This window comes from Lotus japonicus, chromosome 1 (assembly GCF_012489685.1).
Source record: "Lotus japonicus ecotype B-129 chromosome 1, LjGifu_v1.2".
Classification (NCBI taxonomy): Eukaryota; Viridiplantae; Streptophyta; class Magnoliopsida; order Fabales; family Fabaceae; genus Lotus; species Lotus japonicus.
This window is the reverse complement of record NC_080041.1, coordinates 114,134,502-114,206,590: the sequence shown is the minus strand read 5'-3', so window position 1 is coordinate 114,206,590 and position 72,089 is coordinate 114,134,502. Positions and strand designations below refer to the sequence as shown.

The 72,089-nt window shown below is 39.0% G+C and overlaps 3 protein-coding genes, 2 non-coding genes and 1 pseudogene across 5 annotated transcripts; all 6 read left to right on the top strand.

The window, feature by feature from the left end:
• Nucleotides 1-15,804: 15,804 nt before the first annotated feature.
• On the top strand, nt 15,805-15,911 carry LOC130734854 (small nucleolar RNA R71). Its single transcript, XR_009018193.1, has one exon. It is a non-coding gene; the product is annotated as a small nucleolar RNA R71 (small nucleolar RNA).
• Nucleotides 15,912-25,845: 9,934 nt separating this feature from the next.
• On the top strand, nt 25,846-25,948 carry LOC130734711 (U6 spliceosomal RNA). The gene has a single exon (XR_009018070.1). It is a non-coding gene; the product is annotated as a U6 spliceosomal RNA (small nuclear RNA).
• Nucleotides 25,949-27,057: 1,109 nt separating this feature from the next.
• On the top strand, nt 27,058-27,966 carry LOC130720071 (sucrose synthase-like). Its single transcript, XM_057570662.1, has 3 exons — nt 27,058-27,140; nt 27,229-27,421; nt 27,814-27,966. Exons 1-3 carry the CDS (start codon nt 27,058-27,060, stop codon nt 27,964-27,966), a joined length of 429 nt encoding a protein of 142 aa, XP_057426645.1.
• An 11,082-nt stretch (nt 27,967-39,048) lies between these two features.
• LOC130720063 (sucrose synthase-like) lies at nt 39,049-39,499 on the top strand. The gene is made up of 2 exons (XM_057570649.1): nt 39,049-39,342; nt 39,434-39,499. Exons 1-2 carry the CDS (start codon nt 39,049-39,051, stop codon nt 39,497-39,499), a joined length of 360 nt encoding a protein of 119 aa, XP_057426632.1.
• A 679-nt stretch (nt 39,500-40,178) lies between these two features.
• On the top strand, nt 40,179-40,289 carry LOC130734724 (U6 spliceosomal RNA; annotated as a pseudogene).
• A 12,862-nt stretch (nt 40,290-53,151) lies between these two features.
• Nucleotides 53,152-61,051, top strand: LOC130720051 (pentatricopeptide repeat-containing protein At1g02060, chloroplastic-like). Its single transcript, XM_057570638.1, has 4 exons — nt 53,152-53,489; nt 53,571-55,696; nt 59,463-59,654; nt 59,897-61,051. Exons 1-4 carry the CDS (start codon nt 53,422-53,424, stop codon nt 60,862-60,864), a joined length of 3,354 nt encoding a protein of 1,117 aa, XP_057426621.1. The 5' UTR covers nt 53,152-53,421; the 3' UTR covers nt 60,865-61,051.
• Nucleotides 61,052-72,089: the final 11,038 nt, after the last annotated feature.

Below are 72,089 nucleotides of genomic sequence, written 5' to 3'. Positions count from 1 at the left end.
TAAGATAGTGATGAATCAATGAACCACTAGTTTAACCGGTCCATGTTAGATCTCACCAGTCTTTTCTTTTTATATCTTTATTCCCTTTATAGTCATAATAATTATAAGTGTGAATAAAATTTAATTTATATAATAAATCAATAAGAAATACAAATTAGATGTCAAATGAAAGGATGCCAGAGAGACAATAGTGTATATGCCTATCATATCATATTCGAAATCGAAGGGAACGTTGAAAGTGATGGTATGAAAAACGGTAGAAAGGGGGGGTTTGAATAACGTTTTCAATATAAAACTTCCACCTTAAAGATTTTAACAAATCTTTTCGAGAACTAAGTGCTAAAGATGAGAGATAGAAAAGCACACAAGGATTTTATCCTGGTTCACTTGATAAATCACTCAAGCTACTCCAGTCCACCCGTTAAGGTGATTTCTTCCTTCTTAGAATGAAGGCAATCCACTAATCAGGTAAAAGTTACAGCTGCACTTGAAACCTACAAGTGACTAACAATTACACTGACTTAGCTCACACTAAGATTCACTCTCTTAGTCTTCTCTAGGATCCGATCAACCTTGATCTCCTAAAGGAACTAAACAAACTGTTTATCAAAGAAATGTTTACAAGAGATTTGCTTCTGAAAAGCTAATAGTAAACACAATAAATTTCGTGATGAAAGAATGCTTGAAGGTTTTTGAATATAGCTTGTGCTTGTGTAGATTCTTCCAACCGCATCTTTCAATCTTTAGCCTCTATTTATACTCCAAGGATTAGGGTTTGAACGCTGCATGGGAATGCTACCGTTGGAGGGTAGTTCTGGAAATTCCAGCTTCTGCTGTGGCTGAGAACGTTAGGTAGGTCGTCAGGATGGTACAGTTGCTTTTGTACTTGGATAGTGACTTGACCTTTAAACCTAGGAGACTTCTGATCAGGGGAATGCTTCATGTTGGAACTTGTGAAGCCGGTTGATCAGAGTCAGAGGGAAAGCACAGATCCTCTGACCGTTGTATCTTCTGATTATGAACTCAGAGGGAAGTACATGGTCTTCAGAGTTTCTTGCTTCTGGACATCAGAGTTTCCACTATTCAACTTCTGTATCTTCAGAGTCTTCTACACCATCAGAGCATCTGAACCTTTAGTGTTTCTTGGTTATCAGAACTTCTGGATCTTCAGAGCTTCTAGTGACTGAGTCCACATCAGAGTTTGTGTAGCTTCAGAACTTCTGAAGCTTTTCCACTGTTCATATTGAACATGGTCAATGCGAAAGCGTTTCTTGGGTCACTCTTTATACACAGTGCTTCTGATTTGTGTGAGATTGAATTGAGGTCAGAGCCTGTAAATAGCACACTCAGAAAAACACATTAGAGTACCATAATTGTTCATATCAAAAGGTTAACATGTAATCATCAAAACATAGAGTTGTACTACTAGATCAAAACTTGATCTTACAATCTCCCCCTTTTTGATGATGACAAAACTAAGATTTTTGATGAACAATTCTTAAACATTAAACTGAATTCACTCAGAGTTTAGAGATATAGAATAAGACTTATCCTGATGTGAATAGTTTATCTTGCTCATTCTGAATTCAAGTCACTGCTTGATTCTGAGCTTAGCTCCCCCTGAATCTAATACTTGATGAAAACGTTAGAAAAGTCTAGATTCTGAGCTAAATAATATAAGAGTTCAGAGTGAAGAACTTATGACATAGATGAAAATAGATTAATCAGAGCGCATAAGTAATCAGAGTCAACGGACAAGGTATCAGAGTCTTGGGTATCAGAGTCAAACTAAAATCACTTCAGAAGAAGTGAAATGTATTCCTTGTATTTGCCCAGTGACACATCTATGGTCATAAAGGTGGAACTCTTAAATTCTCCAAAAGAAAAATAAATCACACTAACACATCTTACACATCAAAAACTGGGTTGTACTCCCCCTTTTTGTCATAAGCAAAAAGCTTGGGGTGTGAAAAACTTAGCTTGAAGTACAAGGTACTCCCCCTTAGAGAAGGTCTAAGTTTTAAGAAGATTAAAAAGATGCATGAATCAGAGTTAGGCGAAATAAATAGAAGAGTTAATGCACAGGAAGAACGTTTACCACCGGCCAAGGGAGTAAAGAAAAGGGTCAGTTACCAAGAACTTAACCTCGAGAAACTGTAAGAGCATTGACTTTTAGAGAGAGAGTGAAGCCTATATAATGCGATGGAGAAAAGGGGAAGCTTCACAACTCGAGCAATTCCATCAAAGGAAAAAAAAATGGCATCATACATGGTAGCACTAGAAGAGCTCAGAAGGAAGGCCTTTGAGGAGGACTTGTTCCTTAATATAAGGCATCCAGAGGGTACAAAGACCATATCGGAGCTGACGAGGTCACTACTAGAAGAAGACCTGCGTCCAGAGTTGAAGAATGACTTAGAGGAATTCCTTGCCTTCGTGGAGGAAGTACAAGAACTCAGCCAGCTTGAACTTAAGCTGCTGGAAGAGAAAGAAATCATAGAAAAGAAGCTCAAGACTTCAGAAGAAAATCTGGAGAGGGATGAGCAGATCGTCAATCTCAACAACATCCAGTATTCACTGGACCGTCTGGAGAGGGAAAGGTCAGAGCAGCGCCAAGAGTGCAGAAGAATGAGGAGGGATCCGCCATTCTAGACTATAGGGAAAGAGATAAAGAATGTATGATGTAAACATGAACAGATTATGAATAAAGAAATTTTGCAAACACAATGTGACAAATAAATATAGATATATATGCAAAGAGAAAAAGTAATTAACAGAGCAAAATAACAAGAAAAACTAAAGGAAAGAAAAGAAAAAAAAACCAAAGTTTTAAAAAGAAAACAAATTTAAGCAAGAAAAACGAAGAGAACCTAAAGCTAAGGTTTGTCAGTGCGACGCAGAAGTTCCATCATCATTTGCTTCATGTCCTGTAGCATAGACTCATGAGTATCAAGACGTTGTTCCATGAGGTCGAGTCTGGACGAGCTGGACTGTGTAGAACTAGAAGGAACATTCTGAGCAGCTTGATTAGCAGGAGTGGAAGCAGAACCAGCCGGAGTAAAAACCACTGGTGCCAGTCTACGGGCTTCAGCTTCAGCTCCAAGTCGCTCTGCCTCTAATCTGGCTTGTTCAGCTTGAGCTGCTGCTTGACGTGCCGCTTCTTCTGCTTGTTCTTTCTTTCTTCTGGCTGCTTCAATAGCTTCAAGAAGCTTATGTCTCTGTTGTTGTTCATGAAGAATCACTCTTCTGGCAAACCTCTGCTTTGCAGCTGCTATCCTCTGATCTCTTTCAGCAATGAGAAGACTCATCATAGCAGGAACCTGAGCAACTAACCAAGTACTCAGATTATCCCATTCCTCAGCAACAGAGTCAGGATTCTCACTCAGGTCAGTGTGACCTTGCACGTTGCGTAGCATCAAGGAAGCTTCTTGATTAAACACATTGATGCACTCGGAGAGAGAGGTGGATCTGAGGTGAGTGTAAGGAACTATGGAGAGGTATTGGTCTGGAGAGGTTGGGTGATTGCTGCTATGAGCTTCAGAGACACCTTGAGGAGAGCCAATGTCACAGGTTTGGACATGAGGTTCAGAGGCTCCAAGGTGTGGTTCAGAAGTTTCAACCAGAGGATTGGGTGATCTAACCGAAGAGTGGTTAGACACAGATTGTTCTAGGTTTGGTTGAACTGGCTCTTGTTGGATAGGGTCAGGTTGAGCTTGTTGAGCTAAGGGGTCTGCCTCATGTAAGGGATTGGCCAAGATAGGTTCATCTGGGTCAACTAGACGTTCAGGTCTAGGGCCAGGATATCTCCTAGGGCTTGGACAAGTGAGGTAATACTCTTCTAGGCTAGACACCTTTTCTTTTCTGACTTCCATGAATTTTCTAATGGATTCAGAGTTGTTGGAAGGGGAGGAGTCAGCAACATTTATGGGGAATGATACAGGTGTAAAGACACTTGATGAATCTGTATCAGTGGTTCTGGCAACCAGATGTTCTGATGCTCTGGGGACAGAGTGATCAGAAGTTCTGGGTTCATGTTCTGGTTGGTTAAGTTCTGGTTGATCAGGGATGATGGGTTCAGAAGTTAATGGGTTGTGTTGGATGGTGATAGGTGAGGTTGGATCAGAGGGTCCTATTAGTTGGTTCTGAAGCATATTCCAGAGAGGTGCTTCATTTGGAGAAGGTTGGAAAAATGAAGACCATGGTGAATTGGGTGGTGAAGTAGTTTGTGTGGCTGGTTGGGACTCTGGGATAGGAGTGAGTGGGTTGGAGGAATGTTTCAGCATAGCAGAGATGGGGAGTGCATCAAATGTATCTAAATCATCATCAGAAGCAATAGCAGACTTACTTGATGATCGTGCTGAAGACCGAGTCACTCTGACAGGAGTCTCAATCCTTCTGATCACTTGAGCAGCAGGTTCCACACTTGTAGGCCTCACCACAAGTCTGACTTGTTTCTTCTTCTTCTTGGGAGGAGAAGGACCAGCTTTATTAGGACCAACATTACCATCACCACCAGCATCAGGCTTGATGGTTTCATCATGTTTCCTCTTTGGCTGGTCAGCCTTCTTCTTCTTCTTCTGAGAACCATCAGATTCCTCAGAGGATTCTTCTAAGACCATTTTCCTCTGAACTTTCCTCTTGGTAGGAGAGGGAAACTCTTGAGCTGGCGGCAGTCTTCTGAAGAATTCATCGAGATCAATTTCAAAGCCTTGAGCCCTTAGGTCTTCAACATAGCACCTAATAGCTTCAGGATTGTCTGCCTGTGTCCACAGAGGGTAGTCATTCAGAGGTACCCTTCTCTTTCTGATTTCAGAAGATGTGTCTTCATGAGCTGGGGCAATTTTCTTCTGGACCAGACCCATCTTCTTCAGAGAATTTGCAGTGAAGACATCACTGACAATGGTGGTCAGATCCTCTACGCATCCAGCACTAACCAGATCTTGCACCAGGTTGCTCTCAATGAAGAGATCTGAGAGCAATCTCCCAAAAGAGATATACTTGATTGCTGACTTGATGGAGGCAGTAGTTCTGGACTTTCTGATACACTCCTTCAAGTAAGAGAACAGGAAGTAGGGAAGGCAGATCTTCTGCTTGGCTTGGATGAAGAACAGCATCGCCTTCTGGCTGAAATTGATGTAATCTGGGGAACTGCCCTTTGGTCTCTGGTTGATACAGTTGAGCAGAATCTTGTGCCAGATTCTGAGTTTGGGATGAAGGTCCAGCACCTTGTAGTCAGTCTTGCCCGGTTTGTATGTGGTGTACAGGGCCTTGTTGGTCTCATCCTTCGTCTTGGGTTTCAGCTTCGATTCAGTAAGTTGAAATCGATACCCATGAGCAGTCTCTGGACCTAGTAGGTTCACAAATGACTTCTCTGTAATTATGATCCTCCTTCCAAGAATATAGGATACCACCTGAGTGTCATCGCAGTCAGCGTGTTTCCAGAATTCCTTGATCAACTTGTCGTACACCGGTCCTCGAAGCCTGTTGAAGTAATTTTCCCAGCCTTGAACACGGACTTCAGGACGAAGATCATACCCATTTGTAGCAAGATTGTCGAGGTCGAATCTCCATTCTGCCAATACTTGAAGTTCCTCAAGAGCATACACACAATGAACGGCACAGCCCCGTTCTGCAATCGGAATAACTTGCTCTTGAGCTTGACCTTGAGCAGAAGCTTCAGGACCCATTTGGCCTGTAGCTTGACCCACTACCATATGAGGGAACTGGGTTGCATCTGCAGTATCTCTTCTGGTTTGTCTCACCATTTTGGAGCGGTTGAAGGTTTTGGGTAGAAGATGAAGTTGAAGGATGAAGAGAGAGCGAGAGATAGATCGTGGGTAAGCGGTTTTTGAAAATATAGAAGAGAGAGAGTAAAAACCGAAAGTGTAGGAGATCGTGTGTGTATAGTGTGTTTTATCAAATAACCGTTGTTGATTCAAAAAGCATTTTAAGATCAACGGTTAAAAATTAAAGACATGATAGTAACAGTAAATACACATATCACACGCAGGAGAGAAGCACATCTACACAAATCATGACAGACTGTCACACGGGCACAAGGAACTATGCATCAGAGATACTGACACACGTGTTACTGTCTCAGCTTCAGAGTCAGCACCAATGGGTACTTACACTCTGATGGAGTTACCTTCTGGACTAGACATCTTCTGATCAAGAAGTATCATAGTCAGAGGTTCTGATCCATCTTCACTCTGGACAAAAGTCCATATTCAGATTTTTCAGAATAAAATTAAATATATCCTCTGCTAAGGGCTTTGTAAAGATATCTGCCCATTGATGGTCAGCATCAACAAACTTCAGAAGAAGTACGCCCTTTTGTACATAATCTCTAATAAAGTGATACTTTACCTCAATGTGCTTTGCCCTTGAATGTAAGATAGGATTCTTACTCAAAGATATTGCAGCAGTGTTATCACAATAGATTGGGATATTTCTCTCAAGGATTTGATAATCCTCCAGCTGATGTTTCATCCAGAGCATCTGGGTGCTGCAAATTGCTGCTGAGATATATTCTGCCTCTGCAGTGGATAGTGCAATGGTTGATTGCCTCTTGCTTGCCCATGAGACTAAATTGCTTCCCAGAAATTGACAATTTCCAGAAGTACTTTTTCTCTCTGTTCTATCTCCAGCATAATCAGCATCACAATAACCTGAAAGCTTATACTCTGATGTTTTCTTATACATCAAGCCAAGGTTAGTGGTGCCTTTCAGATACCTTAGGATCCTCTTAACAGCAGTTAAGTGGGTTTCCCTTGGATCTGATTAGAAACGAGCACATAAATGAACACTAAATAATATATCTGGCCTAGATGCAGTTAAGTATAGAAGTGAACCTATCATACCACGATAAAGCTTCTGACAAACTTTACCACTTGTATCTTCTTTCTCCAGAATTCATGTAGGATGCATTGGAGTCTTAGCCACTGTAGAGTCCAGCATATTGAACTTCTTCAGAAGTTCTTTAGTGTACTTGCTCTGATGGATATATGTTCCTTCTGGTGTTTGATCTACTTGAATTCCCAGAAAGTACTTGAGTTCTCCCATCATACTCATCTCAAATTCAGCCTGCATCATCTTAGAAAATTCTTTGCATAGAGATTGATTAGCAGAACCAAATATAATATCATCAACATAGATTTGCACAATTAAGATATCATCTTTGTAAGTTTTGCAAAAGAGAGTTGTATCTACTTTACCCCTTACAAACTCATTCTCCAGGAGGAATGAGCTGAGTCTCTCATACCATGCTCTGGGAGCTTGCTTCAGACCATAGAGTGATTTCTTCAATTTGAACACATGGTCTGGTTTCTTTTCATCTTCAAAACCTGGGGGTTGATGAACATAGACTTCCTCTGAAATATAACCATTTAGGAAGGCACTCTTCACATCCATCTGATGAAGAACTATGTTATGATTTACTGAGAAAGAGATCAACAGTCTGATTGCTTCTAGTCTTGCTACTGGAGCAAATGTTTCAGTGTAGTCTATTCCTTCCTGCTGGCTGTAGCCTTGAGCAACTAGCCTCGCCTTGTTTCTGACTACATCTCCTTTCTCATTCAACTTGTTTCTGAACACCCATTTTGTTCCAATTACATGGACACTCTCAGGCTTCTTCACTAAGCTCCAAACATCGTTCTTGGAGAATTGATTCAATTCTTCTTCCATGGCCAGAATCCAATCCTTGTCCTGAAGAGCTTCATCTATGGACTTGGGTTCAATTAAGGACACCAATCCTTTCAGACTAAGCAAGGTCTCTTCAGAGGGTTTGAAGGCTGATCTGGTTCTGACTGGTTCGTCTTTGTTGCCCAGAATCAATTCCTTAGGATGAGCTGCAGTGATTCTGCTCTTCTTCAGAGTTTGAGAATCAGAGGGACCAGCTTCTTCTTCTGGTTCATCTTCCTCTGGCTCAGATTCCTCTGGAGCTTTGCCTTTGTCAGAAACATTTATGCTCATATCTGCAAACTTCTCAACTAGCTTTGACTGATCAGAGTCAAGCTTATCGTCAAATCTAACATGGATAGACTCTTCAATAGTCTTAGCATCAGTATTATAAAATCTAAAACCTTTAGATCTTTCAGAATAACCAAGTAATAGACATTTAGAAGACTTAGCATCAAATTTATGCAATCTATCCTTAGTATTAAGAACATAGCAAACACAACCAAAAGGATGAAAATAAGAAATGTTGGGTTTTATGTTCTTCCACAATTCATAGGGAGTCTTATTCAGAATTGGTCTCACAGAGATTCTGTTCTGAATGTTACATGCTGTATTTACTGCCTCTGCCCAAAAGTGCTTAGCCATGCCAGTTTCTTGGAGCATGGTTCTAGCCATCTCCTGAAGATTTCTGTTCTTCCTCTCAACAACACCATTTTGTTGAGGAGTTCTGGGACAAGAGAAATCATGTGCAATTCCATAAGAATCAAACAGACTCTCAAACTTGTCATTCTCAAACTCTCCACCATGGTCACTTCTGACACGCACAATCCTACAAGCCTTCTCGTTTTGCACTTGGGCAATGAAGGTAGAGAACACATCATGAGACTCATCCTTGCGGGTTAGAAACTTTACCCATGTCCAGCGGCTATAGTCGTCAACGATGACCATCCCATATCTCTTACCACCTATAGACTCAGTTTTCACTGGTCCAAAAAGGTCGATATGCAGAAGTTCCAATGGCCTTGAGGTTGAGACAACATTCTTTTCCTTGAAAGGGACTTTAGTGAATTTGCCTTTCTAACATGCTTCACAAAGAGCGTCTGAAGCAAACTTCAGATTGGGTAAGCCCCTGACAAGGTTTAGCTTGCTCAGCTGAGAAATCTTTCTCATACTGGCATGCCCTAACCGTCTATGCCATACCCACTGCTCTTCATTAACAGAAAGAAGGCACTTCACATTCTGAGCCTCCAACTCAGATAATCTGATCTTATAAATGTTGTTCTTCCTCTTGCTGTTAAACAGAACAGAGCCATCGATCTGACTTACAGCCCGGCAGGACTTTTGAATGAATATAACATCATAACCCTTGTCAGCTAATTGACTTATAGACAGTAAGTTATGAGTTAAGCCGTCTACCAATAACACATTGTCAATGCATGGACTACTATCTACACAAATAGTACCAGTACCAACAATTTTACCCTTTTCATTTCCTCCAAAGCCAACTTCGCCTCCAGACTTAAGTTTTAGCTCTTGGAACATACGCCTTTCTCCCGTCATGTGACGCGAGCATCCACTGTCCAGATACCATGATTGGTGTTTCAGTGGAGCTATCAAGGATATCTGCAACATAGATAATCTTATCCTTAGGTACCCATTTTCTGGGTCCTCTCTTGTTAGTTACCCCAGAGGTTCTGATCACCTTGGGTTTCTCAACATGATAATTGTTGGTTAATCCGCAAGTGTACGGAATTCACCCGGTTTTAAATTATCGAACCACAGGGAATTGGTGTGGCAATTCAGTTTAAGATTCGAGTTCACGGTTGGAAAACAAATAAAACTCAGTTTTAAGGGTTGATTGTTCAAGTGATTGAGCGACAAACTTAAGAAATGTAAGTGTGTGATAACAATGGTGATCTTGCCTTGGGTTCTTGCTTAACTAAATCAGTTTTAAATTAACCTATTCTTCCCACAAAAATTCTGAGTCTCTCCTTGATGTTATAGCCTATGTAATCATCTATCAATGCCTTGTATAGACAATCCTCTAAAGTCAAAAGATAGGTTCAATTCCTTGACAACCTAAACATTTGCTAAAGGCACTAAGCATGCAATTCAGGCCAACAAACCCCAACCCCTACTCTATTCCTAGTAGCAAGCATAGAAGAAGTAATCTCATATCATGTCCCTAATCTATAACAAATTTCCATTATATTATAGAAAAGCATAAAGCTAGCTCATGATCTAACTTGAAACATAAAGCATAGATATGGAATTCAAGGGTTTACTCAGAAGATTCATGTGAAGAAAAAGGAAATAAGATTAAAACATCAAGAGTCTTACAAGGAACCCAAAGCAAAAGGGGTTTTAGCCAAACATGGCTATGAAATCCATGCTAGAAAATAAAGATAAAACCTGGAACATGAGACCTAGGGAAGGCTCCCAAAGCTTCAGAACTCCAGCTCTCTCTTCTAACTTATGTAAAAATTGATAAAAATGACAAAAGGTACAAAAGAAATGGCAAAAAGCCTATTTAAAGGCTAACAGGTCGAGTCTGGGCGCTCAGGCGCCAATTCAGAGCGCCTGAGCGCCAATTGCTCTAAAAAAACAGGCTCTCTGGACCAATTGGCGCCTAGGCGCCCATCCCCCAGCGCCTAGGCGCTCAAGCTCGCTTGAAAATGACTTTTTGGCTTCTGAAACTCCTCTTTTCAATCCTCTTTATGTTCTTCATCAATTCCATGCTTCTTGGCCTTCTTTCTCCTTCAGTTTCTGCACTCCAAACCTAACCAACAAGACAAGGAAGATTCTAGAAGCTCCAAGAGCTCATTAGCACAAGAAGTCCTTCACTTAACACAACAAAACCATGCAAGTCCTAAACTTTACCTAAAATGCAAGAAAACTCCCTGTAAAACTACTAAATTACCAAAACAAAATAAAGACTAAAGAAAAGATAAAAATGCATGAGAATGCATGAAACACTACATGAGACTCAACAAAAAGACTCAAAACCTACAAAGAAATGACCCTAAAAACACTACTGAATCCGGGTCATCACACCACTATACTCAACGACAGCTCGTCCTTGAGCGTAAATAACACTCGCTTGCCCTCAAGCGCAAGAAATGCTCCCAAACAAGTGCTTACAACAAGAAATACTTCACAAAAACAGGGGGGACAAAGTAATCACAGCTAGTTCCAAGAGAAAGACTCAACAACCTACTTCATGCATCTTTTGAAAAGAGAAGAGTGTAGAGTCCATTCATGAGAAACATATAGATCTAAAAATCCTAGGATGAGATGTTCATTAAGTGCACTGAGCACACAAACAAGTTCATAGGTCCTGAATGTCATTCACTCAATAGCAACAAAGATCAAACGTGCAAATATTCAAAGAGACTTCCATAAGGGTTGAAACATTGGCTAGGTAAAACATGATGGTGGTTGGTCCCTAAAGGAAAACTAGGCTTTCAAGCACATTGAGTGGTCCTCTTCTAATAACCCCGGAGCTTACAACACTTTTTTTTGTACAAGTCTCTTGCACCCAACTTTTCAAACCCTTTTTTTTTTTACCTTTTTTTTCAACTCCAACTTTTGGTTAGGAGTTCTTTTTCTTTCCACTGTTTTTTCCTTTGGGGCAAGAGACTATTTCTCATTTTTTCCAGCTCCATACAACACAACAAGGACCATCACTCCCCCAATATTCCAACCAAACATCCATCCCAAACTTTTGGCTACAAAAAGATTCTCCAAACAAACAAGCAAAATAACGAAACTTGGGTTGTCTCCCAAGCAGCCCATTGTTATAGTCTTAAGTAGTCTTAAGCAGCCCATTGTTATAGTCTCATTCAATTGCAAGAGTCTCTTCTCGCTAGCAACTTTCCAATCAAAGTTCAATTTCCTTATGGCCCAATAGGCCTTGTGTTCTAATTCCACAGGTAAGTGACACGCTTTCCCAAAAACTAGATGGAAAGGAGAGGTACCAATCGGAGTTTTAAAAGCGGTTCGGTAGGCCCATAAAGCATCGTCAAGTTTCCTTGACCAATCCTTTCTGGAAGAATCCACCACCTTTTCAAGAATACGTTTTAACTCCCGATTAGAAATCTCAACTTGCCCACTAGTTTGGGGGTGATAGGGGGTAGACACTTTGTGCTTAACACCATATTTTTCCAAGAGAGACTCGAAAGCTCTGTTGCAAAAGTGGGTACCCCCATCACTTACGATTGCCCTAGGTACACCAAACCTAGTAAAAATATTCTTTTTTAGAAAAGCAACCACCACCTTAGAGTCATTTGTTGAGAGTGCAGCGGCTTCAACCCACTTGGAAACATAATCCACAGCCACTAAAATATACTGGCAACCAAAAGAAGGTGGGAAAGGTCCCATGAAATCGATGCCCCAAACATCAAACAACTCAATTTCCAAAATATTCTTGAGGGGCATCTCATTTCTCCTTGAGATGTTACCAGTTCGTTGACATCTATCACAACTCTCAACAAAAGCTCTACTATCCCTATGCAGTGTAGGCCAATAGAAACCACTTTGGAGAACCTTAGCAGCGGTCCTCTCCCCACTAAAATGTCCACCATAACTTGATCCATGGCAATGCCAAAGAATTTTCTCAAAATCAACTTCTGGGATACACCTTCTAATGACTCCATCAGAACAAATTTTGAAAAGGAAAGGGTCATCCCAGAGGTAAGATTTTGCATCATGCAGAAATTTTTTCTTTTGCTGCCATGTCAAGTCATGGGGAATAAGTCCAGCAACACGGAAATTAGCAAAATGTACATACCAGGGTAGGGGTTCCTCGGTGGAAACAGCTAGGAGTTTCTCATCCGGGAACTCCTCTTGAATAGGTATTGGGCTGCACGCCCCACCTTCCAATCTTGACAAATGATCTGCCACGCCATTGTCCTTGCCTCTCCGGTCAATGATCTCAAGGTCAAACTCTTGAAGGAGTAAGACCCATCGAATCAACCTTGGCTTAGAGTCCTGTTTAGCAAACAAATGCCTCAAAGCAGCATGGTCAGTATGAACAATTACTTTAAAACCCAAGATGTAAGGCCTAAACTTTTCACAAGCAAAGACTACACTCAACAACTCTTTTTCAGTTGTAGTGTAGTTCCTTTGAGCCTCATTCAACACTCTACTTGCATAGTATATCACATACAACACTCTTTCTTTCTTTTGACACAAGACAGCCCTAAAGCTAGATCACTAGCATCACACATGATTTCAAATGGCAGGGACCAATCCGGAGCAACAATTACCGGGGCTGTCACCAAACTCTCTTTAATCAACTCAAAAGCTTTCAAACAATGCTCATCAAAAGTAAAAGGTGCTTCCTTCTCAAGCAAGTTGGTCATAGGCTTAGCTAATTTTGAAAAGTCTTTAATAAACCGCCTATAAAATCCAGCATGCCCAAGGAAACTCCTAATACCCTTGATGTTAGTCGGGGGAGGGAGCTTTTCAATGACTTCAATCTTAGCTCTATCAACCTCAATCCCCTTTTCGGACACCTTGTGTCCAAGAACTATGTCATCCCTAACCATGAAATGGCATTTCTCCCAATTCAAGACCAAGTTGGTCTCTTGACATCTTTTCAGAATCAAGGCTAAATTCCCTAGACAAGCATCAAAATTTGGACCAAAAACAGAGAAGTCGTCCATAAAAATTTCGATGCAAGTCTCTATCAAGTCAGAGAAAATAGCAAACATACACCTTTGGAAAGTAGCTGGGGCATTGCAAAGCCCAAATGGCATCCTCTTATAAGCAAACACGCCGTAAGGGCAAGTGAATGCCGTCTTCTCTTGGTCTTCCGGTGCAACGCAAATTTGGTTGTACCCGAAATAACCATCAAGAAAACAGTAGTATTGATGCCCAGCCAACTTATCCAGCATTTGATCTATGAAAGGCAAAGGAAAGTGATCCTTCCTAGTTACCGAATTCAGCCTTCGGTAGTCAATACAAACCCTCCACTTCGTCACCTGACGAGTGGGAATCAACTCATTGTTCTCATTGGCAACCACAGTGATGCCTCCTTTCTTGGGAACCACTTGAACGGGACTTACCCATTCACTATCCGAAATTGGATAAATCACACCTGCATCAAGCAATTTGATTATCTCTTTCCTCACCACATCCTTCATGGAAGGGTTAAGTCTTCTTTGAGGTTGGACTATAGGTTTGTAATTTTCTTCCAACAAAATTTTATGCATGCATATCGCAGGGCTAATGCCTTTGATATCATCAATAGTCCAACCCAAAGCTGACTTGTGATCCCTCAGAACTCTGAGGAGTTTCTCCTCTTCCAAGGGGGTGAGAGCACTATTCAAAATAACAGGTTTATTCTCACCTTCCTCAAGATAAGCATACTTAAGAGAGGAAGGGAGTGGCTTGAGCTCACTCTTCTCCTCAATTGGAATCTCCTCATCCCTAGTTAACTCTTCTTTCCAAATGCTTTTAGTGGCAAGAGATGAGACAGATTCTAATTGAGATAGAGTAGCATTAACCTCATGGTACAAAGAATCAAGTTCTCTCTCAAGATTTTGGTCCTCTATCTCTAACCCCTCCATAATTGTTGTTTCCAAGGGGTCCTTAATAGATATCCTAACAAACTCTTCACACACGAGCTCATCCACTACTTCACATCGGAAAACTTCCTCATCCGCTCGGTGTTTCAAAGAGTCAAAAATATTGAAGAGGACCTCGTCTTCACCTACTTTCAGAGTTAGAGTTCCCTTAGCCACCTTAATCTCAGCCTCACCAGTGGCTAAGAATGGTCTCCCCAGTATGAGAGGAACTTTAGAGTCCTCTTCCATGTCTAAAATGACAAAATCCACTGGGAAGACAAACTTATCCACCTTAACCACAACATCTTCAATGATCCCGTAGGGGGTTTTTAAGGACCTATCCGCCATTTGCAAAGAAATCATAGTCGGGGTAACCTCACCTAAGTTCAGCCTTTTAAACATACTAAGCGGCATCAAGTTGATACTCGCTCCTAAATCACACAAGGCTTCTACCACAGTTAACCCCTCTATCTCCACCGGAATAGTGAAACTCCCGGGATCTCTCCTCTTTTTAGGCATCTTCCTTTGCAAAATGGCACTACACTCTTCGGTCATCAAGATAGTTTCATCGACCTCACTCAACTTCCTTCTCTTACTGAGGATATCTTTCATGAACTTAGCATAGATTGGTATTTGCTCCAAGGCTTCGGAGAAAGGAATGTTAATGTGGAGTTTCTAAAAAACTTCCAAGAACTTAGAAAATTGTTTATCCAAATTTTTCTTCACCAAAGCCTTGGGAAATGGAATCTTGCGGAGTTCAGGAGTATGGGTATTTACAACTCTAGTCCTAGTGGGCCCTCTAGCTCTTTCCTCCATAACACCCTCATCTCTTTCTACCTCAGCTTCCCCACTTTTCTCTCCCTCAACTTTCTCCTCTGGCTCATGTAAAACTCTTCCACTCCTAGTGGAAACAACAGCAGTATTTTCTTGCTCAGTCAAAGTTAAAGGTTCGGAAGAGAACTTACCTTGGTGATTCTCGGACATTTGCTTTGCTAGCTGTCCCAATTGACTCTCCAAGCTCTTGATAGCCATATCATGGCTCTTGTAATTGCTCGATGTATGATCGATGAATCTCTCAATCAGCTCCTCAAGACTCTTCTTGCCAACCGTCTTTACAACAATTTGCGGTTGGACAAGAGGCCCTTGTTCTGATATTGGAGCCTTTCCTCCTTGAGTCAATGTTCTGACCTTGCCATCAACATCATTAACAGTACACCGGTTACTATCATGAGATTCACCACAAAATTTGCACTCCAAACTAGTTACTTTCGCTCCAATGGACTTGGCATCCTGAATATGTTTCCGCATTTCCGCAACTTCCTCGGAGAGTTGCTTGTTGGAGGCTATGAGCTTGTCATAAGTTTCTGCTTCAAAAGAACTTCTTTGGATTTGGCGTTCATTCTCGGAGTTCATGGCTCTCATCGCCATTTTCTCTATCAAATCATACCCCGCTTGTGGGGGAAGAGCATCGAACTCCCCACTTGAAGCCGCGTCCAAGCCAAACCGTGATGAGTATAGTAACCCATCATAGAACTTCGCCACACATTCAGCTTGGGTGAGATTGTGTTGAGGACATTTCCTCAAAAGCTTCTTGAAATGCTCCCAAGCCTCATAAAGATTTTCATCTGAGGATTGTGTGAACGTCATGATGTCATTTTTCAATTTCCTCAAGAGGGACCTTGGGAAGAACCTTGTTGTGAATTTTTCTGCAAGGTCTTCCCAAGTAGTGAGACTCCCTTGAGGTTGTGAGTTCAGCCAATCCTCTGCTGCATCCTGTAACACCCCGATTTCGGTGGCGTCACTTTAGTAACCAAAAGTAAACTTAATGCGGAAAAACGAGAATATATTTTTTTTTTCGATTATAACTAAGACAAGACTGAAATAAATAAAACCCAAGTGCGAAAAGTAATAAAACTAATATACAATATATAAACAGCCCCCGCTGTAAGTAGCAACCTCGTCACGAGTGAACCTCCAGTGACGGGTAATAGAAGAGTAGCGCCCGTAGGCAAAAGTACAAACCAAAAGAAAAGGTTAAGTGTCCGCAACACTATCCCTCAAAATGAGAATAAGCTGGCCCATCGGCCTGAAACAAGACTTCCTAAGTCCAACCAACTCTCTATGATTCCCGTAACGAAACCACACAAAAAGCTATAGGTGGGAAACTACCCTGTCCCGAATGAAACAAATGATGTTCAGAGCTAAGACTCTACTCCTACACTAATCCCATCTCGAGGAGCTCACACTAACACTCAATCCTACATGCTAGCGTGATCGTCGTCCGAATCTGAATCCAGAACGACTAAGTCTAGGTACATCCTCCGTCCTCCGCTCGCTATCGCGATGCGCTCCTGTTCCAGCATCCCAACTCTAGTTTCCCCCGAAGGGTGAACCGTCGTGAACTAGTCCGCCAAAGACATCTGACAAAGGGCGTTTGTTCGCCAAAGCACACACAGAAGACGCGAGGGTTAACTCCAAAGAATTAGGTAAATAATAGCAAGGATAGATACAGATAATAGGATAGCCACTTAGGCTTTAAGCTAGGGATAACATCCTAGGGTTGCATATCTCATGATGAATATAAACGACGATAAATCACAGTTAACATGCCTCAAATAGAATTAACAAGTATCAAACACACTCATCACTAAGTCAGTATGCATGTTGCATGAAATGATATGCAGGTTAACCCAGTTAACCACATGCATTCCGGAAAGGGATGGACATCAAACGGATCAGCCCTAACACCAGCCACGGTGGAACCATTTCGGCCCGCGTGCCTCTTACACCACACAAAGGTAGCCAGATCAGCAGTAAACCCGTAGGTCTGCCATTTCGGTCTGCTACAAGAGACGTCTACAAACGCTCTTTCACGGCATTCCGGGTCTTATGACCATTTTGGAAACCGACGAGGTCCAGAGTACGTCCTGTGTTAATACCTCATTAATGTTGCATGTATGCAAAATGATTAGTCAAACAACGTCTCCGTCCTCACTCGACACGTCGCCACGTGTTCTAGGGAAGTTAAAGTCTCTAAAAGCTTACCCTAAGGTAAAGTCGATTCTGCGACCAAAAGACACACTTCATAACGACACATAGCTGCTCCAACAGCACCACAACAAACGCTGCTCCAACAGCACAATAACAAACGCTGCTCCAACAGCACAACAATAAACGCTGCTCCAACAGCACAACAACAAACGCTGCTCCAACAGCACAACAACAAACTCAACACTTGGATCCGACGACACTCCTCGTTTTTCCAAAACTATGATTTGACTTCCAATGCCTTCCTTCGAGGTTGTTATCATTACTTAAAGATTTTGAGGTTATTTAAGGTCTTATGAATTTTCTTTATAAAATAGATTCCATTTTGTCTTATCGCAAGTCTTATACATTTTCAGGATCTCCTAATCCCAAGTCGCTTCTAGAGGAGGTCTCGATCCACTAAACAAAATTAAGGCCCGAACCTCGTTCGTCCTATCAAACTTTCTCAAAACTCTCAAAATAAAATCGGCATGACCTGCCCGCTATTCTCACCATTCAGAATCTCAGATTCCAGTACAGAGCATATTTAAATCATCACAATCAACAACATGTCATATATCAATAAATCGCATCATAAACACTTAGCACTTAGCATATAAAGCATGCACCAGACATCCTAGATTACCCACATAGCACATAGCATGTAAGACAATCTCAAAAACATTCAGTAGATGAATCATCTACATTGTCAGCCGAAGCCTCAGAAAACATTTTCCAATCACACACAATTCCAGTGCATAAACAGTAAACAATGTCGAAACATCGACCCTAAGCATTAACTAGAGATTCAGTGAGAAGCCCTCACCTGAAAGTTCTCCAGTATGAGCGTCAAACGCTTCCTCACACTCAAAGTGTTGCTCCTCAGGAAATTCCTCAAAAGTTCCTTTAAAACAAAATCACAGAAATACTATCAGAATCTATCGAAAACTAAGTTATCGATACTTACTAAGGTTACTCGAAGTAATCTATACTCTAAGGTACGATAATCTAGCGCGAAAGACAAGTTTTCGGAAAAAAGAAATTTTCCCCTTCCTCCCCTATAGGGCTCGGCCACTTTTCACAATTGTGGGGCTCGATTTTTCTTCGATCAAACTTGGTTCCTATGCTTTCATTAGCCGTAACTAAGGGTATTCTGGACTCGGAAAAATTATCGGATAAAAAACTGTCGCAGGGGTATTTTGGTCATGATTTTTAACTTAGAAATTTCAAAACTGAAATCCCAAAAACCAAATTTTGCAGGGACGTCACCAACGGCGTTTATGACAACTAATCCTACTAGCACTAAGCTAAGGCGATAGTTTTCAGCCTAAAGGTTGAAGCTTTACCTCAAAAACTCCAAAAATGGGTATTTAAGGCTAAAATTGATTCCGGCGGAATTCCGGCGACATAACGGAAAATCTAATCCGGCAGAAGTGATCTTGGGCGCATAAGGAAGAGGTTTAGAATCAGAAATGAAAGATTCAGGATAGTTTTGCAAAAACCCATAAACTATCAGCTCAGAAAAGTCTACAGAAAAGCTATGGAAAAAGCGATCAGAGGTAAGGATTAGCGACTATACCTCGAAACCTTGAAGCAGCAACTAACGGATCAACGATCAAGCAAGTAATGAAGAAAATTCTTCTTCCTTCTTCCTTGGATGAACTCGCGGCCTTGAGGAGAGAAAATGGAGGAGTTTTGTGTTTTTTTCTCACTTGTTTGCTATATATAGAAGATGGAAATTCGCGGGAAAATGAAAGTTTCGCGAATCTGATTTTTCCGGCGTCATTCTCCGTGAATTAATAGATATGTTTTGGCGAAAGAATTCCAAAACTAAAATGAGGTCTCTTTGTATTTTTGGCAACTAAAGCATAGTCGGTATAAAACTATTTTACCCGATAAGTTGCTTTTTGCATCGGATGTCGGAATGGAAAACTTCCTTCGGAAGAAAGATTGAAATCATCAAGAGAAATGGGTGTACGCGTGTGGAATATTCATTTGAAGCTCTGAATAGAAAAAGTCTTCATTGTCGAGAAATTCTAGGGTTTTGAAATGCCAGGGTTTCGGTTTCGGCAAACTTCCGATGATTGGAATCGGACGTTCGTAGATCCTAGAGTTTCGCCTCGAAACGGTTGTGATATATGGAAAAAGAGAAGTTCTAACATTTCTCTGAAGATTTTTGGAATTAACTTCCGTCGTGCCTAAAAGTGAAAATTAGCTATATACTAGGGTTTCTGACCTAGGTTTAAGCGTAAAACGATCGTGCTATAACTTTTATCGACTTCAATACGAACCTCAGACTTTTCCTGAACTTTCTCCTTCATACATTTATTTCATTTACTAAACTCTTGTTCAGGTTTCCCTTCGCCATGCATCAAACCTACTGGTGAATAAGAATTTATTCACTTGGTATAAACTGAAAAACTTGGGCCTTACACATCCTTCAAAGAGAAGGGAAATAGGCTCAACCGGATTGCTTCTGCAGAAACATTCACCACCCGATAAGTGTTGCAATTCCGGATGAACTTCTCCATATGAGCATGAGGATCTTCCGAGGAACCTCCACCATATTGGCTTTGGCTCACCATGTTGATGAATGCAGGTCTTAATTCAAAGTTCCCCACTCCTTCGGGAATGACAATACTTCCGGGATAGTCAAAGCTCATGGACCCCGAAGTTAGTTCCCGAAGAGTTCGGTTGGCATTCTCAACTTCTTGTTCACGTAAGCGGAGGGTGATACCCTCTTGGATCCTTGCCTCAATGTGGGCTTGCATCTCCTCCTCTGTCATGCGGCCACCCATGGTGGTGCCTCTCTTGAAAGCAACCTGCGTATGACACTCACAGAGAAAGATTAGTAGCACCAATTCTAGACAAGTTAAAACTTAAAACTTAAACCAAAAACCACAAACAATTCCCCGGCAACGGCGCCAAAAACTTTTTGGTTAATCCGCAAGTGTACGGAATTCACCCGGTTTTAAATTATCGAACCACAGGGAATTGGTGTGGCAATTCAGTTTAAGATTCGAGTTCACGGTTGGAAAACAAATAAAACTCAGTTTTAAGGGTTGATTGTTCAAGTGATTGAGTGACAAACTTAAGAAATGTAAGTGTGTGATAACAATGGTGATCTTGCCTTGGGTTCTTGCTTAACTAAATCAGTTTTAAATTAACCTATTCTTCCCACAAAAATTCTGAGTCTCTCCTTGATGTTATAGCCTATGTAATCATCTATCAATGCCTTGTATAGACAATCCTCTAAAGTCAAAAGATAGGTTCAATTCCTTGACAACCTAAACATTTGCTAAAGGCACTAAGCATGCAATTCAGGCCAACAAACCCCAACCCCTACTCTATTCCTAGTAGCAAGCATAGAAGAAGTAATCCCATATCATGTCCCTAATCTATAACAAATTTCCATTATATTATAGAAAAGCATAAAGCTAGCTCATGATCTAACTTGAAACATAAAGCATAGATATGGAATTCAAGGGTTTACTCAGAAGATTCATGTGAAGAAAAAGGAAATAAGATTAAAACATCAAGAGTCTTACAAGGAACCCAAAGCAAAAGGGGTTTTAGCCAAACATGGCTATGAAACCCATGCTAGAAAATAAAGATAAAACCTGGAACATGAGACCTAGGGAAGGCTCCCAAAGCTTCAGAACTCCAGCTCTCTCTTCTAACTTATGTAAAAATTGATAAAAATGACAAAAGGTACAAAAGAAATGGCAAAAAGCCTATTTAAAGGCTAACAGGTCGAGTCTGGGCGCTCAGGCGCCAATTCAGAGCGCCTGAGCGCCAATTGCTCTAAAAAAAAGGCTCTCTGGACCAATTGGCGCCTAGGCGCCCATCCCCCAGCGCCTAGGCGCTCAAGCTCGCTTGAAAATGACTTTTTGGCTTCTGAAACTCCTCTTTTCAATCCTCTTTATGTTCTTCATCAATTCCATGCTTCTTGGCCTTCTTTCTCCTTTAGTTTCTGCACTCCAAACCTAACCAACAAGACAAGGAAGATTCTAGAAGCTCCAAGAGCTCATTAGCACAAGAAGTCCTTCACTTAACACAATAAAACCATGCAAGTCCTAAACTTTACCTAAAATGCAAGAAAACTCCCTATAAAACTACTAAATTACCAAAACAAAATAAAGACTAAAGAAAAGATAAAAATGCATGAGAATGCATGAAACACTACATGAGACTCAACAAAAAGACTCAAAACCTACAAAGAAATGACCCTAAAAACACTACTGAATCCGGGTCATCAATAATGTAAAGGAATTTTTGCATGATATTTAGACATAGAGAAAGATCCCTTTTTTGAGAGGGGGTTTTGCAACTTCAGCAGGTAAAGGATCAGGCAATATGGTACCAGAGGGAACAAAGCATTCATACAAGGATTTAGCTTTAGACACAGAGGGCTCATTTCTAATTGGTTTAGAATAGCCAATGCCATGCATTCCATTTCTGCTTACGCCATAGATCATTGAAGCCATTAAGCTTCTATCTACGCTTTTAGCCAGGAATCTTTGAAAAGACTTTTCATACTTAGATTCGTTTCTACAATCAGAGGCATCACAAGCAACTATTTCTTCTAACTTAGCGATCTGGTTCTTAAGCACAGAGTTAGAATTGATCAAAGCATGATTATCATTTTTCAAATCAGAAATAATTTTCTCATGTTCAGAAGGAGTCTTAGAAACAGCAGATAAGTTCTTTTTCAACTTCTTATGCTTAGATAATAAAGAGTTATACTTATCCATGATGTCAGACAAAGCATGTTTCAGTTCAGAGGTTGAGAAAGAAGCGAATACCTCATTTTCATCGTCTGAGTTAGGATCTCCTTCTGATTCTGAGTCAGAGTCAACAGCTTCCTTTGACTCTGCTTTTTTGTCTTTGACAATAGCCATAAGTCCTTGGACTTCACCATCAGAGTCAACATCCTCTGACTCTGATTCATCAAAGGTCACCATCAGACTCTTCTTAGTCTTGAAGTGCTTCTTTGGCTTCTTGTCCTTCTTCAACCTTGGACAATCACTTTTGTAGTGCCCTGATTCTTTGCACTCAAAACATGTGACTTCCTTGATTGATGACTTCTTCTGGCCTGAGGACTCGTACTTTCCTTTTGCCTTTCCAAAGCCTTTGTACTTGCTCTGCCTGTGCTTCCAGATGCGGTTGAGTCTCTTGGAGATCAGAGTCAGCTCATCTTCATCAGAATCTTCTGATGCTTCTTCAGATTCTTCTGCTTCAGCTTGGAGAGCTTTTGACTTTTCAGCTTTAGCCTTCTCAGATTTGGATTTCAAGGCTATAGACTTTTTCCTCAGATCTTGCATCTTAGAGCACTTCAGCTCATGGCACTTCAGTATGCTGATGAGTTCTTCTAAACTCATACGCTCAACATCTCTCGTGAGCTCTATTGAAGTCACCAAGGGCATCCAGCTTTCAGGAAGACACCTGATGACCCTTATGACATGATCTTTTGTTGTGTAGCTCTTGTTGAGAGGTCGTATGCCAGCTACAAGCAACTGAAATCTGGAGAACATTTCTTCAATGGACTCATTTGGCTCCATGATGAAGGATTCATACTTTTGGATCAAAGACAATGCCTTTGATTCTTTGACTTTCTTGTTTCCTTCATGAGACATCTTCAGAGATTCAAAAATGCCTTTTGCAAACTCACGATCTGTAATCTTCTGGTACTCTTCATAAGAAATAGCACTTAGAAGAATTGCTCTTGCTTTGTGATGTTGTGAGTACAGCTTCTTTTGATCTGCAGTCATCTCTGACCTTGGGATCTTCTTGCCATCTGCATCAACTGGACGCTCGTAGCCATCCACAATAATATCCCAGAGATCTGCATCAAAACCCAGAAAGAAACTTTCGAGTCTATCTTTCCAATACTCGAACCTTTGACCGTCGAACATAGGAGGCTTTGCGTTGTATCCATCTTTCTGTGTTTCACTGGTGGTAGCCATTGTTTTTCACACCGGCCCGGATCACTGAACACTGTTAGGTGTGGTAATCAGAACTTGCGCTCTGATACCAATTGAAGGTATGCAAAACGGTAGAAAGGGGGGGGTTTGAATAACGTTTTCAATATAAAACTTCCACCTTAAAGATTTTAACAAATCTTTTCGAGAACTAAGTGCTAAAGATGAGAGATAGAAAAGCACACAAGGATTTTATCCTGGTTCACTTGATAAATCACTCAAGCTACTCCAGTCCACCCTTTAAGGTGATTTCTTCCTTCTTAGAATGAAGGCAATCCACTAATCAGGTAAAAGTTACAGCTGCACTTGAAACCTACAAGTGACTAACAATTACACTGACTTAGCTCACACTAAGATTCACTCTCTTAGTCTTCTCTAGGATCCGATCAACCTTGATCTCCTAAAGGAACTAAACAAACTGTTTATCAAAGAAATGTTTACAAGAGATTTGCTTCTGAAAAGCTAATAGTAAACACAATGAATTTCGTGATGAAAGAATGCTTGAAGGTTTTTGAATATAGCTTGTGCTTGTGTAGATTCTTCCAACCGCATCTTTCAATCTTCAGCCTCTATTTATACTCCAAGGATTAGGGTTTGAGCGCTGCATGGGAATGCTACCGTTGGAGGGCAGTTCTGGAAATTTCAGCTTCTGATGTGGCTGAGAACGTTAGGTAGGTCGTCAGGATGGTACAGTTGCTTTTGTACTTGGATAGTGACTTGACCTTTAAACCTAGGAGACTTCTGATCAGGGGAATGCTTCATGTTGGAACTTGTGAAGCCGGTTGATCAGAGTCAGAGGGAAAGCACAGATCCTCTGACCGTTGTATCTTCTGATTCTGAACTCAGAGGGAAGTACATGGTCTTCAGAGTTTCTTGCTTCTGGACATCAGAGTTTCCACTATTCAGCTTCTGTATCTTCAGAGTCTTCTACACCATCAGAGCATCTGAACCTTTAGTGTTTCTTGGTTATCAGAACTTCTGGATCTTCAGAGCTTCTAGTGACTGAGTCCACATCAGAGTTTGTGTAGCTTCAGAACTTCTGAAGCTTTTCCACTGTTCATATTGAACATGGTCAATGCGAAAGCGTTGCTTGGGTCACTCTTTATACACAGTGCTTCTGATTTGTGTGAGATTGAATTGAGGTCAGAGCCTATAAATAGCACACTCAGAAAAACACGTTAGAGTACCATAATTGTTCATATCAAAATGTTAACATGTAATCATCAAAACATAGAGTTGTACTACTAGATCAAAACTTGATCTTACAGAAAGTACCCGAAATCATTTATGAAAACTATTCTTTACCCTTCAAATTCCACATCCACCAGATACAATGACTCAATGAGTAATTTAATAGGAAAAAGAGTAGGGATGTCAGAATTATCCACACCCGTGGATACCCGCGGATAAAAACCCGCTATGGGTAAAATTACTCATGCCCACGAGTATCCACGGATTTATTTCATGGATATTTTCACTATCCGTTTATTAATGGGGCGGGTACGAATATTGATGTATTCATACCCACGGATACCCACCCGATATATAAAATACTAAAATATCTTTTATATGTATATACATAGATGTATATTAAATATCTAATGAATTTGTGTTTGAGTTATAGTTCTCTTTCAAGTAAACTTATACAATGGTAATGGTAAAAAGAAGTCCTTAGACCCAAAAAAGAGTAGAAAAGAAGTATTTTCCTTTACACATTGATTGACTGTAAAGTCCAATGTTAAATTTTATATTTAACATAATTTTCTTTTGAACAAATATATGTGAATTCATTTATGTTCATGGGTGTCGGGTGTCCATGGATATCCACCAATAGTTTAAAATCCGGTTAAAACCCACTAAATGGATATCCATGTGGGTATGGAGCGGGTATGAATATAAATTTTTATATGTGGAGCGGGTTGTGGGTATATACTATCCATGCCCCCCATACCCATTGACATCCCTAAAAAGGAGATAAATAAGATAGTAAGTGAGTGAAAATATGATGAAAAAAAGTGTGTGAATAATGTAATAAAAAAGTTAATAATTTATTGGTATGTTGAAAGTTGAAACGGGTGTTAGATTTGCCACCCAGGCAATAGATCTAACACCCCACTTAAAAGTGGGGAAATACCAAAATGTCCCTCCGTATTTATTTTCGGAACATAAACTTCCATAGGTAAGACGGGAGAACAGTCAATATCATGTTTCTATGATGTTTTGAAACATCATGTTTCCAATATATTTCGGAATGTTATCTTCCGAAGGGTACTACTGCCATTTTTTAAAAAAGCCTGGGTGTTAGATCTATTGTCTGGGGTGGCAAATCTAACACCCAGTTGAAACGTTTCGTTCTCAACACCTCGACTTATTTTCAAGCTAAATGTCTTTTGAAGAAGAATGAGTATTCCAAACTTCATCGTTTATCTTTACAGCATCGTCCTAACACTCTAGGGGGGGAGCTTGGATGCTTCTTGTATGCTGCCAGGTCCGCTGATGTTGAACACCGTTTTTCAGCTATTTCAAGTCCCACACCGGTTGATTTTGATACTATATGAGCGTTTATAAGCAGGTACTTAGCAATTGGGTTCGTCCCTTTGGGGACATCCGATAAAATTGGAACGATACATAGAAGATTAGCATGGCCCCTGCGCAAGGATGACACGCACAAATCGAGAAATTCAGTGACATTGTGGCGTTGATGCTGCTAATGGGATTTTCTTTGAGCGCCGGTGCGATTTCTCCTCGTTTTCCACCGATTTCTTCATTCGCAGTTCTCTCGACGATTTTCTCATGGATGCATCGCTCAGAGACTCAACAACCTCTACTCCGTCGCATGCTGTATTCTCTGGTACTGATTGTTTCTTAATTAACCTATTCAGATTTCTAAATTAGGTTTTCATTCTCTAGTGTGAAGTCTGGTTGATAGGTTATTCTTTAGGTTTTATTTCATTGAGCACATTGATCCTGATCCTTTTTTAGTATTCGATATAAAACTTTTCCATGTTCGTGTGATTATTGAGTTCTATGATGATACTGCGAGGACCCGTGATGGGTAGCTTGCTGAAGAGGGTTGTGTACATGTATGTATTATCTGATCCACCTAGTCTTTGGTGTTTTGCAATGTTATATTATATGATTGCATGTTGTGCTGCTTTTAGGGTCCCCCCCCCCACTGTAGGATATGGGGAAATCCAACTTTGACGATCGTTTAGTTATATAAAGCTATGAGCAACTTTCTTATATTTATAAGGTTGTTGTTGGATGGAATCAAAGGTTGCTCTAATCCAGTCACCTTTTGATGTTTTAATAGTATTGCGATAGCACTCAAGAAATTCTTACTAAGCCATGTGATGGAGCATGTATTCTTTTCTAAATCAGATTTATGCCTCGTAATTTCCTGAATGTGTTTGGACTTTGGAGTTATAAATTACTAATCATGCTTTTTAGAATTTAAAGGAATTTTGATTCTTATTATTGGAGTTTTGGGATGTTTAAGTTCTTAGTTGACTTATTTTGAAGACCATAAAATTAAAAGCAGTTACCTGTCTTTCTTTATTCACATAGCAAGTAGGTAAAAGAATCCCTGTATTACTGATTTACTTGATTGTGGCATAGCACTCATGATGTAGTTATTCATATTAAATCTTATGATGATGAATATGATCTTCCAAACAAGAAATGTCTACCTTGTCAATTCATAAATTTGTGTTTTATTTTGATAGAAAAAGTGAATGGCTTGTACTCTCTGTTAACGTTTTCACTCATTTTTACACTAGTAATTAAGTAGTAACATATCCAAAATGCTTATTAATATATTGTGGATTGGTATAAGATGTTTAATCTATGTGAAATTTCACTTCAAGGAGGAACTTGTTGATGGAAGGTAAGGTTTCACAGCCTTTAAGTTTTGTTTTCCAGTGTAATTTGTTATGTTACTCAAATGGTAAGAGTTGGTCTCAATCTTGTTGTAGTTCTAATGGCAACTTTGTGCTTGAGTTGGACTTTGAACCATTTAATGCATCGTTTCCTCGCCCAACCCTGAACAAGTCAATTGGGAATGGTGTGGAATTCCTCAATCGCCACCTTTCTACTAAACTCTTCCATGACAAGGAGAGCTTGCATCCACTTCTGGAATCTCTCAGACTTCACAACTACAATGGAAAGGTACCTGTTTCTCGTCGTTGATTGTAATTTTTCATGGTAGTGACATGTATGCATATGTATCATCCATATTTAGTGCATGTTTGGAAACTATTCTACAATTGATTCTAAAACTGTGAGTAGCTTCTGCGTTTCAAAATTGATTCTGATGAAATAGAGTTGATCTAAACATGCTATTAGTAACATCTAATAGTATTTGCATATTCTTCAATGAATTTATGACCTGAATATCCACATCCATGTTTGAACCATGTCTAATAACCAGATCTAGAATATAAATCCAATATTTCCAATCCTATCTTTATATTAAGATGATTTATTCATTCTTGTACATATGTTGTCTTATGTGTGTGTGCGTTTTGAGTTTACTGACAGAGATTTCTCTGCATTTGTAGACTTTGATGTTGAATGACAGGATTCAAACTCCGAATGCTCTCCAACATGTTCTGAGGAAAGCTGAAGAGTTCTTAGGCACACTTCACCCCATGGTTACTTTGCTCAAGACAATGTCTTGGGATACCCTGATACCGGTGGCCATGTTGTTTTAGATGAAATGCTCCATGTGTACTATTTCTCATACTAATTTACCTTTCATGGTTAACTTACATGCTTTACTTATTCTCTAATCTAGGTTGTGTACATCTTGGATCAAGTGCGTGCATTGGAGAATGAGAGATGTGTTAAGTTCAAACGTGTTACAACGTGTTTCAATCCTATTTTGATCCTAACAATTTTTATAAATACTTTTCTCTAGTAAAATCTAATTCCAGATGTTAATGACATTTTTCAGGAAATATATATTATAAGGTCGCATGCTTCAACGAATATGCCTAAGCCTTATAAGGAAAAAGAAGTTTACGCAAGATATGATCGCATCGTCCAGTAAACTAGGAAGACACTTATTATGTATCGTTCTATGCCACGTCATACCTCAGAATTTCAGAAGAAGTCTTTGAGCGGGAAAGTCAAAATTGTATCTCAACTATTTGCCCCATGCTTTAGTCAGAAGGAAACTAATCTGGTCACGTGCAAACTGATTTACCTTTGAAGAGAGAAGTCTCGATGACCAATGAAGAGGAAAAAGGACAACACGTCAACATCAATTTTCCAAAATGTCTCTCTTCTGCAAAGTAGCCCAAAGCTATCACCACCTACTAGCTGACAAAGTACACCTTTTTGGCTAAAGGATAGCTTTGAACAGCAGCATGCATTTAATGAAGCTACCAACCGGAGATTTGAATCAATGGTTAGATGACACTCACAACGGCTACAAACAACGGCCAGATTTTGTGTCTCAACGGCTACACAACTAGAAAGATCATATATAAAGGACATATCTGAAGATTGAAGACATGAAGAGAAAAATTTATTGCAAGAAAAGAAAGAACTCAGAGCAGTTAATCAAAACATTCTTCAAAGCATTCAAAGCTCACAGCAGATTTCCTAAGAGTCAAATCCGATCTCATACCTCTGCTAAATCAAGAGAGAATACCAAACCTTAAAAGAGTCAAACCTCTTCTCTTACTTCTCTCTTAGATTCTGAACTCCTGTGTGTTCCAACGTCTTTTCAGAACCCAAAACACTTGAGAGTTCCAGTGCCATATATTGTCTACACCAACTCTTTTGAGAAGAGATTTCCTGTAGAGCCAAACAATCTTGTTGATTGTAGGAGGAGTCCTGTACAATACTTGGAGAAGTCCGTGATAATACTAGGAGGAGTCCTGTACAACACTTGGAGAAGTCCGTGATAATACTTGGAGAAGTCTTGTCTAATACTTGTATTGGAGAAGTCCTTGATACTTGCTAGTGAAAATCTTGGTGGTGGCCAAGTACTGGACGTAGCCCAATCGTTTAGGGTGAACCAGTATAAATTCATGTGTGCTGATCGTTCTGCTTTATTTACTTACTTCCGCTGCACTAAACAGTTTTTGAAAAGTCACCAGAACAATTTTCTTAAGAACTTATCTTCTTTTCATAAACTAAAGTTTTAACAAGTAATTTTTAAGAACACAATTCAAACCCCCCTTTCTTGTGTTACTTATTTACATATCAATTGGCATCAGAGCTTAGGCTCTAGAACTAACATCTTAACAAGTGTAGAGTAAAGATCCATGGCAGAAGATCAAGCTATCGCTACGGGCTCATCCACCAACAAGCCTCCTTTCTTTGATGGAACCGAATATCCCTACTGGAAGACGCACATGCAACTTTTCATAGAATCCTCAAGCTACAAGTTGTGGGATATCGTTGAAAATGGAAACATCGTCCATAAAGATGACGCTGGTGAACCCATCAAGAAAGATCAGCTGACAGAAGCTCAACGCAAAGACTATCAACTCAATTCAAAGGCAAAACTATTTCTCTTATGTGCCTTAAGCAAAGCTCAGTTGGACAAAGTTGATGGACTCGCAACTGCCAAAGAAGTATGGGAAGCTCTAGGGCTTGCCTATGAAGGTACAGCAAATGTACGTCAAGCCAAAGTAAGTTTACTAGTGGCTGAATATGAAACCTTCAAAATGAAGGAAAATGAAACCATTGATGAAATGTTCGCAAGATTTCAAACCATTATCAATGGTCTTCGAAATCTCGATCGCACATACGCACACATTGATCAAATCACAAAAATACTGAGGTGCCTTCCTAAAAGATGGAGACCCAAAGTTACTGCTATCCAAGAAGCAAGAGATCTTAGCACACTAAAACTTGAAGATCTCCTGGGATCTCTGAAGGTTCATGAGATTGAACTTTCTCAAGATGAAAGCCTAAAGAAGCAGAAAAGCATCGCCTTCAAAGCTAACATCTCCAAAAACAGTCAGACGAAAGAAATGTCTGATGAAGAAGATTCCTCAGAAGAACTGTCCGATGATGAGCAAGCACTGTTCAACAGAAAGTTCAAAAAGATGTGGATCAAACAACAAAGAGGAAAAGGCCTGAAGAAGGACAACAAAAGAGAATCAAGTCAGAAAAAGAAATCCTTTCCACACAAAGGTGAAAGCACCTCAACTGCAGACAAAAGCAACATTACATGTTTCGAATGCAAAAAGCCAGGTCACATCAAACCAGAATGTCCTAGACTAGCTAAAAAGCCTGTCAGGAAACCATTCTACAAGAAGAAGAAAGCTCTAGTAACTGGCTGGGATGATTCTGAAAACAACTCTGAAGATGACGAGGAAGAAGAAGATGAAGAATCTCTATTCGCTCTCATGGCTTCAGTAGATGGATCAGATGATGATGAAGATGATGAGGTAAGATCTGAAAATCTTGAAGAAGAGTTTAATGAACTGCTTGAACATTCTTACACTTTATCTGAAAAATACAAGAACCTGAAGAAACAGTTTTCCAAGTTGCAAAAAGAACATGAGAAAGTTTTAAAAGAAAAAGATTCCATTATTCTTGAAAATGAGTTTTTAAAGAAACAAGACTCCACAATGGAAGTATCTGCTTTAAAGAAAAGAATCAAAGTTTTGATTGATGATTTATCTACTTTCACAATAGGGCATGACAACTTAGTTAAACTATGTGGAAACAATAGAGACTTATATGATAAAAGTGGTCTGGGTTTTGACAGCAGTGAACCGTCTAATGAAACTATGTCTGATATATCGTTTACTTCTTCTATTGATAGTGAATCTAAATTTGTTGTGAACTGTTCAATAGAAAGGGAAGGAAAGAAAATCTTCTATGAGAAGAAGATTCCTCCCAAGCGTGCAACTAACCCTATAGGACCCAAGAAAATCTGGGTACCTAAGAAATCAATAATTCCTGTTGCAGATTTACTTAACAGAACGAAGGAAACGCCAACAATGGTACCTGGACAGTGGATGCTCGCGTCATATGACGGGAGAAAAGTCTATGTTCCCCAAGATTCGAGTTAGATCTGATGGTGGATGTGTAACCTTTGGTGGAAATCAAAAAGGATTCATTGTTGGAGAAGGTACTGTTGGTAAGGAACCTCTTCCAGTAATTAATAATGTCTTATTAGTTGAAGGGTTAAAACATAATCTACTTAGCATAAGTCAATTATGTGATAGTGGGTTCACTGTTTCCTTTAATAAAGTGAAGTGTAGTGTTACTGATTCCGATGACAAAATCATCTTTGAAGCTCAGAGACAAGGGAATCTATATAAGACGAACTTGGAAAACCTAGCAAATCAAAATGTAACTTGTCTAGTATCATCAGAGGATAATACATGGCTTTGGCATAGGAAGCTAGGGCATGCATCCTTAAGGACCATTACTAAAATCATAAGTAATGACTTAGTACGTGGTTTGCCAAAACTATCTATTAAATCTGATGCTACATGTTCTGCATGTACTCAAAGCAAACAGCATCGTACCTCCTGTCGTGCTAAAAACCTTGTCAGTACTAGCAAACCTCTGGACCTCTTACATATGGATTTGTTTGGTCCCACTAGGGTAGCTAGTGTTTCTGGAAAAAGATTTTGTTTTGTCATTATCGATGACTACACAAGATTCTGTTGGGTCTACTTCCTAAGAAGCAAGGATGAAACATTCCAAGCATTCAAGATCTTCAGCAAAAGAGTTCAAAATGAAAAGGGCTACTGCATCACAGCCATTCGCAGTGACAGAGGAGGAGAGTTTGTGAATGAAGATTTTGAAAAATTCTGTGCACAAGAAGGTATCAGCCATCAGTTCTCAGCTCCAAGGACACCACAGCAAAACGGTGTAGCTGAACGGAATAATAGATCACTTCAAGAAATGGCAAGGACAATGCTCAGTGAAACCTCCCTACCAAAGTATTTCTGGGCTGAAGCTATTGAAACTGCATGCTACATTCAGAATAGAATATCTATGCGACCCATGTTGAAAAAGACTCCATATGAACTATGGAAAGATAGAAAGCCAACTGTATCGTACTTTCATCCATTTGGATGCAAGTGTTACATTCTCAACACCAAGGACAACATCGGAAAATTTGACAATAAGTCTGATCAAGGAATTCTCCTTGGATATTCTTCTCACTCCAAAGCCTATAGAGTTTACAACTCAAGAACAAAAGTTGTTGAAGAATCTATCAATGTCAAGTTTGATGATAGTTCAATCAAGGCCGTTGATCGTTTAGAAAGAGATTTTCTCAATCTAGACCTATCAGATCATGATGAAGCAGATGACGACACAACAAGAGCTCAACCATCAGAATCAGTTCATGAAGATCAATCTCCGTCACCTCTTGGTACTATTCCTGAACAGTCTGACCAAGTCATGACTTCAAGCGGAATCTCACTTCCAAAGGAGTGGAAGTACAGAAGTGATCATCCACCAGAGCAAATCATTGGAAGTGTATCAGAAAGAGTAAAGACCAGATCAGCATTCAGAGAAGAATCAAACAGCGCATTCATCTCAGAGATTGAACCAAAGAACGTTGAAGAGGCTCTACAAGATGAAGGATGGATTCTGGCTATGCAAGAAGAACTAAATCAATTTGAAAGAAGTCAAGTATGGACCCTAGTTCCAAGACCAACTGGAAAATCTATCATTGGTACTAAATGGGTCTTCAGAAACAAGATGGATGAAAATGGGAAAGTCACTAGAAACAAAGCGAGACTAGTAGCACAAGGTTACAACCAACAAGAAGGAATTGACTACACTGAAACGTTCGCACCAGCTGCAAGAATTGAAGCAATAAGGATACTCCTAGCTTTTGCATGTCAACATTCCATCAAGCTATATCAAATGGATGTCAAAAGCGCCTTTCTGAACGGAGTAATTGAAGAGGAAGTCTATGTGAAGCAACCTCCAGGCTTTGAAGAACCATCCACTCCAGACTACGTGTACAGGTTGAAGAAAGCTCTGTACGGTTTAAAACAAGCCCCAAGGGCTTGGTATGATCGTCTAAGCAACTTTCTCATAAAGAATGGTTTTTCAAGAGGAAAGATTGACAACACCCTCTTCAGGAAGCAATTGAAGGACGACTACATCCTTGTACAATTGTATGTTGATGATATCATCTTCGGTGCAACTAGCGATAAACTGTGTAAAGAATTTTCCACTCTCATGCAAAGTGAATTTGAAATGAGTATGATGGGAGAACTGAAATTCTTTCTGGGACTTCAAATCAAGCAAGAGAAAGACAAGATCTTCATACATCAGTCCAAGTACATAAAGGATATGCTCAAGAAATACAACATGCACAAGTCAAATGAGATGAGTACTCCTATGTATCCCAACACTGTTCTGGACAAAAGTGATGAAAGCTCACCAGTTGACCCAACATCGTACAGAGGGATGATTGGTTCACTTCTTTATTTAACGTCCAGCAGACCAGACATAATGTTTAGTGTTTGTCTATGTGCAAGGTTTCAGGTAAACCCACAGCAATCTCATCTTAGTGCTGTTAAGCGAATCTTTAGATATTTAATTGGTACTGCTAATCTTGGTCTATTATATGAGAAAGGTGAAGATTTCAGGTTGAAAGGATTTTGTGATGCGGATTATGCTGGTGATCGAGTTGAACGGAAAAGCACTAGTGGAGGATGTCACTTTCTGGGAAACTGTTTAGTATCCTGGACAAGTAAACGTCAAAGCACTATTTCCTTATCCACTGCTGAAGCTGAATATGTGGCAGCAAGTTCTTGTTGTACACAACTCCTGTGGATAAAGCATCAACTTGAGGATTACAACATTCATGAAAACAAGATACCTCTTTTATGTGATAACACAAGTGCTATCAATATTGCCAAGAATCCAGTTCAGCATTCAAGAACAAAGCACATTGAGATCAAACATCATTTCATTAGAGACCTTGTGGCAAAGGGAAACATTGATATATCTCATATACACACAGAAGATCAACTTGCTGACATACTCACGAAACCTCTTTTGGAAGGCAGATTCTCAGATCTAAGAACAAGGATAAATATGCACTCTGCTCAATAAAAGGTATGGAAACAAAGGTTTCTATTTTGCAGGTTTCGTTCTTCGAAGAACATCCGCACTGTTCTGTCTCCTCACTGTTCAACCAGTAGATCAAATCGTTCAACAACTCTCTGTTCAATGAAGTTGCTCTCAGGAAATCTATATCGTTTGGTTAACAGCTGGCAAAGACATTGTTTAGTTCAATGCATCATTACTCTTGCACGTGCTACAACAGTGAACTTTGAAAGGTCTCATCACATTAAATGCGAAGCAGTTATCTCTCTTACTTTTAACGCGCGTGGTCTCAACTGCTCAATTGTTTAATAGTTTCTCTCTCATGAAAAGAAAACCGCCATCTGCACACCATCCAAAACTGCCATTCCTTATTCCAAATCAAATATATCCAAAAGATTTCCTTCTTTCTCTTTCACCTCACTTCATTTGACACTTACTCTCTCTCTCTTCCAAGTAAAGAAACCCTAAGCCTTCTCTGAAACTTCCTCTCATTCCCAAATGGCCGGAGTTCTTGCTACCTCTTCCAAAGCCCCTTCCAAATCTAAGGCCCAATCCAAGAAAGGTGGTAAAACACCTTACTCTGCTGAAGAAATGGAGATCATCCAGAGGAGATCAGAGAGGATCAACCGCCAACGCTCTGTTCAACTCAAGGAGGTTGGAGCCGTGAAAACTGAGAAACTGGGTGACAACTCTCTTGTGTCCCCAAGGTACTTTGATCTGAAGGTGTTTGCCTTCGTGAAGATGGCTGGGCTTGCAGACTTACTTCATCAGGACTGGGAGACGGTGTACACCATGGCTCAGCGTGAGGTGTATGTGCCTTTGGTAAAGGAATTTTATGACTGTGCCGTTGTGATAAATCACAGACAAGTCATTAATTCCAAAGTAAATGACAAGATCATCTCAGTGACTCTCAACGACATGGCTGAAGCACTGAATGTGAAGTTGGAAGTTGGTGAAAAATATTCCCCAAATTGGTTTGCAAAAGTTGATGACTGGAAGTGCATTTGGAAGAATCAAGAGGAACCACTGACTGTGGAGGTAGGCAATCTCATTGATGATGTAAAGTTCAACAATGCTGTGATTAGCAAGGTTATCCTACCAAAGGATGGTGCAAGAAATTATGTAAATGCTCATGCAAGGTACGCACTGTACAAGATCCTGAAAAGAGTGAAAATTAACCCTGCCCACTTGATGTGGAACTACTTGATCAACTATCTGGAGAAAAGCCAAGGATACCTTCCTTTTGGCTCGCTGCTGACTGTTATTTTCGAAAAGAAAGGTATTATCAAAGAGTTTCTGGAATCAGAGGATCGCTTGAATGAAGATGTGATCTTTCCTTCACCAATCAGACTGGGAGATGTGAGCAAGATGCACATTCCCTTTGATGCCTCTGAAGTTCCTGAAGAATTCTTGCCCAGAACAAGGAAAACCACCAAAGGAAAAGAAAAGGTATCTGCTGTACAGACTGTCCAGACAAGGAAGAAAAATCTGACAGAACTGTCCGATGTGTCAAAGAAGGAACCGTCCAAGAGAACTGTTCCTGCATCTCTCCGCATCGCACCGTTCCCTAAGGACGAGGAAGAACAGTCTGTTCGAATCAAGATTGTGAAGAGTGGTGCACCATTGCAGTCTCAATCCAACCCCATCGCTTCAAGAACCAGATCCGGAAAAGGTTCTCCGCCTGTTAAGAAGGCTGAACCCAAAAAGCTAAAGAGATTGAGGAAGCAATTTGAAGAACCTCAAGTTACTGTTGAACCACAACCTGCATATCAGAAAAGGAAGATTCTCTCTGCTGAACCTGAGGAGCCCTTCTTTGATGAGGACATTGCCCTTCACACAAGGTTAGCAAACTCTCTCTTACCCTATCAAGAAATTCCTTCTGAAATGTCCAACAAAGAATTTCTGGATTCACTGTTTGTTGATAATACTCAAACACCACACTCCTCTCCAACACATTCACAACACCACACTGAACCATTGCCAAAACTCCCACCAAACACAAACCTCAATGAACCCTTGACTGAAACAACACATGAACCACTCACATCTCAACCAAACTCTACCATGAACACTGCTTTCATCACTGACCAAACTGTCGTTGCACAAGAGAATGCCTCTGCATTCCAACTTGCCCAATCTTTGCCTAAGTCATTGATTGCTGATGAGCATATGACTTCTACTCTCAAACCGTTCACGGAAGCAAGCACTAAGAAGGCAAGCAGATCCGGTACTGTTCTCTATTTTTCTCAAGCAAGAAAAAGGCGCCTTCAGACGCTAGTGTCCTCTGCTATCCAACGCAGACGCACCTTGAGGACTACCAAGGGATCGTTCAAAAGCTACCTGAACCTTCTGGCAAGAAAGATTGACAAGTCTTCAAGCAATCAGCTCACCGCCACGTGGAAACGTCAAGAGGGTGACAACTACTTGTTCCAACTTCAAGCTTGCAAAGTTCCTGATCCAGAGTTCTGGAAATTGAGTGTCTTTGAGGGATATGTTGGTACTCTGCCATATTCTCTCATGAATCGGACCTCCGCGCTCTCACTGAAATTTGGAACTTGGGTGTTTGTACTCCTACCCACTCACATTCCTGAAGTTGTTTCTCATCCTAAGAAAGCCAACGCTGACAAAGGAAAGGAGAAGATGCTTGAAGAAGCAGAAGATACAGAATCACAACTGAACAGTTCTGCTGATGAAGATGAATCTGAGGGACTTCAAGCTGATTTCAAGACTGAAGCTGGAAGCTCAAGTGCTCAAGTCTTGGCGACTCAATTTGTCACCAGAGAAGACTTTGAAGACCACCGTGACCACATCAACCAGCAGTTCATGACTCTTGCTCAGAAAATCGATCAGCTGCTGACACGCCTTGGCTAATGGCCAACTCTCTATCCTGAACAATTCGCTTTTACTTTTATGTTTTCAGACAATTGTTCACTGATTATGCATATTTTTATCGTTCCATCATGCTTATCGTTTTATAACTAACGTTTGCCATGTTTACTATGCATATTATACCTTTCTACTAAATTCTTTTCCCTTTCTTTTTAATAATGCCAAAGGGGGAGAAAATAGGAATTAGGAGTTATAGAAAAGTTAAGATCAAGTTCAAGGTTGTTTCCTTAACCTAACACCAAAATAGGAATTAGGAGTTATAGAAAAGTTAAGATCAAGTTCAAGGTTGTTTCCTTAACCTAACACCAAAGTTTTATACAACTCAGGGGGAGTATACAACTCAGGGGGAGTAATATGTTTTGAATAAGTTGTTTTTAACATTTATCTTACCCAATTTAGGGGGAGCATAAATTCTTTTTACTCTTGATCATTATCCTTTTCAATAAAAATTGTCATTATCAAAAAGGGGGAGATTGTTAAGTTCAAACGTGTTACAACGTGTTTCAATCCTATTTTGATCCTAACAATTTTTATAAATACTTTTCTCTAGTAAAATCTAATTCCAGATGTTAATGACATTTTTCAGGAAATATATATTATAAGGTCGCATGCTTCAACGAATATGCCTAAGCCTTATAAGGAAAAAGAAGTTTACGCAAGATATGATCGCATCGTCCAGTAAACTAGGAAGACACTTATTATGTATCGTTCTATGCCACGTCATACCTCAGAATTTCAGAAGAAGTCTTTGAGCGGGAAAGTCAAAATTGTATCTCAACTATTTGCCCCATGCTTTAGTCAGAAGGAAACTAATCTGGTCACGTGCAAACTGATTTACCTTTGAAGAGAGAAGTCTCGATGACCAATGAAGAGGAAAAAGGACAACACGTCAACATCAATTTTCCAAAATGTCTCTCTTCTGCAAAGTAGCCCAAAGCTATCACCACCTACTAGCTGACAAAGTACACCTTTTTGGCTAAAGGATAGCTTTGAACAGCAGCATGCATTTAATGAAGCTACCAACCGGAGATTTGAATCAATGGTTAGATGACACTCACAACGGCTACAAACAACGGCCAGATTTTGTGTCTCAACGGCTACACAACTAGCAAGATCATATATAAAGGACATATCTGAAGATTGAAGACATGAAGAGAAAAATTTATTGCAAGAAAAGAAAGAACTCAGAGCAGTTAATCAAAACATTCTTCAAAGCATTCAAAGCTCACAGCAGATTTCCTAAGAGTCAAATCCGATCTCATACCTCTGCTAAATCAAGAGAGAATACCAAACCTTAAAAGAGTCAAACCTCTTCTCTTACTTCTCTCTTAGATTCTGAACTCCTGTGTGTTCCAACGTCTTTTCAGAACCCAAAACACTTGAGAGTTCCAGTGCCATAAATTGTCTACACCAACTCTTTTGAGAAGAGATTTCCTGTAGAGCCAAACAATCTTGTTGATTGTAGGAGGAGTCCTGTACAATACTTGGAGAAGTCCGTGATAATACTAGGAGGAGTCCTGTACAACACTTGGAGAAGTCCGTGATAATACTTGGAGAAGTCTTGTCTAATACTTGTATTGGAGAAGTCCTTGATACTTGCTAGTGAAAATCTTGGTGGTGGCCAAGTACTGGACGTAGCCCAATCGTTTAGGGTGAACCAGTATAAATTCATGTGTGCTGATCGTTCTGCTTTATTTACTTACTTCCGCTGCACTAAACAGTTTTTGAAAAGTCACCAGAACAATTTTCTTAAGAACTTATCTTCTTTTCATAAACTAAAGTTTTAACAAGTAATTTTTAAGAACACAATTCAAACCCCCCTTTCTTGTGTTACTTATTTACATATCAAGATGCTCCAACGCATTAAGCAACAAGGCTTGGATATTGTTCCTCGCATTCTCATTGTAAGTCCTGTCGCATGTTTAGAAATCTGTCTACAATTGATTCTAAAGCCAAAATTTAATTCTGAGGAGAAGCTTGCTTTGTCTATAATGTATGTATATTTCTCTAATTGGTGCCTTTGGATGCTGTTAAATGCAGAGCATTGCCACATTCTTCGCGTTCCCTTAAGAAATGAGAAGGGAACTATCCGCAAATGGATCTCAAGATTCGAAGTCTGGCCCTACCTAGAAACTTACACCGAGGTAAATGGCTAACCATGATTCTGATGTTGTTCTACAATTTTGATGCTTTTATTTGAATTTGACCTTGATTTTAATTATTTCTTGTCATTAGGATGCTGCTCATGAGCTTGCCAAAGAGTTGCAAGGGAAGCCTGATCTGATCGTTGGAATTATGTGAGTGCATTCATTGGCTGTACATTCATGTTGCTGATTTCCCTGGTAGCTGTTAGTTTAACATGATTCTTTGGCTGTACATTCATGTTGCTGAACAGTATATGTTTAGTATTAACTACTTAGTCTACTTATTTCCTTAGGTCATGTGTTTATAAACTGAGGAATTTTCTTTCTTTCTTTCTAATGCATTATTGTTTTGCAAGTTCTGGTTTGAGGCTAGATTTTTACATGATTAGTGACAAAAATTTACATATTTACATTTTCCATGGCTATAGGAAAAACTTTTGATTGTTTGATCTGTGTTTTAGAAAAAAAAAATACTTTGTGGCGGTATGAAACACCCGCTAAAAACACGCCGCTAAATAATTCCATGTCCGAAGGGTTGTTAAAAACCGCCATGGTATACGCGTGGCGAGTCTATCAGGAGGGGTTTTCAAAACCCTGCTAAATGAGCCGCGGGGGTCAAAAACCGCCGCTAAATGTGAAAAAAAACCCCCGCTAAATAGCGCATTTTTTGTAGTGTTAGTTGATGAAGGGTACGGTGCTTTTTGTTAGCTCCAGAGTTGAGGTTGAGCAGGATTTGTGGTTCTATTTGCATCTACTTGTCTCACTGCAACTTGTCTCACACTGATTGACTTTTAACATAGTTTGTGTCTATAAATATATGCTCATCTGCAAAGTGTGTTCCTCCGAGGGACATCGGATAAATTTGGAATGATGCAAAGAAGATTAGCATCGCCCCTTGCCCCTGCGCAAGAATGACACGCGCAAATGGAGAGATGGCCCAATTTTTTTTACTCCAGTCTTCTTCTATTGGGGTCCAAATATTATCCAATTTTCTGTTCAAGAATGTCCTGATTTTTATTTGCACAAATCTATGTAGAATTCTGTGCAATGATAAAATAATACTGCCCGGATATTATGCAATATTATGCGTGTCCTCCCTTTTTAATTTCTGTTTACTTCTAATTGGTTTGCCAATTTATTCAATGCTTAAGTTGATGCTGCAGAAGAGTTAGTTTTTTTCATCTTTGAAAGATGTCTTTTTCTTTCTTCTAGAATTTTGCTGTCCCAATTCAGTTTAGTATCTTAGAATATCATTGGGGTTAGATCTCACAAATGGGCAGAAGAGACTGGATCTTTTATAGAGATGTTCTATATCATAAATAGGGCTTTCCTTTTGCCTTCCATCTAAATCACAACACTAGCTTTCATCAAGTTCCCCTTATCAGACTATCCCTTATTTTCTTCAGTTGGCAGGATGAGAATTGAGAAGTAAAGCATTTTTGCTGTTAATTTTATTGTTATTTAATTGTTTCCATCAGATATATCATGGTTTCATTTCTGTTAGTAATTGTTGGTAAAATTAATTGCAGTGTGGTCTATCCTATCAAATGTCGAAATTTGAACTTGATATCTTGCTCAAGCATAGGCATTATTCATTTCACATAAAAATTAGATACAGAATTGTTCCGTTGCACTGAATTTTTGATTCTGTGCCAAATCAGCACTATGTTACGGTACCGATATGAAGTTTTCGAAAGCTGAAATACTTAAATTATTAAGGAATCTTGGTCATGGCTTAAGTCGTGAATGTCTGGGATTTGAAAGTGTTTCTATTTACTATTTTATTAGACCTAACCCGAATTCTAATGGCATTAAAGGCAGTTCTTATCCAGTGATCTGTGGGTTATGGGGCCACCATGCTTTCATTGTGAAACTCTAATTTTAATAGCTCACAAATTGTCTTCATAACCGGTTTGGACCTTGTAAATGTTATTCTCATGAATTCCCACTATTGTTTTGAAAGGGCTCAATTGATGCAAACTCATAGCTCATGCCTCTAGATCACAGGTATGGAGAGCAAGAGGAAGTTTATTAGAGGGGAAAGAGGGAAAGTTCTATAAGAGGAGAAAGGATAGCCTTTTAAAGAGAAAACATAAATTTCTCTTATTTAGTTTGCAGATGGAGATCATTGAGCAAGTGGATTTTCACTCATGCAGTTCTTCCATCTGTGTTTGGTGCATAGTTTGATAACTAATACAAGTTTTTCTTGCTCAAATTCTCTAAAAATACCTTTATATTATATACCCTCTTAATACTATGTATGTCTCATACTGTTATTCAATAGTGTTATATAATGTTTCAGATCTCCCTTTACTTTTTTCTATGCTTGTGTGGAAGACTTTGCAGATGATAAATATGATTATAGTAATGATAGTTAGATGATGAGGTTTCCTAAGAGTGGACACGTATTTCGTTTATTTAATGTACAACACTTCTTTGTACAATCATATTTTTATTTTTGTTCGGGGTTTCTTGAACATAATCGCAATCTTAAGTCTTACATACTGTTTGGTTCAAAGGAGGGGAGGGGAGGGGAGGGGAAGGGAGGGGAGGGATTTTAATACTTATTACGTTTGGTTCATAGGAGGGGAGGGGAGGGAAAATAACTTATTTTTATTTGGTTAACTAGGGGAGTGGAGTGATTTTATAATTAAAATTACTTTTATACCCTTTTATATATTTACTTGAATTAAACAACACAATATAACATCCTTCTTCATCAACAATTATTCTGCATAATTTTAAACCTTCACCACAACAAAATATTCTGCATAATTTTTCAGGATCTGCACTTCCAACAAAATATTCAAGTCGGAGCAAAAGCAAAATACAAATAAGAAAGAAAACTGGAAAAATCCCTGAAACAGTGCCTCAAAAATTAATACACAAGTTATAAAGACTAGAGAACACTTCCAGGGAAAAGAGCAAAATAGTCAAGACCACTAGTAACATTCAAGACCCTTCTCCAGTAGCACTATAAGCAAAATCCTTCATGCCACCCACCCACAACAGAAGCCTCGAAACAATTCAAGACCCTTCTCCAGTAGCATATTTTTGCTGCTAAGATTAGGTGATGCTACCAATCCTGTACTGCAATATATATGCACAACATATAGTAGCACTAATGGCAGCTTTTCTGGAAGTGGCTGAATAAATTTGTTTTAGACCAGCTTTGTTGCAGTTAGTGAGAAAATGGAGTATGAGTTCATGAGAAAGATTAGTCAAGTACAAGTTCATTCAGTTTTTGTTTTGTCTTATTAAATTAAGTATATAGATTTGGCACTGATTGATCTAAGCTGCTTCATTTTCCAAAGTCAATTACTGTGTTAGCTGCATAACATTTTGATGCATTCTGCAATTCCACTAAGACACAGTTTCTTTCTTTCTACTTCCCAAATCTTATGGTGCCTAATTAGTATGTATTATTTGGGGCAAGAACATTTGGGGCAATTGGAAATGGAATTGCAGATGATACAGTGTCGTACAAACAATGACAACATGAATAAACATCACCATGATGAACCAAACAATATATACATGTTGAACCAAACAATATAACATTGATAGCATGAATAAACATAACAGAAAGAGGGCTACTAACTCATACCTGATTGATTCAATTGGTGACAAAGAAAGGGCTGCAGTTGGGGTGCGAATGCAGGGGCCGGCGCAGCCGAGAAGAGGCGGCGGCTGAGTGGGGGGCACCGGCGGAGAGAGACCAGAGAAGGGGCCAGAGGTGGTTGGTATGAAGAAGCTGACCTATACGTGAAATGAAGAAGGGGATATACACATGAAACCCTATAGGATAAATTGGAATTTTTTAATTTGTGCAGGGTTATTTTTGTCTGAAATTTATTTCCCCTCCAAATTCCCCCACTTTTGGGGGGAACAAAAAGTTGAGGTTGGAGGGAATTTGCTCCCCCCCATTTCCCTCCCCTCCCCTCCTAAAATTTGAACCAAACAAAATCAGATTTTTAAAATCCCTCCCCTCCCCTCCCCTCCCCTCCCCTCCATTATCCTCCAACCAAACATTCTGTTAACGACTGTAGGTGATTGAGAAACTAATTATTTGAACAATAACAAGTTTTTATGGGCTTTTGGATTATCTGTTAGTAATGTGAACCGGACACCTAACCGGTTCGAGCCGCACATCGGATCGGACATGCAACTAGCCCGGTAAGACTCGGCCGGTTCAGTCAAAAAACCGGCGACTCCGATCTAATTCGGTTGGACCGGAGAGTAAGCCAGATTTTTTTTTTAAAAAGTCAAAATTGGAGACACAATAAGCTTCACAGAGAAAGAAGGAAGATTCAAGATTTCATGAAGGATTGGTTGAAAATTGGAGTCTCTTGTGTGTGAGAGAGGGAGAAAGAGATCGCACATGGGGGATGAGAGAAGGAAAAGAAAAAGATGCAGTAACAAAACAGAATTGCAAGAACGAAATCCCACCATATTTGCTCAAATGGTTGTGCGGCTGCTTGTGAACTGGTACTGCAACAGAGGTTGATACTTAGGGTTTTCTATTGTTTTATGCCCTTTTAATGAAATATTGATATTTTTTATTGGGGCCAACAGTTTTGTGTATGCATTAAATAGTTGTGCTAGCCCATTTGATAAGTAGTTTAAAAAAAAAACCATTTGATAAGGCTACGACCAAAAACTGAAAGGTTCTGTTACATAAAATAAACAAGGTGGGTTGGATAAATAAAATTAGTTAATTTTATGATGAATTAATAATATTTTTAATGTGAAATCACAATAGTAATTATAAGAAATTTAATACTAAAATTAGTTTGTTAGAAAATTATTAATGGTTTTAAATTTATGATTTGAAATTATTAGATGATTAACTTGTATTATGAATTTTTTTAAAATATTAATATATTCCGAGTCAAACGGTTCAACCAGTGACCCAGTGGTCAGACCAATGACTCATTGACCCAGTGCCCTGACCGAGTCGATCACCGATCCGAGTTTAATAACACTGCTTAAAAGCACATTTGGTCCCCCACAAATTTCAATTGTGCAAAACGAGTTCTTAAACTATTTTTTTAACAAACTGAGCCCCCCACATTTATGCCGTTAGTGACGGTGGTCCTTATACTATTTTCCGTCCAAAAACTAATGATTTGGGGGACTAAAAATGCAATTAAACAAAAAATAATGAATAAAAATATGGAAAAGCAATTGTTCTTCATTTTTCCCAGAAATAACATTATATCCATCTTCTTCATCTTCATCTTCGTCATCTTCGAACCTAACAACCCAGAAAAATAAAATGAGAGAGTGAGCTCCCAAAACTCGAACACCCACAAACACTTTCTCTGCGTTTGAGGCAACAAAGTATAAAATTCATTTCCATTCACCAAAATCTCTCTCTCTCTCTCTCTCTCTCTCTCTCTCTCTCTCTCTCTCTCTCTCTCTCTCCCTCCCTATGAGGATCCGTAAGAATGCCAAGCTTGTAGAGGAGAAGAGGAGAAAGCTTGGTGTTCTTACGGATCCTCATATGGAGAGAGAATTAGATTTTGGAGAATGGAAATGAATTTTATACTATGTTGCCTCAAACTCAGAGAGAGTGTTTGTGTGTATTGGAGTTTTGACTGTTCACTCTCTCATTTCATTTTTCTAGGTTGTTAGGTTTGAAGATGATGATGATGAAGAGGAAGACGATGAATGTTCATGTTATTTCTGGGGGAAAAATGAAGAATAACTTATTTTCTATTTTTTATTAATTTTTTTGTTTAATTGCATTTCTGGTCCCCCAAATCGTTAGTTTTTTTATGAAAAATGGTATAAGGAGCAACGTCACTAACGGCGTAAACGTGGGGGACCCAACTTGCTAAAAAAATAGTTTAAAGACTCATTTTGCACATTTGAAATTTGTGGGGGACCAAATGTACTTTTAAGCCATATATAATTGGACATGCTGGTTTAGTTACTTCCATTTCACAAGACTCAAATTTTAAGAAAACTAATTAGAGGTTTAACATGCTCACCAACCCAACAACAACATTAACAAAGCAACTTAGTATAAAATTTAAGTTCAAAATTTTTTCTAAGAATTAAGAATCATCTTAGTAACTCATCTAGGGTTGACGTGAGTAATGAAATAACAATTTTATATATTTCAAGTCCTTAGTGTTGAAGCCCATGATTTAATTAGCATGAGAGTAGTCCATGATGAACATGACAGATTCCTTATCCATATAATGGATTTTAAGTGCATCACGTAAAGTCTCAACATCAAAATGTGCATCAAGTACCCCATAGGTAATGAAGAGATGAAGGTCATGAGGATTGTTGAAAATGTTACAGATTTAAGGGTTCACTTCTCTATAATGCATAATATTGAAATTTTGTTTGCACATAATTGAATTTTGTCAGAATGTCACGTATATCAATTTTAAAAATGCTAATTTATAGATAACATTAAATATCATAGTAGAAGCACGCTTGATAAGTTATTAAAGTAATTGATTTGATAACATAATGAGTTAAGAATTTAGATGGAAAAATCTTACTTTGAGCCAAGCAAACCACATTCTTTATTGATGTTGGCTGAGGTTCATTCAATAAAAAGAAAGCAACAATTGAAAAAGTGAGGCACTAGTTTACACCCGAGCAGGACATTTAGTCAAAAATGTTATTTTTTAGAAAAATGTGTCTATGTCTTCAGTCAAAGTCAAAGTTTGGCTGAATATTTAAACTACTAAGGTTTACTGACCAGTATAACTTGTCTATGTCATCAGTCAAAGTTTATTATTTTTTAATAAGGTTTTGAATGATTGTGTACATCTTTCTAAAATTAAATTATTCAAATTTATTTATTAAATCTCTGATTGAATGTCCTGCTCAGGTGAAAACCTAGGTCTCAATTATTTAAATCATGATTTCTTCTTGTTGAATGAACCTCAGTCATCATCAAGAAAGAATATGGTTCACTTGGATCAGAGTAAAATTTCGCCATCTAGCTATATAACTCAATACTCGTGTTGTACAATCAATTACTTTATATCTAATCAATCAAGTTTATACTATGATGTTTAATGTTACGTATGGATTACCATTTTTAAAAGTTTCAAACCTTAGATTCAGAAAAAAATTCAATTATATGAGACTATAATATAATATATGCATTATGTAGAAATAAAGCCACCAATCTATAGCATTTCCAACATTGCTCGTGATGTCCCTCTCTTCAATAACTATAGGGTCATGATACACATTTTGATATTTGTGACGTTGAGACATTACTTGATGCACTCGAGATCCCTGATATGGATAAGATAAGGGTCATGCCCATAAAGGACTATACTCATACTAATTAAATCATGGTGTTCAACCCTAAAGACATGGAGTATAAAATTGTGATTTCATTTTTTTAATTTTTACGTCAATACTTGATGGGAAACACCTTCAAATTTCCTACCATAACTACATTTTATTAAAATATCATTTATTCACGTTAATTTATATGGATATAGATTATATAAATTTAGTTTATTACATTTTTTGTCTTTATCATGTACTTATTTTTAATTTACTATCGTGCATTTGATATGTTTCTTATTAAAAAAAAGGGATGAAAATGAGCCTGTAGCTGTTAAAAGGTGAAACTTGAACTCTTTCCTAAACTTAGGCCCCGTTTGGATAAACAGCTTAATTAAGCGCTTATGGTCATAAGCGCTTATGACATAAGCGCTTATTCATAAGCTATTTTTAAAAATTTATTGAAATAAATTAAAAATAAGCTGTGTATAAGCATAAGCTGTTTTTCATAAGCTATCCTGAGTAGCTTATGAAAATAAGCTGAAAATAGCTTATGGCAGACCATAAGCTGTTTGCATAAGCTCTCCCAAACACTGGCATAAGAGCTTATGCTGTCAGATAAGCTCAAATAAGCTCTTCCAAACTGGGCCTTAAAGTATGAGTCTAACATGGTAGTTTGATGTGAACAATTTCCAAGGTATGAAACCAACGTTTTCAAATGATATCCAATAAAATACTAAAATATGATTGAATATTTGTTTTCAACTTGTTTACACTATAATTATATAGTTATCAAGCTCTGTAAAAGTATTATTATGTGCATTTAAAATTTCAAAACTTTATTTCTACAAAATAACGTAACTTAATAAATAACTAAGTGATGAATCCTTGCTAGGTAAATTTTACTAATAAGGTTTATAGATATATCTAGATACATATGATTTAATTTTATTACGAATTTTATCTTTCTAAAGTAGCATTTTATTTATTAAGGTGTGTATGTTAGATTATTTATCACTAGATGTGAAAGTATGCTTATATAATTGGAGTTTCAAAAGTTAAAGCTTGACATATTACCAAAATATAAAGTCCGAAACTAACTTAATCACTTGATTTCGGTCATTTTCAATAAATGATCCAATTTTATAAATTAATTTTCAAACCTTAGTAGTGGTAGGTAATGTTGCACAAGAAAATAATCGATGAAGGTAGAAATATTTTTATTAAACATTTTGTATTTATACCACATTTATAATTTTTTATCTAATAAATGTTAAAAACTTCCATTTTTCTTTATAATCCTACGAAATAATACGCCAAAGACAAATTATTTTTAAATCTAGTATGAAAATTTCTTTCAAAGCTCAATTTGTAAAATATATTTAAATGTGTCATGGATTTTTTTTTAATTTCTATTAATATCCTCAACCTTGCGCTAGTTTATTTACGCACTTGGTGGTAAATGTTAAATATTCATATCACTTCAACGATAAATATTACTAATATTTTGAAGAAATTTTTGATCAAATACTTAAACAATGCTATAGTCTATTAAACATAAACTAATTAATATTCATTCATATGTCATTAAGTAGTTTTAAAAAGTCATCACATGATTATAGAAATAATTAAAATTACTAATTATAATTAATATTAAATATAATTAGTATCCTAACTAAGTTTAATATTTAAAATTGTAATATTTAAGGCATTTGAAGATATAAAAATAACATTATAATAATTTAAAAATTTTAAGTTTTTCAACTTATTTACTAATTAATAAGTATTTAACATAAATGAATTTTACTACACGCGTTTCCTCGGCTTTGTCCTTTTAAGTTGTGGTAAATAAGGTAAACATATAATTCATGCTATTTATTCAGTAAAATGTTCTATTTTATTTCATATCATTACCATTTATCTATAATATTAATTAACTTTTCTCTCACATTAAACTATTTAATTATTAAAGCTATAATTGGTAAAAAATATTTTTAATTTCATACTAATATTCAATTCTCTACCATGGTTTTAACAAAATAGATTAATTTTGTTCAAAGAAAATTTAGATCAATCTTTTCATAGGAATTACTAATGAATTAGTTGATTAACAAAAATAATTTTATTAATTGAATGCTTTAAGTAAATGATTTAATGTTCACTTTTATGAATATATACATAATTAAATCCTACTTTTTGTTCAAAAATGATTATTTTGAAAATAATGTTACTATAGATATTTTACTGTTCAGATACATCAGAAAAATAAAACTTCTTTTGCTCACAATAAAATGCTTATACTTTTTATTTCCGAGCCAATTTTTCAATACCCACTTACTATTTCTTGATTTATTTACTCAAATTCATCATATCTGAATTCTTATCTTTAGAACTTCAAATTAAAACCGGAATTTCAAGAATATTAGTGTGTTAACTATAAAAGGACCTATTGTCAAATCATAACAAGGGCATGATCACATAGAAAAAGTTCAAAAAATTAAAGGAAAAACATCGAGCATAGAAAGATTTCAAAAGGGTATTCTAAAACGCATGCACGAGTCAAATTCAACTACAAGTTATAATTAACAGAATATCAGAAACTTCAAAGTAATTATTTAGATCAAGAACCCCTAACTTTTAGCCCCTATTTCTTAGTTAAGAGGGAAACGAACCTGAGTCCTTTCATCAAGAACCATAACCAAAAGTAAATTGAGACTATAGCTCCCCAAAGATTGGCACCACCTTCACACCTCTGGACTTCTGACATCAATGGACAAGCCAAATCAAGAGAAAAAACTAAGAAAGCATTAAATCAAAGGTGAAGCAAATGAAAAGGTTTAGACTTTACCTGTAACTTGATTTTTGTCGGGATCCATAAATCTTGAGAGATCCAATTCAGATCTTTCATAAACCAAAGAAGAAAAGTGATGCGGTGAAGAAAAATGATGCGGTGGTTGACATAAGGTGGATCCGGAAAGTTCAAAGGACCCCAAGATGAAAGCTTTTGGAGAAATAAGTGAGGTTTATGTAAAGAGAATGAGGAGAGAAGTTTAAATATGGGATTTCATGTTATAAAGGATAAAGAAATGTGGTGTCTTTGTGGTGGTGAAGGTGGTAGGTATGGTGGATTTAGGAAGAAGATGAAAGCAAATGAAAAGGTGAAGACTGTACATGTAACTTGATTTTTGTCGGAATCCATAGATCTTTAGAGATCCAATTCAGATGTTTCATAAACCAAAGAAGAAAAGTAATGTGCTGGATGACAAGGTGGATTCGGAGAGTTAAAAGAACCCCCAAGATGAAAGCTTTTGGAGAAATTATTGAGATGAATGTCAAGAGAGTGATGAGACGAGTTTAAATATGTGTTTGCATGTTATAAAAGATGAAGAAATGTGGTGTCTTTGTGGTGATAAAGGTGGTAGCTTTGGTGGATTGAGGAAGAAGATGAAAGAAAACAAAAAGGTGAAGACTTTACCCGTAACTTGAATTTTGTTGGGGTCCTTAGATCTTGAGAAATCCAATTCAGATCTTTCATAAACTAAAGAAGAAAAGTGATGCAGTTGATGACATAAGGTGGATTCGACAAGTTCAAAGAACCCCCAAGATGAAAGCTTTTAGCGAATTGAGTGAGATGAATGTAAAGAGAATGAGGAGGCGAGTTCAAAATATGATTGCATGTTATAAAGGATGAAGAAATGTGGTGGCTTTGTGGTGGTAAAGGTGAAAGCTATGGTGGATCGAGAAAGAAGATGAAAGCAAATGAAAAGGTGAAGACTTTACCCGTAACTTAAATTTTGTTGGGATCCTTAGATCTTGGTAGATCCAATTCAGATCTTTCATAAACCAAAGAAGAAAAGTGATGCAACAGATGACATAAGGTGAAATCGACAAGTTTAAAGAACCCCCCAAGATGAAAGCTTTTGGTGAATTGAGTGAGATGAATGTAAAGAGAATGATGAGGCGAGTTCAAATATGTGATTGCATGTTATAAAGGATGAAGAAATGTGGTGGCTTTGTTGTGGTAAAGGTGAAAGCTATGGTGGATCAAGGAAGAAGAAGATGATGAAGTTAGATAAGAGAAGGAAGAGAAAGTTTGTAGAGAGAGAAAGTGATTTTGCAAAGTCGAAGTGGGAGGTGTGTGTGTGTGTGAGTGATGATTTAAATGGAGGGGAAGAAAAAAAAAGTTTTTTTTTATTGTTACGGAAGGAAGTGTGAATCTCATGAGAGGTTGTAATGTGAGGTGTCAAGAATTGACACTTACACAATACATGTGTCACGTTCTGGATAAAAGAAAAAGTGAGATGTCATGCTATGGAAGAAAGAAAGTTATGTGTTGTTTTCTAAGTAGGAGAGATTGTCATTGAAAAATAACATAAAGTGAGTGGGTCTGGGTGAAATATTAGAGTGAGGGCATTATTGCAACCCCATAAATCCCAAGTAGGGCCTTTTAGTAATTTTGAGTCTATAAGGGTCTGTTTGGTGGACATGATAATCATATCCTGTTGTTACCTGATGTTTGTTGTATTAGCAGGATAAGATAACATTGTAAAAGTTATCTTGAGGGAGAGTTACGATAGAACTTATCCTAACATGATATGATAACAATTATATATTCTCTTTCAGTATTGGAACCCCAAATTAATTAATTTCAATATATAATGATATTAATTAATAAATAGAAAATATTATTTTTAATTAAAGTAAAATAAATAAACAATTATTCATTAGTAAAATAGACTACTCACTAATAAACATTAATTTATTAATAGTAATAGACTAATTTTCTATTACCATCAATTATTAAAATCATTTCTCTACTTATATAATAATTTAAGCATAAAGTACTTTGTATAAATTAATATTTATATAATTGAGTTAACCTCTATTTTATTTTTTTATCACTTGTCACAACTAAGTTAAAAACAATTGATTGACTACATAATTTTAATTAAAATTGGCTCCCTTAAAAAAATAAGCTAATCAATAAAATTTATTTATGATAGTTATTTTAAAACATATATATGCACATTTACGAAAATGTAAAAAATTAAATTAATAGAATAATCACTTTTTAAAATGATAATTTAAAGAATCAATTTTTAAATGTATTTTAATTCAAAGAAAAATTTGATAAATTTTTTAATTATATATCATATCCTGTTATTATCTTGTGCACATCAAACACCCCTAAATCACATTGTGAGAAAGTTTAAAACTATAATTTTTTGACTTTGCATGCACTAATGCCCCCATAAACCATTCCATATTCGTTCCCCTTACTTATCTCTACACTTGCACATTTTTTTTCTTGCTTCTTGTGTTGTTGGTTTTCCCCTTGTTGAATTGTTTTTGCTGGTTATCTTTTCTAAAATAATAAATGGCTCCTAAACAACACCATTTTTGTACTTTCCAATCAGTACCTACACAAACTAGGGGCAAGAAGAATCCACCGACCTTCCCAATCACCATGGCATAATTTTCAATGAAGACACTGACCTTCCCAATCACCATGGCATAATTTTCAATGAAGACACTGGTCAAGAATTTTGCAACAAGAACTCGGTGAAGTGGGATATTATCAATACCCGCTACTGCAATGATGAGAAGCTTGATACACATTTATGTTTGATAATGTGTGGTGCAATAAATTTGTTAAACTCAAGAACTTGACCTTTGAGAGGGTCACTTCTGAGTTCTTGAGCACTATTAATGGAATCCAGCATGTAGGCCACGCGACAAGTCTTGGTGGCTGATACACGTATACTTTTCATGATTTGTCCTATATTATCTGTATGATTGTGACTCTTAATATTATGTTACCTTTGCAAAGCTGATGTGTTTTATGATAAATGTGCAACAGGTAGGTGGAGAAGAAAAGGAAAAGTTTGAAAAAATTTAGGAAAAAACGAGTATTTGATAAACTCTACAAGTTGTCATCTATGAGCAATCTTAGTAGAATGGTTATGTTGAATTCATTTATTCATTGCTAGATTAGGCTAGCGTTTAATATATTGTTCATTGTATCCAAAACTTTAATTTGAAAGATTGGGCAATAAAAAGTCTTCTTGACACTTAACTTGACAAATAGGATTGTTAAGTCACGAAAAGTTTGTGGAGTGATCAACATGATTGACAACAACACGAATCATGAGCTTTCTTGCTTATTTTTATTATAGGATGATGGATGTGATCAACACCCTAATTTTTAGGGACCAAAGTAAGCATTGCTCTTGTTTCTCATTTTCTTAATTGTTGCTTGAAACATTCCCTTGTTAAGGAATTTGGATCTCGCAATCCAACTTCATCAATATCTCTCCATCCAAAATCTGAAGCATCGATTTTAAATCTAACCTTTCAACAAAAATTATGGTTTAAGCTCGACCTCGTCATCCGAGCCAATTATTTAAGTGTTAAAATTTTGTAGACCGTTAGATTTGAAATCAACGGTTCATATCATAAATTTAGTGAGGTTGAGACTGATTTGGATTGAGATGATCCAAATTCGAAGTTACACCAAACCATCAGCCCCTGAAAGCAGTTCGGGATTTGAGTTTGCTACCCTAGGTATGAGGCTTGGCACCCTATCATTTTTTTAAAAATCTCGTATTCGATACGAAACTTAAAGTTTCATATCAAATGAATTTGAAAATGCCTCTATACATAATTTTATGTCTGGTATTGAATACAGAACTTTAAATGTCTATGGGGTAGCAAGCCTCGTACATGTGCAAACTCAAATCCCAAGCAGTTCTTGTATTCACAATTGTCACATAAAAGAATGGTTTTTGGGAGTGAGGTCACTGCCTCAACATGCTTTCTGGGAGCTTCCGATCACCGCTGTCTGCAAATCAAATTTCCATTCCCGTCTTCATTTCTAGGTATCTGCACTTCTCTTCATCTTCTCATTCCTCTTCTTTTCCATTTTGCTGTGTTTTCTCACAACAGTTTTGAAAATTCAGGTGCTTTTGTTCTCACCACACAGAAACCAATGATGGGGTTGAAGAACTCATCCAAAATGAAAAACCCAGATCAAGAAACACAAGCAAAACAGCTAAAACCATGGTAAATCTCATAAATTTCAAACCTTGGTCAAATGGGTTGCTCTCTTCATTCACCACTTCTCTCTCCAAAACCACTGTGCTTCAAACTCTTCGCCATATCAAGGTCCCAACAAAGGCCTTGCAGTTTTTCAAGTGGGCACAGGAGATGGGTTTCTCTCACAATGCTCAGTCCTACTTCATCATGTTACAAATTCTGGGTCGTGAGAGGAATCTCAATGTGGCTAGGAATTTCTTGTTTTCCATTGAGAAAAGGTCCAATGGGGAAGTTAAGCTTGAGGACAGGTTTTTCAATAGCTTAATTCGGAGTTATGGTGAAGCTGGGCTTTTCAATGAGTCTATGAAGCTTTTTCAGACAATGAAAACCATTGGTGTTTCACCATCTGTGGTTACATTCAATAGTATTTTGTCTATATTGCTTAGAAGGGGTAGGACAAATTTGGCGAAGCAGGTGTATGACGAAATGCTCAGCACGTACGGTGTTTCTCCAGACACATGTACATATAATATTTTGATCAGAGGGTTTTGCAAGAATTCCATGGTGGATGAAGGGTTTCATTTCTTCAAAGAAATGATGAGCTTTAATTGCGAACCGGATGTCATTACGTATAATACACTTGTTGATGGTTTGTGTAGGGCGGGGAATGTCAGAACTGCACATAATTTAGTGAATGGTATGAGCAAGAAATGTGAGGATTTGACTCCCAACATTGTTACTTATACAACTTTGATTCGAGGGTATTGTATGAAACAGGAATTAGATGTGGCCTTGGTTATTCTTGAAGAGATGACTCGTGGGGGCCTCAAGCCAAATATTGTTACCTATAATACTCTAATAAAAGGGCTTTGTGAGGCGCGCAAGTTGGACAAGATAAAAGAAATTTTGGAACAAATGAAAGGTGATGGAGGATTTAGTCCAGATACTTGTACCTTCAATACACTGATTCATTCACATTGTAGTGCAGGAAACCTGGACGAAGCATTGAAGGTGTTTGAAAACATGAAAAATTTTCAGGTCACAGCTGATTCAGCCTCATACAGTATTCTAATACGGAATTTATGTCAGAGAGGGGACTATGATAAGGCAGAGAAGCTTTTTGATGAGTTGTTTGAGAAGGAAATCGTGTTGTGTAAGTTTGGCTCTCAGCCGCTTGCTGCCTCATACAAACCTATTTTTCAGTATTTGTGTGAACATGGGAAAACTAGGAAAGCCGAGAGGGTACTCAGACAGATAATGAAAAGAGGCACACAAGATCCGCTATCCTACATGACAGTGATTATGGGGCACTGTAGAGAAGGTGCATATGAAAATGGATATGAGCTTTTGATATGGATGCTAAGAAGAGATTTTCTTCCTGATGTTGAGATATATGATTGTTTGATTGATGGTTTTCTTCAGAAGGATAAGCCTCTTCTTGCAATGGAGACACTTGAGAAAATGCTAAAGAGCTCCTATCTACCAAAAACATCTACCTGGCATTCTATACTGGCGAGACTTTTGGAAAAGGGTTTTCCTCACGAGTCTGCCCGGGTTACTGTCATGATGCTGGACAGAAATATTAGACAAAATATAAACCTGTCAACTAAGAGTATAGAGCTACTTTTTGGCCATGGACATCGAGATAAAGCATTTGAGATTGTCGAGTTGCTTTATAAGAAAGGATTCTGTGTCAAGATAGAAGAAGTGGTTCAATTTCTTTGCAAGAGAGGAAAGCTACCGGAAGCCCGCAAACTGTTGCTTTTTAGTTTGAAAAATCATCACAATGTTGATATTGACTTGTGTAATGCAGTTATTCTGGGCCTTTGTGAAATTAACAGGGTTTTAGAAGCTTTTGGTTTATGCTATGAATTGGTGGAGAAAGGTTTACATCAGGAATTGACATGCCTAAATGATTTGGTTACTGCCCTAGAGGCAAGGGGAAAAGTAGAGGAAGCTGCATTTATATCAAAGAGAATACCAGGACTAGAGAACTTGGACAGATCTGTGCTAAGCTATAGCTCTAAAAAATCGAGGCCTAATAAAGCGTGAGTCATGTTCACTGCTTTCTGAGTCTGCTGTTGTCATCTTCTCCATTTTGATTATTGACAGTTAAAATAATAAGTTTATACAGATAGTAGTTGATTTTTATTTCAACAAGTAACTGTGTTAATTTAGAGGCCGATTTTCAGCGCAATGGTAAGGTTTCTGCCATGTGACTTTGCGGTCACAGGTTCGAGCCGTTGCACCAGCCTCTTGCAAAAAATGCAAGGTAAGGCTGCCTACATTATATCCACAAAGTGGATCCGGCCCCTTCCTAGACCTCGCACATAGCTGGAGCTTTATAGCACTAGGTTTTCCCTTTAAGTAATGTGTAACTTCATGTGTATACTAAAATCATTGGATACATTCAACAGATAAGGAAGTTAGAATGGCATGAAAGTAGGCCGGGGTCTATTATCTGCTGAAAACAGGGTCTGAGTAAATGCTGATTGGGGAAGCTCTTGTTCAAGAGTAGACAAGCTTTGTCAAAATGGGCGACTGAATTTGGGTTATTCGCTAAATCTACAGCTTCCTTAGGCTATCATCAAAGGCTAATATTGGTAATAAATTTGGACCATTTCCTATATAACATTTGTATATTTTTCCTGTGTATACAAGTCTTATCTTTTTATACTCTTGCTTGTTGCTAATATTAAAATTTCGTTTCATTGCATAAATATGTTTCATCTTTCTTTTCATTTTGAATTTTTTTCTTCTGTGGTTAAAATTATTCTAAACAGGCAAGGAATATAGGAAGGTGGCCTGTTATGCTAATTAATAATTGTTTGAATTGTGCTCATATTTCATCGATTACAGGTTTCAATTTTATCAACTTTCTAGCAACTAATTGCTATATCTACTATATGCCAAACATGTTAATTCTAGGTCAAATGTTTGAATAGTTAGAATATGCTTTTACTCCTTAAGAGCCAGTGGTTTCTAGGATCTAGCGTGATAATAGAGGCCATCTTTTGCATAAGTTTAATATAGATGGTTGGAAATAACTTCACTTTTAACCCAATTAGATACCTTAGTTTCTGATGCAAAGTTGACAAGCTTTGTTAATACTCTGTGTCTGGTACATATAATTAATCATAGTTTCCGTTTCTGGAGATAGAAGACTTTCAGCTTCTTGTCTTCTCCATGTGCTGTTCAATAGATACATGAAAAATCAGATTTGTAATCTAACATCCTGTCATGGAAATGCGTATTGCATTTATATGACACAAATAAGACTGGATTGAAATATGCCACAGCAGCAGAAGCAGCCTGTCCAACATTTCTAGTGCACCAAGCTCATAAGAAATTTTAATAAACCTGTCAGAGAAAGAGTATCTTTTTTTTTAATGACCCTGATAATTATGATTGTTGTGATGAAGTTTTGGCTTTTCTCATGATTATAAGAGACCTTAGTTGCAAAAGAAACACTTTGCTTCCGATATGTGGGGGGGGGGGGAGGGGGTTGCAATTATTGTAAAAGTAGCAAGTGCAAAGCAAATAAACATTTTGCTCCTGCAGTCATATGAACTATTGATTGGTTAATGATTCTGTCTTCTACAATGTTGTATGTGCCAGTCCTCTAATGGCTCAGCCTAAATGAAGCAGTAAATGTCCTAAATTCATCTTATTGTTTGGAAATTTTGGTAATTGTTTCCTATGCATTCTGTGGAGTTTTGATTGAAACATGTATGCTGTTTGAAGCTGTTTTGGCAATAATGCTAGCTAATTTGATATTCTTAAAAAGTTCTAAATTGCATGTTGTATTTGTTGACAGTTGAAAAATAAATGTCAGAAATTATTGTTTTTTACATCTTGATCAAGAAAAATGTTACATTGATTTATGGTGATTGCAGCATAATTGGCAAAGATTCAGAATCAGAAACATAGTTCATTTATCTCGATAGACCCTTTCATGTTGATTGTTGTGGTCTAGTATGTTTTGGTGTTGCTCATATGATTATGACTGTGAGAGTACTCAAATGCATCAAGTTTCCATCCTTTCTATATATCTATAAAAGGGCTTACATTTTTTTGAACTAGAAAATACAATGACCTTCTTTGTTCCTAAAGTTGAATTACTTACAGTGTGTTTTATTAAGCGTTGAGAGCAGTCTTTAAGATCTTGAACAAGTGAGACTAGCAAAGGCAAAATCAGAGTTCTTAGCAATACATAGAACCAACACTATTTTTTTGTACTGACTTGGGTGACAGTGTCCTAACGATCTGGCAAAACAATATGAAACTCCACTTTTCCTATTATGATCTTTTCATTCAGGGTCTGAAGTGCACCCTGGTTGGGTTTTGTTTCATAGATAAAAGTAGGGTGTTCATCTGTTTTGATGGACACGATTTACATAATGATCAAAACCAAGTCCATGTAATTAATTCGGATTTATTTGGTTAATTGGTTCACTTCACATTCAATCCAAACCAAAATTAATTGTAAAGTTCTAACCCGATTTAATCTTATCGATCACCCGGTTTAATCTTATCGATCACCCGATTTTTTTTTTTTCCATTCAACCTTTATATCATACCTTTTATACTTTTTGTATACAATTCTTTGTTTATACATTTTTTTAAATCATTTCAATTTTTTTTATATTGGTTATCAAGTGTCTAATTTGTGCCATATTAACAAAGCATTAATGAGTTACATCAAGCTATAATTACAGTACCTTCGAAGGAGGTACCTGCAAGCACAAAAAAAAAAATTTAACTATTGTATAAAGTTAGTAAAGAAAAATAAATTATTTTTACTTGTCACTTGTAGTGACATCAGATTTTAAATTTTATACAAAGTAATGTGAATATATAGCCATAGGGACACAATTTTAAAAAATGATATCTTTTTTATGTACTGGCATGAGGACCCAAACCAAACCCAATTGATTGAACTACAAATTGTTGTGTAGTTGTTAGTTCACTTTGTTCCTTAACTATGAGGTCGGGAGTTTGATCCTCACCTATGAAAATGAAGCGCATACTTTGGCCAGCTATTTACGGCTTAATGCGAACACGTGTGGCAAGAGAATTAGTCATTATTGTCGGCAATGGATACCCTGAAAAAAAACCCAACTGAATTTTAATTAGATGGGTTTGGTTCAGATTTCTGAATTTTTTTAATAATTGAATAAAATCAAACCAATTAAGTTAATTTGATTGGTTGAGATTATATTTTATTTCGAATCAACTCAACCCTAAAAGGGAAAAATATAATTTGAGTAACTTCATAATTATTTATCAGTGTGAATGAAATTATGAAGGTAATGTTTATAGTGTCAGGACTCAGGATGACATCTATGTATGGAATCAGAACTACTAGTTAGTAAGTATTGATGCTATTACTGGATAATTCATATATTAAATACCAAATGTACCAAGAATATGTCATGTAAGTTTTCCCTCCCCACCTGCTTGGTCAAAATAAGTCAAAATATGTTATTTGACTTATTTGGTCAAAATATGTTACAGGCTGAAAAGCATTGCAAGGTAGAAATGAATTCGGTGCTAAACTAAGAAAGCTGAAAGATTGTTGATCTGTAAAACCTTCACCACATAGAAACCATGAAAACAAAAATGTCACCTATCTCTAATACTGTAATAATTTCTCACAACATGCTAGACTTGCTTAACACCAACTTCACTTCAATTACATGCCAAGCTCCCATATTTATAACCCATCAACTTTCCAATTCTATCACCAAGCAAGCAACTGAGTATCCATAGTCCTTACAGTGTTTGCTTAGTTAAACTTCAAAAAATGGCTCAAGGTGATTCCAATGGTAGCTCCATGCAGCGCGCCGCCCGTGCCAAGCGTGCTCCTACACCAGGAAAGGCAACAATTCTTGCAATAGGAAAGGCCTTCCCCGCCCAAGTCATACCTCAAGAATGCTTGGTTGAGGGTTACATCCGTGACACAAAGTGTGAAGATTCTTATGTTAAGGAGAAATTGGAGCGCCTTTGTAAGTACACTTAGTTTTTACTTCCTAATTTACCAAGAAAATTCAACCTAAAATGTTAACAACACATGGTGGATCAAACATTCTGGTTTGTTGATTTCCATCTCCTTGAAGAGAATAATTTGCACTTGCCACTCACATAAGAAACTACCTGCTATGAAATATATGCACTGCAAAATCATTCATAAAAAAAAATGTAACAATCTGAGCTGCAACACTTTCTTCCATGATTTCCCATTTTCCAGGCAAAAACACCACTGTGAAGACAAGATACACAGTGATGTCAAAGGAGATACTTGACAATTACCCTGAGCTAGCCACAGAAGGAACACCAACCATAAGGCAAAAGCTCGAAATAGCAAACCCGGCAGTAGTAGAAATGGCCGCTAAAGCCAGCCTCGCCTGCATCAACGAATGGGGAAGATCCACCGACCTCATCACCCACATTGTCTACGTCTCCTCCAGCGAAATCCGCCTCCCTGGCGGCGACCTCTACCTCGCCAACGAGCTCGGCCTCCGGAGCGACGTCAGCCGCGTCATGCTCTACTTCCTTGGCTGCTACGGCGGCGTTACCGGCCTAAGAGTCGCCAAAGACATCGCAGAGAACAACCCCGGCAGCCGCGTCCTCCTCACCACCTCGGAAACCACCATCCTCGGTTTCCGTCCCCCGAACAAGGCCAGACCCTACGACCTTGTCGGCGCCGCTCTTTTCGGTGATGGCGCCGCCGCTGCCATCATCGGAGCAAACCCAGTTTCCGGCGAGGAATCTCCCTTCCTGGAACTCAACTACGCCATCCAGAAATTCTTGCCGGGAACGCAGGAAGTGATTGACGGGAGACTCTCCGAGGAGGGTATCAACTTCAAGCTTGGGAGGGACTTACCTCAGAAAATTGAGGATAACATTGAAGGCTTCTGCAGGAAGTTAATGGCGAAGTCCAATGTGGAGGATTTCAATGACTTGTTCTGGGCTGTTCATCCGGGCGGTCCCGCGATTCTGAACCGGCTCGAGACGAAGCTGAAGTTGAGTGAGGAGAAGCTTGAGTGCAGCAGGAAGGCGCTCATCAACTATGGGAATGTTAGCAGTAATACTATATTTTATGTGATGGAGTATATGAGGGAGTTTCTGAAGGAAGATGGTGGTGAAGAATGGGGTTTGGGACTGGCTTTTGGACCTGGGATTACCTTTGAAGGCATTCTCCTGCGCAGCCTGTGATCTTGTTGTTGCTGCATCTGAATTTAGCTGCTTCACATTGTGTGATGATGATGGTGGTGTTCTTAGTTTGTCTGCTGTTTTAAATCTTTCATAACAATAAAGTGTGATGTTGTAGCAAGTTACTTTATGATTATCAAAGATGGGCAATTTGTTATCCTATTTTAAGTAATATCAAAAAAATTCATGAAGGGGCAATTGTGTGGCAGATTATCTTGCTAGGATGACGCTTCTTTTGCCAACTTTGTTTGGATTGAAAAGGGTCTTTCGGCGTTTGTTTCCGTTTAAATATATGCAATTTATCTTTTAAAAATATAATTCATGAAACTCTCTCGACTACTATGAGATATGGAGAAAGGAAATTCTATCTACTTGAAAAGTTAACATTTTGATGAAGGTTTTAAGCTGCAATTTATATCAACTATTGAATATTAAGGCTCTCAACTACATTATAAGTACAACTGCAATTGGGATCACATCAAGTGTATTTGTTCACATTTCAAAGATTGTGATACAATACCTTCAAAAAAAAAAAGATTGTGATACAATAACAATTATAATTTTAAAACTTTGATCATGAATTTAGGAACTTACCAACTTTTGAATTTTGATAACTCCATGGGAAGTCTTCTAGGTAAACTTCAATGAACAACACACTTTTTTTCCTAAGTTGTTCTCGCAATTTTGACTACGTGTGGTGCATAATAAGGTAGAGATGTACTTACGAATGTGCACCTAAATGAAAAATCAGGACTCCTTTTTTTTTCGCAGTGTTATGTAGCGGTGGCTAAGGGGTTTCTTCCTCACTTTCTCTCTTAGAAAGAAATGAGGTTTCTAAGAAGACTTTATTTCTCTCCAAAGAATCAATGTCCTGTGTATCTCCATGTTCTAGGAATGGACATTGAAGAGAGGCATAGTACCTAGAGGTAGAGGGATTGTGCCAAGAGAGAGTGAGAATCAGAGAGAGTGCTGAATTTCGAGTGTTATTTCATCAAATGAGCCAAAAGTCCCCTCCAATTGATAACTACCTCCTATTTATAGAGCCTGGGTACTACCTATTGGGCCAATTGGGCCTCCGAGGTCAAGGCCCAACTGAAGGCCAGGGCCCCGCCTCAGGGCGGGATACATGCTGGGCGTTGCCCCTCTAGGGGCTCGCCCAGTCCACTAGTCCACAAGACACCGAGCTCGAGGTACGAGAGCTAAGGGTGTCTTTTAAATGCTGTTTGCACACCGGAATCTACACTGCCAACATGGCTTGAGAAAAGAGAAGTTAACTATACCGCCAACATGGCGTGAGCAAAAGGAAACTAGCATTTTCAGTTACCCAGTCCACTGACTTGACGAGCAAACCAAGCTGGCAAGTCCACAAGTCCGCAAGCGGCGAGAACGACTACTTTGTATTGGTGACAAGTTGGAGCAGGTGTATGATCTCTCGCCGGCGGGAAAGGTGGCAGGCATGGGTCATGTGCCGATCATTCAATCATTGACTGGCGGTGACCCCGATGAGTGACCGAACTTCGTTGTTGGTGTCAATCGTCAGGCGATGGCGTTATCGTTGTTGGTGTCAATCGTCAGGCGATGGCGTTATCGTTGTTGGTGTCAATCGTCAGGCGATGGCGTTTGATCCTTATAGTGGCGAGGCTTTTCGCGCCTTCCCTTATTTTAAAACCCTTTCAAATTTCTATCTGCCTCACGTGGCTGCCCCACGTGATGTGTTGGTTACATCAATTTCCCTCTTTCTCCGGAACCGTCACTTCACCTTTCATAACCGTCCCATCGTGCGCAGTAACTCCCCTTTGCACGCGACCCACCTCCCCAAAACCACCATGACTTCCAACCTTCCACACGCGTCCAACACGCGTCACCCCTCCAGCTTCTCCCCTTCTCCTATAAAAACCCTTCTTCCCCACTGTCATCCCTTTCCAAGACCCCTCTTCACTTCCCTAATCGCTTACCAAACTCCTTCTGCCCACTTCCGCTACGGAGCCGTCGCTTATCACCCTTTCCGCTACCCACTCTTCACATCCTACTCCGGTGAGTCCCACTGTCCTTATCTTTACATCGCACACATACTGATCTTTTCTTTTCTTTCACTTCACTGCCTTCTAAAAATGGCTTCGAACCCTACCTCCCCTAATCACTCTTCTTCCTCCTCCGAAAGCGACCCTGACTCCACCGCTGCCGGCGGCCTCCGTTTAGAGGTTCCGGAGATCCCAGCTCACCGACTACAAACCTACGCCACTCTGCCCCTTCCAGTCCAAGTAGCCCCCAAACACGAGGCTATAGATCAACCTTCCATCTTCCAAGATAGCGATCCCATTGTGCAATTCGTGAACTCCCTGGGTGGCTTGTCCAATGACGATGAGTTTAACGCCAAACTCAGGATCTGGGTTTGCAGTCCCGGGGATCGCCCCTGGCTTCACAAGCCAGACGGCGACGTAAAGAGATCCCATTTTTTCTTTGCTTACGAATACATGTTTAGCGAGCTTGGAATCAGGCTTCCTTTCTCGCCCTTTGTCCAAACCGTCCTCCGCGACATCAACGCGGCTCCCTGTCAACTCCACCCTAACGCCTGGGCCTTCATTCGATGTTTTGAAATCCTAAGCGCCGCTGTCGGCATCGCCCCATCCCCCACCAGTTTCTTCTACCTTTACGACGTCGACCCCAAGTCCATCAAAAACAAAGGATGGATTTCCTTGAAGGCCCGAGCCGGCCGGAAGTGTTTGCATCCCCACAAAAGTAACGCGAAGTCCTCTTTCGCACGAAAGTACTTCCGTGTGGCGGTTCATCCCGCCTACCCAGAAGCATTCACCCTCAGAGACGGGACCGCCCTCTTTCCTCTTTACTGGACAGAGAAGCCCAACGGGATCACCGATCCTTCAGAGGATTCCTTGTCCGCCAACGATAAAGCCTTTCTTAACCTCCTTGCCCCACTTCCCATCCTTGACTGCACAACAGTCCTTGAGGGCGCTGACCTCTCAAGAACTCCCAAATACTTAGGTTGCCCATAGCTCACTTTTATTATTGACATTTCCCTTCTCGACTCCTATGTTATTACTGATCGTGTTTTTTTTTATTTGTTACAGAAGATATGAATTTCACAAACGCCGAGCTCCTGAAGGCCCGCGAGAGGAGAATGGCTCGCTTTTCCCCAAAATTCAACACTGAGGGCGATGCGAAAAAACGGGGCGGTGCTGAGAACCAAGCCGAGAGCACCAAAGCTCCCAAGAGGAGAAGATTGACCAAAGCCTCCTCCAACGCCGGCACATCCAACCCTGGCGCTCAGCCCACCACTGCTGCTGCGCCTGAAGGCAAAAATGTCGCTGAAGCCTCTGCCGCCGCAGCTACCGAGCCAACCGTCGTACCGGCTTCCTCTCCTGCCTCCGCCGGTGCGACCGCTGCTGCATCTTCCGACACTCCTATTGGAGATAAGGAAAAAGAAAATGAAACCCCAAAGTCTCCTCCTCGCCAAGATGCGCCTCCTAGCCCGCCCTCAACACAAGATGCGCCTCCTAGCCCGCCCTCAACACATGATGCGGGCCCCATGCCTTCCCCGCCTCATCAAGGGGAAAAATCCTGTCCTGGCACTGCCACTACCTCTGAAGCAGCTCAAATTGAACAAGCCCCTGCTCCTGAGGTCGGTTCTTCAAGCTACTATAATATGCTCCCCAACGCCATTGAACCCTCAGAATTCTTACTTGCTGGTCTCAACCGTGACGTTATAGAAAAAGAAGTTTTGGGTCAGGGCCTGAATGTCACCAAGGAGGAGACTCTTGCTTGCCTCCTACGCGCTGGGTGCATCTTTGCTCACACGTTTGAGAAGTTCAATGCCGCCAACGTTGAAGCTGAGCGGTTGAAGGCCGAAAGTGCTAAGCATCAAGAAGCCGCCGCTGCTTGGGAAAAACGTTTCGACAAACTGGCGACGCAAGCAGGAAAAGACAAAGTCTATGCCGACAAGATGATTGGCACGGCGGGGATTAAAATCGGCGAGCTGGAGGATCAGCTGGCGCTGATGAAGGAAGAAGCAGATGAGCTTGATGCAAGCCTTCAAGCTTGCAAGAAGGAAAAAGAGCAAGCTGAGAAGGACTTGATCGCCCGAGGCGAGGCGCTGATTGCTAAGGAGTCAGAGCTTGCCATACTGTGCGCTGAGCTGGAGTTAGTGAAAAAGGCGTTGGCAGAGCAAGAGAAAAAGTCTGCGGAGTCCTTGGCCTTGGCGAAATCTGACATGGAGGCGGTGATGCAGGCTACGTCCGAGGAGATCAAGAAAGCGACCGAAACTCATGCCGAGGCTCTCGCCACGAAAGATGCTGAAATTGCTTCCCAACTAGCAAAGATCAAAAGTCTAGAGGACGAGCTGGCGACGGAGAAGGCCAAAGCCATTGAGGCGAGGGAACAAGCCGCTGACATCGCCCTTGACAACCGCGAGCGCGGTTTCTACCTCGCCAAAGACCAGGCCCAACATTTGTACCCGAACTTTGACTTTAGCGCCATGGGAGTAATGAAAGAGATAACCGCCGCAGGACTGGTTGGTCCCGACGATCCTCCCCTGATTGACCAAAACCTCTGGACAGCGACTGAAGAAGAAGAGGAAGAAGAAGAACAGGAGAAAGAAAACAATGAATAATGTAATTTTTAACATTACTTTTATCTTTTACTGTCACCTTGTAGTGTACTTTTTCGCCATTCGTCTATGTTTAAGCAACCTTTCGCCATAGCTTTTTATATCGCCGTTGGATATGTTGTAAGTCATATTGGAATACTCGCCTCGCCTTCCCTCCTATTCATTCGCCGACCTTATATCTTGCGCTATTTTTCACGCGTCATATGATTGAATTACGCCTAACGATTTCGTGCGTTAATTTTAACTAGGACTTGTTGCTTGGTATTCCACCACCAAGACTTTAGACGTTTTTTCCCTAATAGGAAGAAACGGCCTCCATTCTCGAGGACTTCGCCCGGGGCTTTGCCCGCTCGGGGCTTACAATGCTTGGATCCCAATGGCCATTTGGGGGTCCCAAGACTTTTGCCTAGTTAACGGCGCTCGTCGTATTCTGGCGAGACTTACCCAGCACATCGTTTACGGGACCGGCGATCACGTCAGACTTTCCGGAGGGTGATTCCCAGGCGTCAAAGGCCATTTGTGGAATCGCCACAACCTTCAGGGTTCCCGCAAGCCCCTTTGGGATCAAGCTTGTCCCACTTAGTGATCGCCGTAATTCTTTATGTCGATCGGCAATTCCGATCGTCAGGGAATCCCTGGAATTTTTTTGGACACGAATTTCGTGAATTTTCGTCTTATTTTATTGATTTGTCGTTGCAGTACATTGGACAATTTGAAAACACTTCGGAAAATCTTAAAGATATCTGGCTCCGGCGATTCCGACTTGTTCACTTTCTCGCCTGCAATCAACTATAAAAGTAGCGCAAGCTCAAACCATTGAACGATCGAGGTAACCGCCTCCCATCAAGCTCTTCTAAGTGATAGGCCCCATTACCAAGAACTTTAATAATGCGGTAGGGCCCCATTACCAAGAACTTTAACGTGGTCGTGGGTTCGTTCCCCACAGACGGCGCCAAATGTTCTAGGAATGGACATTGAAGAGAGGCATAGTACCTAGAGGTAGAGGGATTGTGCCAAGAGAGAGTGAGAATCAGAGAGAGTGCTGAATTTCGAGTGTTATTTCATCAAATGAGCCAAAAGTCCCCTCCAATTGATAACTACCTCCTATTTATAGAGCCTGGGTACTACCTATTGGGCCAATTGGGCCTCCGAGGTCAAGGCCCAACTGAAGGCCAGGGCCCCGCCTCAGGGCGGGATACATGCTGGGCGTTGCCCCTCTAGGGGCTCGCCCAGTCCACTCCATTTGCTTCATGGTCCTCCTCTTACGATGAGTACGTCTTAGTGTTAGCAAATTTGCAGTAGACAATAATGTGTTTTTTGAATTTCACCCCTGCACCTTTTGTGTTGTTAAATTACAGAGTTCTAATCAAGTGTTTCTTCATGCATGGAGTTGTGGGCCTTGATTTTTTTTTATCGGCGAAGTTTCCCTCTTCCCATCCAATATGCCCCCAGGCTCTTACCACTTGAGTTATATTTTGATGATCTCTACAAGTTTCAAAATCTTATTTCATCAAGTCTCCCATTGTACATACACATACACAACATCCTATTGCAAATACACTTAGTTCTTTGTCTACTTACAATAAGATGCATTGAAGGTTAAGTCATCCTAATGCCAATGTTCTAATACTTGTACTTAATCTTAAAAAATTAAAATACCAAATAAGAATATTTATTTTGATTTTGGTTCAACTTGTAGTATTGGTAAAGCTCACAAGCTTTCTCCTTCTAATACTACTACCATAACTTATTCTTCACCTCTAGAATTAATATAGTTTGGGGCTAACATTGTATTGTATAAGCTTATACATCAATCTCTTCTAAAATGAAGAATTATTTAATCCACCCTATGGATGATAGATAAGGCATGATAAGAGTGTGATAAGCTACATGAAAATATTTACCGCCACCACCACCTCCATCATTGTCACCACCACTCTCCACCACCACTCTTCACCACCCTCCACCACTGCCGCCTCCACCACCACCCTCCACCTCTACCACCACCACCCCTGTCTCCATCACTACCACCATAGTCGTTGTCGTTATCGCTATCGCCATTGCCTCCGCTGCCAACACCTACCACCACAACCACTGCCACCACCATCACCTTCCAATACCATCTCTGTCGCCTCCACCATTGCTGCCTCAACGACTACCACCACTGTCGTTGTCGTTATCGCTATCATCACAGCCACCACTACCATCGCCACCACCATCATCACCATCACCTTTGAATACCACCTCCTCCACCATGACTGTCGCGTGCCACCACCGTCGTTGCTGTTATCTCTATCTCCATACCACCTCTGCCACCACTGACCACCAATACCATCACCATCACTTTTCAATACCACCACCACACCTCAACCGCCATCATCATCACCACCCCTTCTACATAGCACCATAACCACCTCCGCCTGCATCGCTATCATCATCACTTTCACCACTATCGCTTGAATCACCACCGCCACCACAACCCTCAACTATCGCCACCACCACCCCCTCCACTGCCATCTCTGCTACCACCATCACTTCCAATACCGCCGCCGCCAACACCCTTACCACCCCTTCAATATTTCACGAAACATATGTCTATATCAATTTTAACGAAATGATAGTTTATATAGTGTATGACCAAACGTTGTATAATAGTAAATTTTTATCATGCCTAATACTATCAGGCCTAATACTATTAAGTCTTATACTATATAACATACCAAACGGGCCCTGAGGCTCCAGTGTCTCCCAGGACTGCCCAACGAGGTAAGGGCATGTCTAGCGTTGTCTAGTAGTAGTACTTGCCTACCAAGGCCCCCTCTGTGTGGAAGTGGAGCTCGATCACTCTACCACAACATGCTTCAGGAGATGTGATCAACCTCCCATGTCGTGTCACTCTTCTCATTGAGAAGATGATACATGGATATCTCAGAGGGTAGGATCCCATCTTCGAAGCTGTCAATGCTCTGGTGGAGACGCTTAAGGTACATCCACAAGGAAAAAAGGTGCAAGGGTCAACTTCTAAACAAAGTTCATCATATGATATACGGAACAGATAAAAGGTACAAGCATGTAGCATATCACAAATAAAAATCACATCGCATAACACATAATCTCAAGTCAAGTCACCCTAGCCAATAACTTAAAGTGAATCTATATGACATGCTCGTGAAATTCACCATGATCCAGATAATAACACCAACGCATCGTGGAGGTGAGACTATAACAACTCAAACTATTATCATGCCACTTATCTAATGACTAATACCGTCATCAGAGATGGATTACAAGTCCAACTCAAACTGTTGCCCTCGATCGACCAGTCTCAAGTCTGGCAACTCAAGTTGTTACCAAACCCTTGGTTTAATAAGCGCATGATATGCTTCATGGTTAGTCATACAAACGAAATCACTTCCACCGTGTCTGAATTCATCACCATGAACGGTCACACTCTAAATATGAGTGGCTCATTTGGTGCTGCAAGATTGCACGTCTACCCGGTAACTCGTTTCTCTGTCTGCTTTCGCATTCAATAGCAATCGACACAACAATTAATATGGAAAGATCATACCACTTAGAAAGATAAATATTCCAACATGACACCACAATATATACATATAATCCATGTGCCATATGCACGTTCACATAAGTCAATCAACATATTCACACATGTCAACCATCATATCAACATATGTCAACCAACTTACCTGCATAATTCAACCAACATATTCACATAAGTCAAACAAAATACTCGCATAATTCAACCAACATCTTCACAAAAAGCGTACCAATACATATATTATATGCACATATTTTCCAAAACTCAAGGAGCTCTTACCTTCATCATTTTCCTTCCCTAACACAAGTCCTACCCTTAACGCAGACGTGCGTCTCGCACCTTCACAAACATGCATTTCCTCAACTAACTATTACTCTAATGGATAAGTCTTGGAATGGTTCCAAGATTCTTTAAACACTTAGATACACTAAAACACCAAGTGAACTCTTAACCTAATAAATCAACTTTTAAAGCCACATATTCATAATTTTGCTAAATAACCAAATTAATGAACATCGCTAACATTTTTCTCTCTCATTCTCGTTAGGGTCTTATATCCCTATTTAGGATACCATTGAGGACTTTTTCACATAAGCACACATATAAATCTTTTTCAACTTCATTAATTAAACACATGAACAAGCTCAAAATAAAATTTTAGCCGTTTATTTTTCACAACCAACACCCTTGGCCATACATATAAAATAACATCTCCAATTTTTTTAAAAATATCTTTCACAATCTTCATTATTCTCATGACTCATTCATCAACCTATAATCAAGCTTTTAACATATGAACATCGCTAACATTTTTCTCTCTCATTCTCGTTAGGGTCTTATATCCCTATTTAGGATACCATTGAGGACTTTTTCACAGAAGCACACATATAAATCTTTTTCAACTTCATTAATTAAACACATGAACAAGCTCAAAATAAAATTTTAGCCGTTTATTTTTCACAACCAACACCCTTGGCCATACATATAAAATAACATCTCCAATTTTTTTAAAAATCTCTTTCACAATCTTCATTATTCTCATGACTCATTCATCAACCTATAATCAAGCTTTTAACATATGATTCCCCCCCCCCCACAAAATCCCTATGATGGTCTCGGCCTTTATATATATATATATATATATGTATATATATATATATATATATATATATATATATATATATATAGTTTTGGAGCAAAAGAATCCAAGAGCCGAGACAAAGAAGATCATGTATCAGACGAATAATATGCTTTAGTCAAAAGTGGATGTCAATCTTATCGGTTCATAATTGTAAGATAATCATAATTTCATAAACTCTGGTTAGTTTTATCAATAAGTAACTTTCGATAAATAACTATAGTTACTTTAAAGTCAACATTGGTTACTTTAAGTGAACTATAGTTAACTTTAAGTTGTATAGATAAATTTATGTGTCATTGAGGAAGGCATTTTGAAAAATCACAAAGATATTTGAAGCCTAGCCTTGTGTGTACTATTCTCTTGTGTGATCAACTCTTCTATTTTGTGTTTTCAGTATAAAGCTTTTGTGTATGCTTTGTGAGTACTACTTACTTTTCTTATGTATTTATTTTTCACTAATCTTATGTATTAGTTTTGTGCTTTCTCACATTTTTACTCTGTTTTAAATTTATTCAGTAAGATACCAGAGCCAAACTTGTGTGTTCTATTCTCTTGTGTGATCAACTCTTGTATTCTGTGTTTTCAGTATAATAAAAGCTTTTGTGTATGCTTAGCAAGTATTACTTTCTTTTCTTCTGAATTTATTTTCCACTTATCTTATGTATTAGTTTTATACTTTAGCAATGGTTTCTATCTCGTGAATAAACGTCAAAACCAGAACATAGTCATGCAAGATTTCAACCAATCAGTGAAAACTTGTAGAAGATATTAAGATCATTGAGAGATTGAAAACAAACCAAATTCACAAGTAAGAAGCAATATTATTATTAAGCATAGGATCTCAAGTCTGCATACGTAGAATGTAAGACCCGGATTTTCGGAACAAGTTAATTTCCGACTCACGCGTAGAATCAGTGTAAACGTGACAGGAGTTTGTTGTTTGAGAAAGATCAATGAAGAAGAAAGTTCAGGAATTGCTTGAGGTATGTTGCGTCGTCGCTGTAGGAATTAGTGCGAGTTGTCTGCACACCTGCCTTATGGCGAGCGTGTCCAGAATAGGCTATTTCGCTCTTAAAGCAACGTTTTGAGTGAGATTTCGAACTCTCGGAAAATTTAAAGATTCTCTTTATTTTTCCATCGACCAGCGTTTCATTTCGGAACTCTGGACTGTACGCACGATAGGTTTCACTTTTCGGATGTCCGCCGACGCTAATTTCTTTGCTTCGAAACCCTATTTTCGAGCAATGGATGAAGACTTTTTCTATTCGGGACTTCTAACGAAGATTCCGTCCGCGTTGCCAGACTTGTTTCGACGTTTCCAATCTTTCTTCAGTTGGAAGTTTTGTCGTTTGAGCATCACAGCAAAAAGTAGTTTTTCGGGGCAGATTAACCGACACCGCTTTTGAGATTTTCGATATCGTTTTTCCCATATCATAGATATTTGTTTTGAGTTCTGGATTTCTGACGCCAGAATCTCTCTTAGAATTTCTCGGTGATCGTGCTGCAAAAATCGGAATCGCGAAATTTTCATTTTCCCGCGATTTCACCCGCCTATAAATAGCGCGAAAAAGCAAAATCCTCTCATTTTCTTTCCATTTGTGGCTGATTTCGTGGGGAGCAAGGGGGGAGGGGATTTCCGCGAAAACTTGACCAATCTTCGTGCAGTTCGTCCCTACTTCTAGGTATCAAGGTAACTAACACGATTCCTACCTCTGATTGTTGTTTCTGTTGCGTTTCTGAAGTCGTTTCTGTGCTCTAAGTTTTGAGCTTTTTCTAAAATTGTCCGATTTCTCTGATTTCTTGCTTGGGTTATGTTCCTTATGTTCCCCTGAGTCTAAAACCTCTGTCAGTAAACTCTGATTGCGATTCAGTTGTCCAGGATCTGAAAAATTGACTCAAAACTCTTT

What these genes read in the sequence shown, in the direction of transcription:
- LOC130720071 (XM_057570662.1), top strand. Translation starts at nt 27,058, where the DNA reads ATGCTTATTAATATATTGTGGATTGGTATAAGATGTTTAATCTATGTG. An exon ending in GAGGAACTTGTTGATGGAAG is followed by an intron (nt 27,141 to 27,228) that starts GTAAGGTTTCAC and finishes ATCTTGTTGTAG; the next exon opens with TTCTAATGGCAACTTTGTGC. An exon ending in TTCACAACTACAATGGAAAG is followed by an intron (nt 27,422 to 27,813) that starts GTACCTGTTTCT and finishes CTGCATTTGTAG; the next exon opens with ACTTTGATGTTGAATGACAG.
- LOC130720063 (XM_057570649.1), top strand. Translation starts at nt 39,049, where the DNA reads ATGCTCCAACGCATTAAGCAACAAGGCTTGGATATTGTTCCTCGCATT. An exon ending in ACCTAGAAACTTACACCGAG is followed by an intron (nt 39,343 to 39,433) that starts GTAAATGGCTAA and finishes TCTTGTCATTAG; the next exon opens with GATGCTGCTCATGAGCTTGC.
- LOC130720051 (XM_057570638.1), top strand. Translation starts at nt 53,422, where the DNA reads ATGCTTTCTGGGAGCTTCCGATCACCGCTGTCTGCAAATCAAATTTCC. An exon ending in ATTCCCGTCTTCATTTCTAG is followed by an intron (nt 53,490 to 53,570) that starts GTATCTGCACTT and finishes TTGAAAATTCAG; the next exon opens with GTGCTTTTGTTCTCACCACA. An exon ending in ATCGAGGCCTAATAAAGCGT is followed by an intron (nt 55,697 to 59,462) that starts GAGTCATGTTCA and finishes AAATGGCTCAAG; the next exon opens with GTGATTCCAATGGTAGCTCC.